This window comes from Scophthalmus maximus, chromosome 4 (assembly GCF_022379125.1).
Source record: "Scophthalmus maximus strain ysfricsl-2021 chromosome 4, ASM2237912v1, whole genome shotgun sequence".
Classification (NCBI taxonomy): Eukaryota; Metazoa; Chordata; class Actinopteri; order Pleuronectiformes; family Scophthalmidae; genus Scophthalmus; species Scophthalmus maximus.
The window spans coordinates 25,624,431-25,685,401 of NC_061518.1; the positions used below are offsets into that span (position 1 = coordinate 25,624,431).

The 60,971-nt window shown below is 42.4% G+C and overlaps 5 protein-coding genes across 9 annotated transcripts; 2 read left to right on the forward strand and 3 right to left on the reverse strand.

The window, feature by feature from the left end:
• Positions 1-6,242: 6,242 nt before the first annotated feature.
• On the reverse strand, positions 6,243-16,259 carry ccne1 (cyclin E1). 2 transcript variants are annotated; one of them, XM_047331623.1, is made up of 12 exons: positions 16,123-16,259; positions 15,482-15,533; positions 15,178-15,265; positions 14,926-14,991; positions 14,536-14,702; positions 12,114-12,249; positions 10,897-11,043; positions 10,617-10,712; positions 9,824-9,958; positions 9,543-9,654; positions 9,239-9,396; positions 6,243-7,382 (listed from the first exon to the last, which is right to left on the reverse strand). In XM_047331623.1, exons 2-12 carry the CDS (start codon positions 15,493-15,495, stop codon positions 7,197-7,199), a joined length of 1,305 nt encoding a protein of 434 aa, XP_047187579.1. In that variant the 5' UTR covers positions 15,496-15,533; positions 16,123-16,259; the 3' UTR covers positions 6,243-7,196. The 2 variants fall into 2 exon arrangements, with proteins under 2 accessions (XP_047187579.1, XP_035484465.2); XM_035628572.2 differs by lacking the exon at positions 16,123-16,259 and adding an exon at positions 15,735-16,015.
• Positions 16,260-16,507: 248 nt separating this feature from the next.
• On the forward strand, positions 16,508-22,363 carry zgc:162297 (uncharacterized protein LOC555865 homolog). Of its 2 annotated transcripts, none has more exons than XM_035628573.2 (6): positions 16,508-17,114; positions 17,626-17,708; positions 17,801-17,981; positions 18,255-18,405; positions 19,027-19,154; positions 21,827-22,363. In XM_035628573.2, the coding sequence occupies exons 1-6, from the start codon at positions 17,042-17,044 to the stop codon at positions 22,015-22,017; spliced, it is 807 nt and encodes a 268-aa protein (XP_035484466.1). In that variant the 5' UTR covers positions 16,508-17,041; the 3' UTR covers positions 22,018-22,363. The 2 variants fall into 2 exon arrangements, with proteins under 2 accessions (XP_035484466.1, XP_035484467.1); XM_035628574.2 differs by having other exon boundaries at positions 16,508-16,739.
• si:ch211-260e23.9 (uncharacterized protein LOC555795 homolog) lies at positions 22,242-26,441 on the reverse strand. Its single transcript, XM_035628575.2, has 4 exons — positions 26,285-26,441; positions 25,125-25,268; positions 24,879-25,032; positions 22,242-23,334 (listed from the first exon to the last, which is right to left on the reverse strand). Exons 2-4 carry the CDS (start codon positions 25,246-25,248, stop codon positions 23,106-23,108), a joined length of 507 nt encoding a protein of 168 aa, XP_035484468.1. The 5' UTR covers positions 25,249-25,268; positions 26,285-26,441; the 3' UTR covers positions 22,242-23,105.
• Positions 26,442-29,597: 3,156 nt separating this feature from the next.
• LOC118302122 (protein C19orf12 homolog) lies at positions 29,598-33,748 on the forward strand. Of its 2 annotated transcripts, none has more exons than XM_035627995.2 (3): positions 29,598-29,744; positions 31,351-31,570; positions 31,840-33,748. In XM_035627995.2, exons 2-3 carry the CDS (start codon positions 31,411-31,413, stop codon positions 32,103-32,105), a joined length of 426 nt encoding a protein of 141 aa, XP_035483888.1. In that variant the 5' UTR covers positions 29,598-29,744; positions 31,351-31,410; the 3' UTR covers positions 32,106-33,748. The 2 variants fall into 2 exon arrangements, with proteins under 2 accessions (XP_035483888.1, XP_035483889.1); XM_035627996.2 differs by having other exon boundaries at positions 29,641-29,788.
• Positions 33,749-33,967: 219 nt separating this feature from the next.
• On the reverse strand, positions 33,968-51,294 carry LOC118302121 (AP-2 complex subunit alpha-2). 2 transcript variants are annotated; one of them, XM_035627993.2, is made up of 23 exons: positions 51,063-51,294; positions 48,748-48,816; positions 46,603-46,745; positions 46,279-46,472; positions 45,776-45,905; positions 45,567-45,668; positions 45,351-45,459; positions 43,880-44,030; positions 43,380-43,548; positions 42,535-42,672; positions 42,263-42,445; positions 41,965-42,062; positions 41,335-41,566; positions 40,251-40,418; positions 39,816-39,905; positions 39,283-39,416; positions 38,839-38,921; positions 38,496-38,585; positions 38,143-38,266; positions 37,938-38,054; positions 36,613-36,682; positions 35,992-36,126; positions 33,968-35,890 (listed from the first exon to the last, which is right to left on the reverse strand). In XM_035627993.2, exons 1-23 carry the CDS (start codon positions 51,127-51,129, stop codon positions 35,813-35,815), a joined length of 2,874 nt encoding a protein of 957 aa, XP_035483886.1. In that variant the 5' UTR covers positions 51,130-51,294; the 3' UTR covers positions 33,968-35,812. The 2 variants fall into 2 exon arrangements, with proteins under 2 accessions (XP_035483886.1, XP_035483887.1); XM_035627994.2 differs by lacking the exon at positions 39,816-39,905 and having other exon boundaries at positions 51,063-51,292.
• Between the last annotated feature and the right edge of the window lie 9,677 nt (positions 51,295-60,971).

Here is a 60,971-nt window from a genome sequence, read left to right on the forward strand (position 1 = left end):
GAGAGGGGTTCACTTCATGTGTGTTAAAAACATCCATTTCTCTCTGTGACTCACAGGGATCCCACTACTGCGAGGCTCCTCAGAGGGGATCCGTGGCTCCGCCTGTATTTAACAGGAACGGCCACAAGGGGGAGGCAGACTCAAATCAAATGCAGCATACATGGAGAGTCCCTGAGCATTAACACAGTCCTGTCCCCTCACAGTCTGAGGGGATTTCCCCCCTGGCATGTGCTGCTGCCATGTTTGTGCCCGCCATGCTCCGTGAGAGGAAGTGATGCCTTTGGGTTTTTGAACGCAGCAGTTGCAGGCCTTGTTATTTACAGTCTGTGTCTCACATCACCGCGGTGTATCAGCTCGAGTCAATAAAATATTAAAGAGTAAGAGAAGGGAAAACTGAGTCGGCTGGTGACATCAAAGTGTCGACTAATATACACTGGAGAAACTTGTTTACATGGGATGGTGGCAAGGCCCTGGGGGAGGTCTAGCCTGGTTCCAACTCTGCTCAGCTAGAGCAAACAACGGCAATGGCAGTGTCAACATGCAGAGAAGAGACTAACCACTGGAGACAAGCACGCCTAGATCTGTGCTGGTGGTTAACAAGAACCTCACAGTGGCTGCTGGTCTAGTTTCTGTGGGGCGAGTCTTGTTCTTCTTTGGTTCTGTGCAGAGCGAACTGCTCTCGTGCGTCAGCTGACTCAGACGAGGTGTTTCATAAAGAGGCTGGGATTCTTTTGAAAAGTCAAATTGGCCAAATGGGGTGAACTGTGAGTGATATGCGCCATGAAGGCATGCCATGTCTCCATGTCTGTTTTTGAGGAAGGGTTTGTATGCTAGAAGAAGAACGCCGCCAATTTTTTTTTTCGTGCTCTCCACGGTCAACGACGGAGCTGTTATGTTTTCCTCAAAAATAATTTAAGGTCTCAACCTCACCGTATTAAAGGGATTGACAGAGTCAGGACTGAGCCGAAAAAACTGATTTTCTTTGCCTGCGGGCACACATCCGATATCGACAGATATCGGTCTGTGAGGAAATATTCGCAGATTTTTACAGAACATGTATTGCTTTTTAAGTGCCTTGAGATGCTGAACGATGTGATTTGGCGCTGTACAAATAGAATTGAACTGAATTGACTTTCTGCACCATAGAAAATTTGGTTAGACAGCGACAGCAAAAAGTGATATTTAACAAGGTGAAATGCAAAGATAATCACATAACTGTAATAAAATAAGAAGCTGTAGAGACAGATCATTTCCAAATCTTCTTTTTTTTTTTGCTTTTATGTCTGATGATGAACAAGACACACATAAAAAAGTTCAGTCTTGTCTGCCAAAGAAAAGTAGTTAAACTGAAATATTCCTTCTTTTTTTGCAGAATTATGATGAGTATTCAATAGTTTGACAGTTTTTTCTTAATAATAGAGGAAAAGATTCCTTGCCAAATTGAAACAAAGCTATTTTTATCATCATGTTTTTAGTATGTCAAACTACCCCTTTGTTTTTTTAGCGCCTTAACACCAGAGGGGATACATGTAAAGCCTGGAACAGCAAAATCCTTTTACTGGCCTGTTCCTTCCCCCGCTATCTGCCGGTTCTGTGTGTGCCCCCTCGGCCCTTACCTCCCATCTTCAAGCTATCAGCAATTGGATGTCAATCAATCTTCTGAAACTTGATGGAAATAAAAGTGAGGTTCTCCTCATTGGTTCAAAGTCCACACTCTCCAAAACCCACCCGCTCTCCGATTCCCATCTTCTGCCAAGTCAAACGTCTCAGTGTCATCCTGGACAGTACACTTTCCCTTTTGCCCCCACATCAGCAATATCACCGGACTGCATGCTTTCACCGCTCCCTCTCCCAACACAATACACAAGTGGACAAATGAACTACTGCAACGCCCTCCTCACGTGCACCACAAATAAACATCTCCATCACCTCCAATCCATTCAGAACTCTGCAGCCCGGGTCATCCCCCGCACCAGATCGAGGGACCACGTCACACCCCTCCTCACCCAGCTCCACTGGCATCCCGTGCCCCACCGGGTAGATTACAAAATTTTACTGCTAACCTTCATGGCCCCCCACAACCTTGCCCCCGTTCACAGAGCCCGCTCCACTGTTGCTGTCCAGCCAAGATGACAAGAGAAAGAACTTGGAGACACAGGATTCCTATATGCGAGCTGCCACCGGAAAGAAATACCTAATTATTTTGTTATTTCACAGGTGACTTCCCCAAGAGGTCAGGATATTGCGAGACGCCTTCCAGAAATGATTGCAAAGGACCTTCCTCCCATTGGTTAAAGATGAGGGTTATAGATGTTTTGTTAATGATGCTCCAATGCTGCTCCATAAAGTGCAAACTGAGTGGTGCTCATAAGAGCCATCAAGAGTCAGGGAGGCTTGTTTAAATGTCTTGCTCCATTTTGTTGGTGAGACCAGGTAAACGCAAGCACCTGTCACTGAACCCTGACAGCCTAACAACCAAAGACCAGGGCGCAGTGACAGATAATGGCACCAGTAGGGTAGCTACTGGCGCAGAAAGCAGATACAAAAGCACTGTCCCACACATGAGAAACCGTAGTATTCTTTGTACTGCCGCATAATGGCATCTGAGCGGCTAAAACAAATTCAGAGACAGCTGAAAATCCCAGGGGTGAACTACAAGCAGTTGAAATAGGATGGAACTGTTTTACACGTTTGAGAGACGGCGTGAGCTGAAGTAAGCTCACCACAGTCTTCTGTCTTCCTGGAGAGAGCTCGCTATGCCTAAGTGAGGAGGACAGGTCTTTGATCAGTCTGTCCATGGATGCCCTGAGGCCCCTCTGAGAAAGGAACAAGAGAGATGGCGTCTAAAAAGCATGTTTCCCTTTCAAAAGCGATTCCCCTTGTGTAAGTACTTCCTTCTCAACTCCTTATGAAAAGATAGCACCGTGGCTCCAGAGCTGTCACTGCAATGCCAACATCACTTCTGAGACACTGGAGCCTTTCAAGGTTCTGCTGTCAGCACTTTGCCCAAACCCATGCGCTGACTGGCCATGGGTGTGTCGCGGGATGTTACCGGGACACCCGTTTACGTCGTTTTCGCCCTTCTCCTGTTCGTGACAGGTTCATAAGACGCGCCTGCAAATGAGATGGGCAGACCGACCCCAGAACACAACCGACAAGTTTTGTTTTGAGTATTGATACCAGCATCACCAAGATCGATACAAAGAGAGAAACTTTGCTGTCTAAACATATGTATTTGTATGCTGTTAAACTTTCTGCACGGCAAAGGTCCATGTGGTGTAAATTGTCACACAAGACTCTTTGTAGATGTAAATGGACTATATTTATACGGCACTTTTCTAGTCTCATTGATCACTCACATTCACATTCACCCATTCACACACACACACACACACACACACACACACACACACACACACACACACAGTGCTGCTATTTACCACGCATTGTCTGTCACGTTCATACACTGTCAGTGGAGCCGTCAGACACAATTTAGAGTTAAGTGTCTTTCCCATGGGCAGACTGGGACCGGTGGGGATCGAACAATTGACCCTCGGTCGCCTGACCTTGAAGCCTGCAAATTGTTTTGTGCGAGTGTCCCCTTTGCTGAAAAGGCTCCAATTGATTTTTAAGGCTTCCAATGACCAATACTATTGGAACTCTGTTGGTTTTTGGTTCCATTTATTTTTTAGCATTATTATTGTTATTCTTTGTTCTATTGCGGACACTTGCAGTCCTGAGCCCTAATGTTCATGTGCGGCTGTGGCAGAGGAGGTAGAGTAGTTTGTCCAACGACCCAAGGGTCGGTGGTTCGATCGCAGCTTCCGCCAGTCCACATGCCGATGTGTCTTTGGGCAAGACATTTAACCCTAAGTTGCCTCTGGCGGCTCTTCCGACTGTGTATGAATGTGACAGGAAGAAAAGCGCGGTAAATAGCAGCACTGTGTGAATGAGTGAATGTGACCTTCCTGTAAAGCACTTTGATTGGTCTATATGACTAGAGAAAGTGCTATATAAATACAGTCCATCCATTTTACCATTCATGTGCTTATACGATGCACGACAGGATAGTGGGGAAGTGTGTCACCGGTCTGAGATATACCAACGGTACATTAAACACACACCAGATACTCCTATAGTACTACTCTGTGATTTTAGGTGTGTGGTGGCCATACACTCCACAATAGTCCAGATGTCGGAGGTAATGTTGATATAAATTGGTATTAGGGCTGATATTAACAGTTTGAAAGAAGTTAAAGTCTGGGACCTGCTGGATTCTGCATGAATCTTATTACTCGTGTCCAAACACATGCTCATAGCAGAACCTCCACAGAGAGTTACGACTTGATGAGGAGGATTCGCAAATCCAACACAGTCAATATGAATATTCCATTTCTGTCATTAATTCCTTTTATCCATATGCTTGATACAAGTGTCAGGACTGGGAGGAGGAGCAATGACACACGTTCCTGATAGTACATTTGCAAGTCAAATTTAAACATCTACGAGAACTTTCTAGAAGTGACAGCAAAGGTTTTCCTTGACTTCTAGGACGCACAGAAACTTGTTCGACCCTCTTTGCCTTCAGCATGTCTTCAACAGTAACACAAACACACAATGTGTAATCATCCAAAACGGAAAAAATACACGCAAAGTTACAAACTGGGGGAACAAACAGACAAACTGACAAAGAGGACTGAGAGCACGGACAATAAATACACAAGTGAAGCAGGGTCATGAGACAGGAAGTAAAAAAAAAAACACAAACACAAAGAAAAACGAAAATTATAAGAGACAGTTATCCATCATTCCATCATCTATAGCTTTTCCTGTTGGGGTTGCACCAAGCCAATCCCTGATGACTGCAGGTTTGAACGTAGAACCTTCTGGGTGTGAGGCAACAGTGTTAACCACTGTAACAGTGTGCCAGCTGATGTGTATGTGAGGCTTAATTTTTTATTTTTTTTTAAATACACAGGGGCGGGATCTGCACCCATCCCTGAACTGTGGGGGTGAGCGTCCAGTTTAACTCCACAACATACCTGAGATGATGGCGAACAGATAGGCCAATAAGATCTCACCATATTTACACAATACCTGAGTAGCATAGTATATCACACAGTACACATTCACACTGCACACCGGGAGGAAAACAGCAGCACTTTGACTTTCAAAAGACGGATTATGAAGAACTGACTGAACTATAGACTATACAGGGACTGCACACATCTTAATATACTAAGGGTGCAATTGTTGCACTGTACTCGGTAAAGTGGTAGTATTTGTAATATTTTTGTATTAGGAATTGATTTAAGTGGTAGGTTCTCTGAAGCCATAATGTCTATGATTCTACACTTAAATCCATTCTTAACAAAATTTCATCTCATCTGCTCCCTTTTGATGTTGTTTACCTCTGTTTGCTTTTTGTTTAAAAGGCACTATCAAGAGGGGGAACCTGATATCAGCAGAACAATGACACTGGATTTAGATACATTTATACACATATTAGACAGAGTGCTGTTATTATTGAACAGCACAAACTGCAGCAAACAACGTTTTCAACTCAACATCATAACCTTCATGAATGTAGGATTTGTTGCAGGACCGTTGTGTTACATGGTATCATAGATGTACCTGATAACCTGCCAACTGAGTGCAAGCCCTGAGTTGGATCCATATTTTCATCCATAAAGAACATTCAAGTCTGGTGTCAGATGTCAGATTTTGCGATGAACACAGAGAATTTGAGCTCTATAGTTTGAAGTATGACAGTCTGTCTGGTTACGCTGTAGGCGTGTTGTAGCACTATCTCAATGTTGCTTGCAGGCCGTATTTGGTCGGCAAAGCTCTGATCCAGCGTCACCATTTTGGGGGGTGACCAAAACATTTTACACACGTCTCCCTAAACGAGGCGTAAGTATTAGCTCAAAGTTCCACTTGCACTTTCATTCACTGACTGTGGCCTAGACAGCCCTGCTGTGTCATTTAAATACACACTGCACACATATTCTGCATTCTGAGGGAGAACTTCCATCATTATGCTTTTGTCTCACATCTCATAGCAGTACTGTGAATGCTGCAGGCTTTATGTTTTTGCATGCTTATCTCTCTTGGTGAGAACACAGTGTGACAGTCTCACACTGACATCTAGTGGAATAAAGTCTGTGTGCATCTGTGCTGTAGAGGAGTGAAGGAGGAGACATTAATAAGATTCATTAAATTGGAGTCTTCAGAAGCCAATGGAAAATATGTAGCAGCATTTTATTTTTAAAAAGTCAAACAGAAATCTTACATTGTGGTGGTGGGCAAACAAACTGCAGGTTTGAATAAAAAAAATAAAAACAAATAAAAGTTAAATACAATCAACAGTTAAGCTTCTGAAGCCTGCTGTTTTTCCACCAGCCATGTAGCCAAGCTACTGGTCCCCAAGTAAAACAATGACCATATGCTGTCAAATAAAATGTCATGAGTTGATCCAAGAACAAGAGCAACACCCCATTTCATACTATATATATATATATAATAAAAAAAAGACATACACAACACTCACACTCTCTCCCCTGTTCCATCATGGAAAGCCCACTTTATAGCAGCACATAGAGCCAGGTGACTCTAGGAATAGTTTTTGGGCAAATGAGGCCACTAATGGGATATTAGAAAAATCACTATTAAAACACACACTCACACACAATCAAGCAGACTCCATAAAACTCAATTTGGCCTCTGCATAGAGAACAAAAATTACAATCATCAAAAGAAGATGTGAAAGGAAAAGGAATGCAAGCATGATGGTACAATGACATTTCAAAAAACAAAAATGTCCTCTTGGGCCATCCCATCCCTCTGGCCCTTCACTTTGAGTTTTCATGCAAACTGGAGGGTTGAAGTAGGAGTCCTGTGGGGGTGGGGGCCATCCGAAACCATTTGTTCACCGATTGTCAGTGCTTCCCGAAGTCAGTGTGTGTACCCCCTACAGAGACATTCAAGAGCATCTGGATCCCAGTTATCAGCATTGCTTTGAAGCGAGAAAATACCATTTCCAGTGTTTCCCCACCAAAACTCCATCGCATGTGTCCACTGCAGAGGTTTCCGAAAGAGGCGACACACGTGTGTCGCCTCTTTCTTACAGCTGTAATGTAAAAAAGAAAAAGAAAAAAGGATTTGATGTCGTCTCATCAGCTTCGGTGGTCGTATCACTACTGTGGAGAGTCTGGCGGTGGAGACGCAGTGTGCATCCTTGGTCTAATCTTCAGCACCGTTGTGTCCACTCGGACCAGCTCCTCAGTCTTCTCACTGCTCAGTGGCGGAGTCAGGACACCTGAGGGGACCGAACAGTTGCTGTGACGCGCCAACTCCGCTTCCTGGTAAGAGTAGGCCTTGTCCTGTGCACAGCAGAGATACACAGGGATTAACAAAAAGCGACGCGTTACATTTCAATCGAAAGCAGCACGAGTACTCAACACTTGAACCCTTTGTGTTGTAGATATAATCTGATGGAGAACATTTCTACTGTCTCACTTATTTAGGCTAAATAACCCATAAGTGAAAATGTTTCTGGAAATAAAAATAAATAAAATAATTATTTCATATGTATTCAGACCCTTTGCTTTGTTCAGATGCATACCGTTTATTTTATTATGGCCATTATTATTATTATTATCCCCTTTGTGTTTATAAATGTCCCATAGTTCAGACTCCAAGTCAGGGTGGAACTCTCAGTAGACCTCTGATAAAACTGTGGTGACTATAGAACAGGAAAAGAGTATGGAACCATTTCAAAAGCTTTGAGGATTCCCAGCAGCACAGTGGCCCCGAATAACTGAAATAGAAGAAGTCTGGAACCACCAGGACTCTTCTTTGAGTCGGCTACACTGAGAAACTGGGCAAGAAAAGCAAGAAAAAAAAATTTCTCTGGTCTGTTGAGACAAATACTTAATTATGTGGTTCAGAACAAACACCAAGTCTGGTGAAAACCAGGCACTCTTCATCATCTGGTTAACAACACCATCCCTACATGAAGCAGTGGTGGTGGCAGCATCATGTGCTCCTCAGCAGCAGGGACAGAGAGACTGGTCAGAATTAAGGGAAGGATGAATGCAGCTAAATACAGATGTCCTTGAAGAAAACCTGCTCAAGAGTGGACTAACGACCTGAGGCATCTTTCAACATGACAGTGACATGAAGAGAAAAAACAGGATAATAGTGGGCTGCAGGACAAGTCTCGGACTATCCTCGTGTGTCCCACTTAAAACCCATAGAACTTTGAGACAACTAAGGATGGCAGCTCACAGTCACTTCCCATCCAATCTGATGGAGCTTAAGGATCCTGCTGGAAAGAATGGTTTCAACTTCCCAAAGGGATGAATCTCAACGTCGCCTCCTGAGGACACAAGCCCTAAATCCTCAGACTTAATTGAGTTTGACATGCAACAAGGCCTCCAAATGGTATAAATAGGAATGGGACACTTTGTGCCATAATACGTTACTTTGACAAGATATAACATATGGCTTAATTTGGAAAGTCTGGGCCCGTTTAATTCAATACAGGTTTTTTTCTTCACGTCCAAGCACCTTGGATATCTAACAACTGTTTGATATCACCATGTTCCGGGCTCTTGCCTAACACAGATGCAATTTTTAAAGATTTATTTGACTCGTTTTTAGCAAAATGGCATCATTATGAAAAAGAAGTGCTAGATGAATAGACTAGGTGTGCTATGGCATATTATTGCATTCCTCTGATTTCATCTGTTTAGTGTCACATCTTTAACCCTTGTTAATGAGGCGTTTCTTCGTAAATGTGAGTCCTTACGGGTGGACATGGGGACCAGGTATGTAAAGTCTGAGATACTAGCCCAAGAATACCCAAAGTTACCAGAGGGGCTTCTATAAAGTACTGACTTATGGGTCTGAATACTTTTGGTAATTTAGAATAACTTTCCAATAATTTCTAAATACATTGCCTCACTTTTTTATTGCGGGTTTTTGCTTCTGAAATGATGGTCAGTTTTGTCCATTTTAAATTGACTCACGTCGCACAATAAATATTTGTAAACGTGAAGGGGTCTGGATATTTTCTGAAGCCACGGTATCTACAAGTCCTCTGTTGAAATGGGGGTTAAAGAGGATTCCTAATTGTATCTTTCATGAGCTTCAGATTTTTGTGTTGCCTTTTGTTGCTGCTTTTTGAACAAATCCAAAGTAAGTAAAATCTTCTCCTTACGGTACTTTGACTTACCAGCCATGTAAGAAAAGAGGCATGGGACTGGATGTTGTGCATGTCATCTGCAGGGATTCCTGTGAATGTTTTCATAGGCAACCCACCGACCTCCCGCAGTGCCATGGCAAATGGCACCATCCACCTCACGCACTCCTCGACTTCCACCCTCTTCAAAGCTGCATGGATCGATAGATGAAATGAAAAAAGTAGCAAGTCAGGGATGACACCAGGACAGCAAGAAGAGTTTGCCAGTATGCTTTCGTAAAACTTTAACTCAAGGAGAGTGAATCTCAAACGAAGATGTGTTTGTCTTATTTTTTACCTGAAACGTTTTCCACCAGCTCCAGAGACGAGAAGTGAAACAAAGCAGACGCAGCGAGGATGCCATTGGAAAACTCGAGGCAACGAACATCTAGCATACAGAAGTCCAACAACTAGAAAAACCAGAGAAAAACAACCGTCATTAAAACAAATCGTTTGACTGATCTTCACCAATTTTCAGTGGGTTCTCCTCTGACCTATTTCACATTCCTCCACCAGGTTTGGTTCACATCGGGTTCAGTACTTTTTGCGTTATCCTGCTGACATATAATCACAACTTACCTCTGCTATCTGTGTGAAGGTAGCCTGGGGGTATTTGGGGATGAGCAAGTCGTCCGTTTCTTTCAGGTAAGCCACCTGCATGTAAACATTGAGCCAGGAGATGGGGGTCTGCGGGCTGAGACTCCACTTCAGCTCCTGTGTTCGGAAAGAGGGAACGAACAGCTGATCAAACGTTTTTCCTGGATTGCGACAATGGAATAACCACTTTTTGCACAGAAAAGGTTCTAAAATCCTGTAATAAAAGAGGGAACCAGTGGTGACAGGTAACTAGGGATGTAAATTAACAACTGTTAACCGGCAAATCATGTGGACATGTTGCTATTTCTGAATAAAAGTCAGTAGATAAACTGTCTGCTATGCTGAGGTAGGACATGCCCTTACATTAAGGGTTTGTTATTGCGCTAGCCTACTTGTCATGCACACAATTTACTGTAGGACACTTGAACAAATGTAGGCAATAATACCGATGTGTCATGATCAAGTGTATGTTATTAATGAATTGAGACTGTGGCAGCTGGCCACTATCGTATTTGTCAAGCCAGTTTAAGAACCAACTTTTTTCCACATCTCATTAGAAATAACCTGGTTTCTTTTGCTCTGTTGCTGAGCTGTGGCTCTCTCTCAAACACACACATTGACCTGTTAGTCATAGTCAGACTGGACTTCGGAAGTCAGAGTCAATGCTGCCTTGTAGGCAGCACTTAAAAAATATCCATCCTCACCCCCCAATCCCTAGCTAATGCCACAGATTGAATCTAATTCTGTGGGAAACACTCGGATCAGTGTTCGGTACCTTCATAATAATGATTTCCATGCTGAGAATCTCATCTTCAGTGCAGGCCTCATCTGTAACATAGGCAAACTGGTGGACCTTGGGAGGATACATCTCCTGGGAGAAGCAAAGATACAGGAGCATTATAAAAAAACAACCATACCAACTTACACATTGCATAAATGATGCAGGAGAAAAGGGACAAAACAACAAAGACGATTGACCTCAAACAAAAACAACAGAATAAAGAACTACAGAGCACTGTATCCTTATCCTGTACAGTGGGATGACCCCTTCTCACCTCGACTTTGGCGGCGATGAAGAGACAGGTGATGCCTATGAGTTGCAGCGTGGATTTGAAGACGTTTCTCTGTGTGGCCATGAAGCGATCAAAGTAGTCCTGAGCAAGGTGGTATGTCTCCCTGTGAAGTTTGTACACCTCACTCACCTGAAACATGCACACAAGCACAACATTACACACTGATATGGCCTCATGACTTTAATACCAGATCCACAGTAGGTTTGCTTTATTGGAACACATTCAATGGCACCAGGAAGTTCCCAATAATAATAATAAGAAGAAATCAAAATCTATTAATCAGGAGGAGCATGTCTCATGGCAAAACTTTGTTATTAGGAATTTTAATAGAGCCATTTGTATCTTTACAGATCAATGTCATTCATCTGTTATATATAAGTGAATCAGTTTGGGATATTGTATTTAAATCAGTCTTAAGTCTAACATATCAAACCAACTACATTGGAGGACAAAATGAACCATCTCAGTGTACATATTTAAATGGTGCTGTAGTGAAAAAGATTTCAGATCTTGTGTCTGTCTGAGACCTTATCACCATTATCCTTATCAGTTCACACTTTGATATGAAGAAGAACCAAAATCAAAAGGCTAAAGCTGATAGGGTCTTAATTGAATGGGATTTGGCCAAATCGGATTGGTTGATCTCCTTTGGATACAGGAAAACCCATAAGTCATTGCAGCTTATTATCCACCTTCATCGTAATTATGTTTCAAAGTACCGTTATCACCACCAATGACATACTGTTAAGTATTGTAACTATTAACTGTTTGTGCCCATGGAAAAAAGGCCTACTTTAAAGGCAGACATTTTGTTTTTGGAAAAGAGCAGGTCTGAGTAATGAAACTAATCACGTGGGCCATCGTTAATGTTGTCAGGAACACCTGTGCTGTTCTTACTATGACATGTCAAAATGTCTGCGGTGAAAACTTGCAGTTACCTTTTCTCAATGATAATAAAAAGATAACTGCTTTTTTTCTTTTGCTTGCTCAAAAGCAGCAAGAGCCTTGTGTTGCTCGTGTCCTACGCTGCACTTTCCACTAGTGACAGCAAATTATCCCAAGAGCTGTTCTGTAGTCATGAGACCTAATGATGCGTTACACAGTGATCTGAAATGATCAAACTTAAAAGTTATTATATACACGGTTAACCGGCATGACGACGGAAGACATTAAAGTGGTCACTGCCATGAGATACAGACCTCCATTAGCCAGTCCAGGAGAATGGCTCTCATCTTGGGCTGCAGATGAGGATGCTTCTCCATCACATGGACATCCCTGGTGTAGGTTTTATCCTTCTCCAACATGTAGCTCCATACCACATCCTTACTGGCCCAGCTGATTAACAAAAACAGAAAGGGACACAGTGGTAAAAGTTAAGGCCTTGGCTCATCAACTCAAAAAGGAAAAACAAGATAAAGTATTTCACCAAGTATTGGTAAACAGCTGTAGTGCTCCATCTGACCATAAAATAGACGAATCTCCCAAAAACCGCTCATCCAATCAACTTCAAACTTGGAGAGTGTGTTGCTGAGGACCCAAGGAAGTGTGGTGTCAATAGTTAAGTCTTTTGGATGAGTGGTTCATCAACAAGGGCAGTGCAGACAATTTACAGCACTCGCACATTAGGTTTTAAGGAACAGAACTCAACTAATCACTATATTCTGTTGTACACCGTACTCTGATGTTCTACTGTGCTTTCAACCCACAAACAAGTTGTTTTAGTGCATGGAAAAGGGGGACCGTTTACAAATCTGAGGGTACAGACTATGAATCTGAGGGAACAGCTTGTAAAAAGTCAGTGCCCGGGATTGCTCTCTACGTCTGTACATTTGGTTCGTTTCTGTGATGGGTAATTTCGCATGCTGACACCGTTGAGAGAGAGAGAGAGTAGTGACAACTCCGTTCACTCCAATGAACCTTTTTTTTTCCAGCAATGGCGGATCATGGAGCCTCTCAATAGTTCCCGGAAGTGAGCAGCAGCGCATTAGAATAGCAGCAGCATGGAGTCAATCGACCGTCTGTGTTGCACTTATGAAGGTTAACCCTGGATTTCCACTGGATGCGGAAAGGCTGCGAAACGGCGACGGAGCCGATAGGTGTCAATTAAAGTCAATGTGTGTATTTCCACTGGCTCCGCACGGCTCCGTCACAGCTCTGACGCTCCGCAGCCCTCCGGAGCAGATACGCAGGGCTTCTATTTTTGCCGGACGCCGGAGCACACGCGCTGCAATTCAGCACAAAACAGGTGGTGCGGGACAGGAAGTCGAGCACAGAAACAAAAATAAAACATACTTTAACTGTCAAAATAAAATACACCGTGATCACGGTGGATCATATTTCCCTGCGCTACACATTGAAAACGTCATAATGGGCGGAGACAGCCCTGAAGTCAACAGGTCAGAGGTTTTCAGCGACCAGTTCACCCCGTTGACACCATGGATGAGGAGATGCTGATTAGTCAAGTCCAAATTCACCAAATCATTTATGATGGAAATAACTTGTTGGTTTGTGATTCTCTTTATAGAAACTACACCCTGTTATATCGCGCGATCATAAGTGAATTCACGAGATCTCGTGGGTCCTTGTGACGTCATGGCCGCACCGCAGCGCACCACTGTGGGGGAGGCGGTGGGGATTGGCGGACGGCGAAGGACGCAACCGACACGCTGCGCCACCATTCCGCGACCATTCCGCATCCAGAGGAAATCGGGGGTGAGATGTTTAAATAATCAGATTGTACATTATCAGCACATCTGAATCAAATCAACATGCGGACTGAAGCATTAAATTATTAATACAATTTTACTTTTAAAAAAAGGAATAGACTAACTACATAGAGTAACTACATAGGCATGTCGGCCTGCTATATTGTAAGTCAATACATTCATTGACTACTAATTTCCAAAAATTGCAGTTCTGTCGCTCTGAATAATGGAAATGGAAAATCAGCGTATAATCAGGGTACGCAAATCGGCACTCGATCGCTACGTCTGAACCAGCAATGTGTGCTACGTCTGTCGTGTTGTGCGTTTTCTCCGCAACAGATGATGAGCGTAACCTCGAGCTGGATTAAAGCGAAAGCACATATTAACGTTTCAAGTTAGTTCTCTGTTGGCACAACACAGAGCATCCGCTCCAACTTCTTCCTGTTTCTGACCTGTCAACATATAGTATCCTAAAATATATTGAACGGTTTCTTTATGATGTCTATCGTGAAAGTGACAACAATTCCTGTTTTGCGCGTGTATCGCATATTTTCCCTTGTCAGTTCTTGTGTTTTCGTGACAAAACTAGACAGTTGTCTCTGCGAAGGATCTGGTAGTGTGTGAACCCCCGTCACAGATGAGTCACGTAGTGTGAACAGCACAACGACTGGAAGCCTGCGATTACAAGACAGCACGTCGTGGAGTATGAACGGTACAGAGATTTTACCACTTTGAAAATCGTGTAGTGTGCCCAAGGCATAAGCAACCGCCGGCAGATCAAACAATCTGCTTCCTGTGATCCATTTTACGTGAATGGTCATGTGATGTGGACAGAGATAACTTCTGATACAGCGCTAAACTGCTCATCTGGACAGAGATCGTTTTAGTTTGAGATCGTGTGTAAGAGAATACTCACCACAGCGCAGGGAGTGGGGCACAATGCACGGGGGTCGCAAATACTTTGTTAAAGATGTAGTGGGGGAAGCCGGCGTTGATCAGAGCAACAGGTCGCTCCTCTTCCTGATCAGGCGTGGGGATCCACCTGTGTGGACTTTTGCAACCAGCACCAGGACTCCAGGCCAGCTGCACGGGAAAGAGGGACGGGATGTGAGATGACGGTGAAAGGGCAAAGATGAGGCCACAATATAGAAACATTTACTCATGGGGATGGGCCACCAAGCTAATAACTTGACAGTGTCGCACTTGATGCAATAAAGATCAAGTGGGCCACATATACATTAACAGAACTGAGGCGTGGGGTGGGGTATACACCTACAGCCAGGTGTGGAGAGATAACCAGGCCTACCTCGCTGCACTCGCGCTGCTTCTTCCTCGTCATCTCCGCTACCTCCTCATCCACATCTTGTAAATACTGAGGACCAGAGGAAGACTACTGTCAGCGCTGAAATGCACCAACACAGCAGACGCGCATCATGTGCAATACGGCACCAGCGGCATGGACCGGTCAGGCTCCACGGAGGCCGAACACAATCTAACCAGGGCCTGTACTAGCAGTGCGGGCTGCGTGTCGTGAGCAGGCAGGTCTGTGACTACTTACAATGGCAACATCTGCCTTCCTCTTCCTCGGTCGCACGGTGTTCTCCCTGGGCGCCTCCTCAGCTACAGACTCGGGTTCCGTGTCCTCCCTGTAACACCGTGACACGGACACGCGCGGCCGTGAGTGCCCCCCCCCCTCCCCCGGGGGGGGGGGTCAAAAGCATGGGACTTCAACAAGCATGCTGCAGAATATCAAGGGTCGGGCGACGGGCTAACTAGCCGAACGGCTAAAGCTCCGTCCACCTCTCAACTTTTCCTTTAGCACGCCGTGATTGACGGGCCCGACAGAGCCGCGGTGGACCTACCGTTTTCCTCGCATTATACTCCTGAGGGGTTGGCGTCCGCTTCTGAGCAAACCTGTGAATGAGACGTGATTTGATTTGGTTATTCTTTATTTTGAGAATTGGGGGGGGGGGGGGGGTGGTAGAACAAACAAGCATTTAGCCTCACTCCCAACCCCCACTCTGAACTCCCTCCCGCGGAATAAAGCCCAACTCGGTCTAGCGCGGGGAAACGGGAGCGGTACGTGGTGTTAAAAAAAAAGTCTGACAAAAGTACCACATCCGGCGGCGTGCGCTCGCGAAAGGCGCCGGGCACGACCAGCGGACACTGGCGTGTCGGCGCGGTGGGGACATTTCGTGCGTTTTCCGAGGGAAACGCGGTTGAATCTCTCCCCCCCCCCCCAGCCCCCCATCTGCTAAGTTTGAACAGCTGGCTCGGCACACAATGGCCGAAACGACGCCGGGCGCAGCCGGGACGCCCGCTGCCCCAACTCGACGGCGGCGACGGAGGGAAGCGCGGGCGGACGCTGGCACCGCGTCGAGCAGCCGTTCACACGTCCCCCGTCGCCGTCCGCGCCTCGGCTCCGCGGTTAGCTGAAACTAGCTTCGCCGGACTAACTCGGCGCAGGAGGGGGGGGGGCAAACGTGTCGCCGCATCCACTCACCTCAAGATTCTGCCCCTCGAAGTTCACTCGTATTCGCGTCCGGAGAACCGACAGGGAATAAGTAGGACTGTCGCGCGAACTTCCCCGCCTGTTGCTCGGACTCGGCGCCGCTCTTTGTGTGGCTGTGTGCGTCTGTCCAGCCCGGGCTAGTTCCTCTGAGCTGGCGCCTAGTAGGGAGGAGTAGGTTCGACTTGGCGCTAAACCTCCAACCTCGCCGCCTCTTTATCGTCTAACTTCGACTCCTTCGGCCGCAGCGTTCGCACCTTCGACCGCGCACGCACGGCGCCAACGTCCGCTATATCGCCCACGCGTTGTGAAGGAGAAGAGAAGGGAGGAAGAAAAGAAGGAAAAAAAAAGTTTATAATTTAGCCGGCAAACCGGGAGGCGTGAGGTGACAGCTGGAGGGGGCGGAGCTTCGCACCGGAAGTGCCCAGCCACCGCGTGGCTAGTCTGTCAGATGTAAACAAAAGCCCGGTTCTTTAGATTGAGCCTGAAATGGCACACGACGGCGACGGAATACCGTGTGCCAACCGAGCGTTGTCGATGTGTGTGAAGTCCACGTACACATTTCAGTCGCTGTCACTCTGTGTTGTCGAGGAAAAAGTACAATAAACCAGGTGTGAGTAACAACGATGCTAACTTGCGGATGCTTCTGCCGGGGACGCCCTTTTACAGAGAGGGTTTTTATACCTGCCCCCCACTTCCTTCTTAATCAACAACAACCCTTTTTAAAAAGTTTCTTCATTTAATCCGTTGGCGTAAGGCGTTGGGGTGATGGGGAGCTGTTTTCAGCCCCATTGGCCTCGTTAGAATTGGAGGGAACAGAAACATAACTGACCTTTGGACAGTCACATGCTTATGTCTAAACACACAAAAAGGTATGACCTCTGCTCCGTGGTTGCTCCACTAAAACGGAAAGATGAAGTTTTGGGATCTTTTTGGACGCTTAAAACCCGTGGTTATTGGAATGATTCATGTCAAAGCCTTGCCAGGTAAAGTTAGAATTTTATCAACGTGTTTGAATGTAACGTTTTCAAAGATGGAGGAGGCAAATATTTCTCAAGTATAAGTAACAGTAGCATATCATGCACCATTGGAAAAAAAAATGCTCCTATAAAACTGTCCTGCAATGAAAATGAAAAAAATAGTTTGGGTATTATAAGGAAATTGTACTTAAAATATAAAAAGTAAAAGTAACCACCCAAAAATATATGTTATATAAAAAAAAAATATATATATATATATATATATTACAGCATTAGATTGTCTTCATATGTAAGTTACATTCTATTGTCAAAGTATGTCTTGGTGTCTGAACTGTGGTGGAGTGAAACTGTAAAGTGAAATTAAATGAAATTAAAGTGACAAGTACTTTAAATGTGTGCTTCAGAACAGTGCTTAATAGATGAAATGTGCTTAGTTGAAATTGCAGCATTGTAAACCTGGGAGCTGTCATGTGTGAAACCTTCTACTGTAGGTAACTAAGTTTCTTGTTGACCTCAGGCACCCCACTTGGTTGTATGAAAATGACCCAAATCGTTGAAGAAGCCTGCCGGGAGGCATCAATCTACCATGATGCAGGGATTGTAAGTCCTCTCACATTTTGTGACTCTCCTTACGTATCTGAAGCATTACCAGGCGATCGCCGGTCACCGTTTGTTGTAAACCCCTGTTTCAGGATGGTGTGATCATTGAGAACATGCACGACATCCCTTACTCGTTCTCTGTGGGCCCTGAGGTGTCTGCCTGTATGACTGCAGTGTGCACTGCTGTGAGAAGCGTCTGTCCGCTCCTGCCGCTCGGAGTGCAAATACTGTCTTCTGCTAACCAGCAGGCACTGGCCGTAGCGCTGGCTTCAGGTTCATACTTTACATCAACTAACTAACTCCCTGTTATGCTGTTTATGAATCTGTTATCCTCTACAGCCGAAGCTTTTAGAACAGAACAGATATTTTCAGTTTTGTTATCATGGCTGAAGGTTTAACAGATTAGTGCAAAACAAACAATGATTTCACTGTCTGGTCACCTTTTCTGATTAAAGGTGAACAGACTTATTCAGAACTTACCTGTATTTGATAAAGTGTCCACCAGTTAGTCTTATATAGCTTTCTAATGTTAATGTATGAGCACAGGTCTGGATTTCATCAGGGCGGAGGGTTTTGTCTTTTCGCACGTGGCTGATGAGGGCCTCCTGAATGCCTGTGCCGGAGACTTACTGAGGTACCGCAAACAGATTGGAGCTGAGCACGTGCAGATCTTCACTGACATCAAAAAGAAGCACAGGTGAGGTCACCATCTGTACAGCTTGATTAGAAAGTAGAAAGCAGACGACCCACTGAAATGCAAGAGGGGAACTTTGATGCGGTCACGCCAATCTTTCTCACGTCCCTCCGTTCCCATCTGCCTCTAATCTGACCACCAAAACAAATCTTGAGAATCTTACAGAGCTCCAAAGGTCTCTTAAATTGACTAAGCGCAGCCAGCCAGCATGTTGGACTGCTGCTGTACGGAGTCCAGAACACGTGTGTTGTGGAATAACTGTATGATGTACATGTTATCTGACACAATGGTTAATATATTACAATTCCCACTACTCTTTTGGATGTTGTCAGGGGTACAAATAATAGAAAACCTGTCATTTATTATGTTTGCAAATATTTTCCATGTGTCTTCAAGTCTTCACATATTAATATCCAATGTGGATATGAAGGATTTCAAAAATTAAATTACTTTGAATTGGTAAAAATAAATCACAAACATATTATTGAATAAAAACTAAGGATTTTGTGTAGAAGATTGAATAATGCTGCAGATCTACTGTTGATTTTTTTTCCAGTGAAAGAGTGAGTTTTTATTTGCATCCTTGTGCATGAATGTTGTCATATTGTTTGTGTGTTTACCCAGCTCCCACGCCCTGACGTCAGACTTGAGCATTGAAGAGACGGCACGTGCTGCTGAGTTCTTCCTCTCAGACGGACTCGTCATCACGGGAACGGCCACTGGTGTGGAGGCTGACCCGTGTGAGCTCAGAGGTACTGCCACAAAAACTCCACACTTCAAAAATGTTAATGTAAAATTGAGTCCCTCGATTGGAGAAGCACCACCATCTTATATACAATGTAATTCATTTTTGAGTCAAGGCCCAGTCTGTCCAGCAGAGGGCACCATCACATGCAGTGATTATTGAAACCCAGTGAGAGTTCCCGACAGCGGTGTTTAGTCTCCTCTGTTGCTTAGGACAAGACATGGATCGGCACTCACCCAAAATGGCACCCAATATGGCACCCATCTGAAGCCTGGCTGCACTGTGGCTCAATTTAGGAATGCTGGATACGCATTCTTACTTTGTCTCTCTCTCACGCACACCGTTTCCAGTGAAGTGTCAATGGACTTAAGAAATATGAAGTCTGTTCTCCACTGGGTGGTAAAAGTATTGTTCCATCAGGCTGGAAATTGAGTTTTGAAAGTGACGAGCGAAGTAATTGTTAACTTGGTGGTGGTCGTCTTCCTTATGAACACTGAACAGTATACGGATAACTCACTCTGTACTCCTTGTAGAACTGAAGGAATTGACTCATTTCCAGGGAACTGTGCTGGATAATTATTATCGTTATTCTAGTAGGCACACATGCAGAAGCATGAACAGTAAGAATACCATTCGCCAAACTACCAATGAATCACGCTTCGCCAGCTATAGCTCAAATGATGACTTTGGAAAATCCAAGCACTGCCTTTATCCAAATACTTGAGTTTTTCTTGTGCTGAGTTCTTTCACATCGTGTTACTACGTCCATCTCCACTACATTTCCAGTTGTCGACTGTGCTTTAGTCAAGCCCTTTGCTCAAGGCTGCACACGGAGATATCTTTTTTAGTCCATACGCCTTTGTCAAACTTTGATATTTCGCAGGTGCACATAATAAAATGGCCAACACCTATGTTTCTTACTGTGACAAATCAAAATGTCTTCATTGGAAAAGGCCAATTGACATGAAAACAGTTGTTGTATGATGTATAACATGACAGGTGTCGCTTGTAGTAACAACCCCCAGATATTTATCACCTTATTGGGCAGGTGTCCTCAGCCCTACTTTAAGCCTCCTTCAGCTTATTGTTCTGGCTTTACAGCCTGCAAAAAATGAACCCGTTGTTGATTAGCCACAAGCAGACTGTCCTAGTTAGTGAAAAGCTGGTGAACATAGTTCAGGAGCCAGATATTTCCCTCAGGAGACCAACGCAGAGCAAAAGGAGAGGGGATATCAGACACATTTGACTTGTAATATTGTTGGACAGACACATGAATGTATGTTTATGTTGCTACACGTTGTTGTGTTTTGCTGCCCCGTGGCGAAAGAGATGCTTCAGTAATAAAACAAAGAAATAGCCTACTTAAGTAATAAATATGAAATTCCCAGTTAAAGCTAGAGGCTATGAATATGTTTTTGGATTATTCAGATTTGAAGTGTAGGCAGTGATAACCTGGTGTTATATTTGGATCAGTTTAAGCAGGCAGCTGTTTTCTGTGAACATATTGAAGTTTCTCTTAGCATCTACAGAACAAGATATTTTCTTGTTGGTGGAGATAAGAGCAGAGTTTAAGGATAATGAGTGATGAGCAAACATTCACCAGACAGAGAGAAATATGACTCCAGATGGACGCTGATGTTCCTTCATATCTATCTACCTGATAAGATATCTTATGTCATTGTTACAAACAACACATATGACATTCTTTTTTGCATTTTGTAGAGTAGATAATACCGCTTGTATGTTATATTTAATAGTTCAAATGATTTAAAAAATCATCCAGTAATACAACACCCCAAAAGGGGACAAATTGTAGAATACATACCTGCACTTTTTATACGTGACTAATTGTTCCTGCAACTACCAAACTAAAATGAAGGATTTTATCTTCTAATGAAGTATTTCTCCATCATGGTGGTCCAACATGATTTGAATACTTCACTGTCTTAATCTGTGGCTGAGGGGGCAGTGACAAAAGGCACCCAGGGTTTATATCTGCCAGGGGTCAGTTGGTGTCCATCGCATAGCAACACCAGGGCTGTTATTTTAAGAAGCGTCCAACACCACATGCAGGACAGTAAACACTTGGAACTAAACAGGCAAACAGACTTGGTTTCATACACGCAAGTGTGCTTGACACACGAGAACAAACACGCACACGCACACGCACACACACACACACACACGCGCACACACACACACACACACACACACACACACACACACACACACACACACACACACACACACACACACACACACACACACACACACACACACACACAGCCCCCAAACATGTGCACTCTCTCTAGTTAACACAGACACACGGCCACTGGTCACACACGCCAGTGTGGAGGTTAGCCTGTACTGCATGCAAAGATCACTGGGTGCGTCACAGTCTCTCTTGGTTAAGCCCCTTCTCTATTACCACAGACACACTAGGGCAGGTGTAGCACGCTGCACTGACAAAAGCACGGCAGATGCACTTAAGCACATTTGATTGTAACTCTGCATTGTCTACATTTTGCTATATCAGATTTAAAATGCATCCATGCACATGTGCTGGTGAGAGGTGGGCAACAAATCCAGATTTTTTATGTCTCAAAATTTAAATATTCCTGAAGTTGTTATTTTAAATCATATTTTACAACCAGTTTTGCTCTTTCTTTCCTTTTGCAGAGGTTTCCCAGTCCGTGAGAATCCCAGTGCTGATTGGTTCTGGAGTGACCTATGACAACATTGAACACTACCTTGGCGCAAATGGAATGATTATCGGTTCTCATTTCAAGGAGGGTGGACACTGGGCCAACGCAGTCGACCCGGAGCAAGTTAAGAGGTTCATGGGAAAGATACATGACCTGCGAAAATAAGAGGGAGGGTTTTCTTTCATCACCCCAGTGTCTGATTTAATTGTCTTGAAGTATTTACTTCCTGCCTAAAAAGCCCTTAGATAAATGAAAAGGGTTTTAATTTTATTAATAAATTAATGCTCCCCTTTCAGGTATTAAATGTTATTCTTTGTGTTAAAAAAAATCACTAATTTGGAGAACCCTGCAGAAAATATCGTACACAATAAACACATTATGCCACCACCTTAAGAAAACAAGATTTATTTTAGGATTTTTTTTTACATTTTATAAATACACACAAATAGAAAAACATAATTTTCAACTGTATTTACATTTGTGAGTCAAAAATAAAAACAATTTCTGTGAATTGAAAAAAGTGTGTACCTGCTGAAAAGTACAAAACAGCACTCAATACAAAACCACAGTTGTTTTGTAATTAACCCAACAGACACAATTTAAAACAAGGAACATTCATTTTAGGCAATTCAGAGTTAATAATTTCACATGATATGAATACTGTACAGGTGCACATGATATTGAAATTTTCTTTTAATACACGAATCTTCTAAAGCTAAAACTCATAATACAATACAAACAGATTACAACCAAGGAATAATCACTCAGTGTGCCATAATCCAACCGCATAATAAATCAGAGCAAAGTATTCAATATGATAACATTTTTATTTTAACAAGTGTCACACTGCAACAGTAACAACTCCTTTCGAATGCTGTCACACACCAAATCAATCCAAACAAGTAAAAACAACTAAAATGTTCTCATTCATAATGTTCATGTGCCAGTTTTCGGAAGGTGACTGCACTCGTTACTAATGCTTTCGTTCATGATAGCACATGACTGAAAATATCTGCTCTGTTTTGTTATAAAAGCTTTGGCTGCAGATTATTAGATTGAGGTTCATTGTTGTCAGCCATTTCAAATGTGAGGGTTGCAGTGCAGGTTGCCTACATTAAAGTCAAAACGATACACTGTCGCGGTTGTTGCAGTTAAACCGGAGTATTTCAGAGTCTAGGCACCATGCTGCTCACTGAGCTGTGGCGGAGGCAACCTGAGAAACACTCTCTCACATGCAGTTATCTTTCTCCCTGTCAGTAGTTGTAGAAGCGCTGGCACGGCTGCTTGAAGTAGCCAAAGCGCTTCTCTGCTGGAGAGAATCGCAGCTTAGCTATGTTCTGCCTGTGGAGGGAGCCGCGGCTCAGCTTCTTCCGCTCAGCCGGGGTCCTGGCCCTCTGGACAGCCAGCAGCTGGATCTTGCAGGGCAGGGGGATTCCCCAGGCAGCCAAACGCCAAGATATGTGCTGCCTCACTGCCACTGGCCTGGACAAACACAGGGGAAATGTTACACATTACGTTAATGCAATATTACAACATGAGTAAGATCAAATATTTCTGACTCCTCTGTCCGTCTGAACACTAACTTGAGATTTAGCACCAAAATCCAAAGGTTTTGGAAACACGCCCCGTTCCTCAAGAGGGCTCGTTTTTAGTAACACTTTGAGGTTACAGCATTTGACAGCATTGGGACTGACATAGTGTCCATGTAGTAGCCATTTACTTCAGCCGTCAAAGTTTTGGTAGATAAGCATTAAAAACATCTTGTTCTTAGAAATGCCTATTTGATGAGAGTAAGATGAGGAGATGGACAGAACTCTCACATCTATCCATTAGATATGGAGAGAGATGAAGCTACTGTCAGGAAACCTTTAGCTTAGCTTGGGAGTTTATGGCTGAAAAGGGTTTTGTAACAGGGCACACTGACCCCAGCATACAACACCCTGTGAAGCCAAAACTTGTTGCCTCCAATTCAGTTTCTGTAGATAGTGATCTCCCCCTGCTTGCAGTATTAGTGCGAGCTGACCATCCACTACCAGTAGCTACATACAGTACTTAAGTCAGACAGACTGGCATCGATTCCCTCAGAACGCTCTGGTAGAATGGCAATGAGCATATTTTTTCGAATATGCCAAACTTTTCCTTTCTGCCTAAATGGACGATAGGTGCTTAAAGTGCCCTAGAGCACTAGAACAGATCATCAGAGGGACAAAGCTAAGGAATCACACTGTTCTGTGCTTGATCTCACCAATGCGCTCCATTCCGCATAAGCTGATCGCTACAACAGTGTAGAGGTCTCAGATACCACATATCAGGGAAGCTGACAAAGAAACTTCTCTGGCCCCTCATAGCATTCGCATTTCTAATGACAACTTTGGAAACAATGGAACAAAGTATCAATGGACACCTAAGGAGATGGCTCAGCTTCCCCCAGAGCTTCAGCAGTTTAAACTTAAGACTTCAACAAGGGGGGAAAGGCTACAGATAGACAAGTCTAACTGAAGAATGTCAGATGACCAAGGGGAGGTAGGACATCATGATGAGAGATATAACCGTCATGGAAGCTGTAATTCGAGAACTGTACTGGGGTAAAGTGGACAGCAACTTAAGCAGAGCAGTAGCAGCAGGAGGCCAGGACACTGGCTGTGTGACGCAGGCAGACTGGAGCAGTGGAAGCTCATAGGGAAGAAGACACCACATCCAGTCGATGAGATTAGGTGAAAATCCAAGTGATCTTCATGGCAAGTGGCTGAATAAAGGACGCTGGCCCATGCAACTCAGATGATTGGTCTGTCCCCTTAGATGGTGGTGGAGAAGCTTTGTGATTGGTCATGCCAGAAGGTTCATCCCATGGTGAGATGCTACACAAGGTTTGCAATAGACCTACAGGTTGATGAGAGATACTGCCAACAACTATATCTGTGTGTGTGTGTGTGTGTGTGTGTGTGTGTGTGTGTGTGTGTGTGTGTGTGTGTGTGTGTGTGTGTGTGTGTGTGTGTGTGTGTGTGTGTGTGTAAATGGAGAGGTACCTGGAAGTGTCCTCTTCATCTTCATCAGAGCCTTGCTCCTCCTCCTCCTCCGCCCCACTCGTCCTGCATCTCATCTGGTAGACAGACATGCTGGGGTGCTCAATCAGCAGGTTCTCGAGGGGATCCACCTCGGGGGCCGATAGCTGCCCGATCTCTGTGTAGGGGACATCCCAATTCCAACAGATCAGTTTTTCACCCCACTATAAAACCGCGTCGTCACTGAGCCAAGAATGTTTGTGGTCTCACCTGGGAGATTAACAATGATCCATTCTCCCTCCTCAAACTCCATCAGCTCCTCAAAAGTGTCGTCTATTGCCTCAAAGTCCTCGCCGGTATTCCAAAGCAGATGAGAGAGAATCTTTCCGATCATCTTTATGCCTGTACTGCACTCTGTTGAATGAACAAACGCAAGCAGGTTAATTACAATAATGAATGAATTCGTTTTGAAAGTTCTGTCGGCAGAATCTTTGAAGGGTTACTGAGTTGATCTGAGTCCCCATCCCCCCCACCCACACTTCCTCTCAGCTTGTGTCTTTATCAAATTGAAAGTGCAAACGGCTCCCCCTTGAGGCGGTCCCGAAGAAGTGCACCCGCAAAGGACCTGTCTGGACACCTCACCCCTGCTCTGTATCAACAACTGCCTCCATTGCGCCCGCTCCGAAACCCGAGCTGCCTGAGCTGTGACATATCTGTGTGGGGACGAGGAGGAGGGGGCAATGTCGAGCTTTGAGAACACTATGATGCAAGTGGCTGAAAGTACACTGTTTAAAGCAACACTGTCTACAATCTGTGATCCCGGTTTGGATTCATTCCAGGGAAAAAACATCAAAGCAACCGTCTTTGTGTCCAGCCGGAGTACCCCATCACCTTTCCTCCAGATGTATGTCAACTGTACTGTGTAACAACACTGGGTTTGTTGGAAGTCCTTGGTATGGGTTCTTAGTACATTCTTGGTCAGTCTCTCGACATAACAACTTCCATCCCAGAATATACTGTGGCCAAAACATACCACCATACATTACACGCAGTAGTACATTTCCGCTGCAGTTGTTTACGACATGTGAACCCTTCTTTGCCCCCCCGAGTGTCTGCATGTCATCTGTGTGCTGTCCCCGCACCCAACCCTGTCCATACTGTAAGTCCCTGTTGTGTACCCGCAGCTGACCGCGGCGCAGACAGCTGAGTGCGCACCCAGCTGAGCGCCACAGGATCCCAGCGAGCGGAGGGTTTTACCAACTGGAGATCCCGCTATGGCACACACTGTACATCACACTACGGACAATGTTCGGTCCGAATAACAAGCGAGCGGAGGCTGCAGAGACAACACACAGCCGACATGGCTGGAGTCAAGAGAACAGAAGGCCGCCACTGCTCACAGATGCACGGAGATCGACACTTGGACTGACCTGAACCGAATCCAAGTTCGTGTGTGTTCGGGTGTGGCCGCGGTTTGTACGAAACGGCTCCGGTGTCGCCGCCGCTGCTGTTGCTCGTCTGGGGTTGTTTTGATCTCAAAGTTGTTTGTCTGCGAGAGTCCTGCCTGCGTCCTTCTGACGTCACCAACAAGTCCCGCCCCCCCCGGCGCCGCGTCACATCGAGTGTCAACCAACCACACGCTTCCTTATTATGGCATGGGACAGAGCCGTGACACGTCATGTGACACGTCATGTGACACATACGGACGAATACGTAATGAGACAGTGAAGCACGAATGGCGCTTTATTTATTTTTTAAAAACATATATTTATCCATGTTTGTGCGATCACGGCTGATTCGCCTCAGATAAATCCGCGTGGAGTTTGAATGATCTCAAAACCTCAATTCACGGCGGTCAGGTGTCTCAGTCAATCAGGAAGTTAATAATACTTTCTTTTGGGGGGGGGGGGGGGGGGGGGACGGCTGTGTCTGAAATGTGTTTGTCTGATCTCCCCCACCTCGCTGTGAGGTGCGAAGACTGTCGGATTACATAAGTTCTTGTTTGTCAGATGTTCACTTTTGATGATCCGTTGCAGAAGTAAAAATAAATCATAAATCATTTGACCTCATCAAAAGCATTTTTCCTCTTGTTTGCTGATGACTATATATTAATATTTTCCTATCTGGTAAAGATGGAACACAATTAATATTAGAAATGAACGCATAATTGAGCAATCTAAAATCTCCTACATGATGTTTGTGCCTAGAAACCTACATAATAATAATAATCAATAAATGATTCCCCAATGTACATATTTCCAATAATATTTTAGCAGGGGTAACAGTCACAAAAATTTCTTGGTATTCTCAAAGTTGAAAATCTCACTTGGAAATATCACATCGCACTTATTTTTAACAAGATAGCAAAAGATAATGGAGTCATCAGAAGAATATGATATCTGTTATCAAGGAAAATCCTTCTCAATCTATATTACACAATGATCTATCCATATATCTCATACTGTAACATCGTTCTGGCTAGTTCATTTAAAAGTAACCTCAATTGTATCTTCTCTTTGCAAAAACGCTTCATCAAAATGATAATATTCTCCAATAGATTTTCCAGTTTTACACCTTTATTCCAGTCACTAAATATCCTCCCTATTTTTGAGCTAAACCATCTTCAAATTTGTATTTTGGTTTTTCAGTTTATGCACAACTCTGTTTTCAAAATGTATTTCAATACAATTCCCAAATCCATGATTACAACACACGATCAGCCAATAATCTTCCTCATACTTTCTTCAGGACAACTTTTTCTTAATTTTACATTAGATTCAGAGGTCCTCATTGTTGGAACAGTTTACCAAGTCATATTAAAAACTGCACATGCCTAAATTCTATAAAGAAGCAAACCATATCTTTTTTTGGTCCAGTTGTTAAGCAATACAACATCATAATTATTCTCTGTCATAATTCATCCACCATTTATATTTGAATACCTGATTAATTATGCCTTTCCTTTAGCTGTGTCACATATTTTTGTACTACTTTGTTCGTATTTTAAATGAATGTCTCACATTAGGAGGGCCCCCTGACAAGCCCCTATGTAGTTTTCACTATTGTATGTTATGTTCTTCCTTTTTCATTGATCTATTATCTATTATCTTATGTGCAATAAATCAAATCAAATCAAATTGATGACAAATGATCTGTAGACATCTGTGTAACAATAATCAAGGCATATTAGGCCATAAACACCTCGAGTTAAAGGCTACGATAGACAACTCTGTCAAAAAAATGATTTGTGAAAAAAAAGGTTCACATCAAAATCTAAATATTTACATTTGGTTATTTATTCTAACGTTCTCTATAAAGGTGTGCATGGTTGGCTGAAGGTTTAACAAATCAACCTTTTGATGTTGTTCTTAGAATGTTTTCTTCCCCCTTTGGAACCTTTAGGTCGTCCAGTCTTAACAGTACACTTATATAATTGATAAAAATGCAGCTGGTATGTGTGAATATTGCAACATAGAGGAAACAGTGGAGCATGTAATCATGTGATGTCATAGCATTTCAATAGCAGGAAGGACGGATACTCTGGACTGCTCTGCTCATGTGCGGAATGAAGCTAAGTTGTATTTTTGGAGAAGGCTGATCCACACTTCACTCACAACGTGGCGGTATTGCACCAAGGAGTTGTTTACTAACTGACAAACTTCATGAGGAGAAGAAGAAGAAGAAGAAGAAGAAGAAGAAGAAGTAGAAGAAGTAGAAGTAAAAGAAGAAGTGGCTACAACTGCCACAGTATCAGACGCTAAGATTGTGCACAGCAGGAGCATTTAAATTTACACCATCAGCAACTTCACAAGTAGAAGTAAATTATTGGGAACAATTACAAGGGCAGTAACAGTGCCAGAGTTCAATGTCACAAGCGGGAACATAATCAGTGATGGTATATCAATAAACACCGGGGAGATGATCGCATTCTTTTAGCAGTACACTGGATGGAAGAAATAAGACCACTGAAAACAATAATTTTGTTCAGACTCAAGCTCATCATTAGTCACTATTAGTAGCAGCCACATAGACAGTAGGAAGGACATTGTAATAGAAATACAACAAACACTATACAAAATCCATATGATGGGTCTCACAGTCAATTTTCTTTGGGTTCCAGCACACTTAGGGGTAATAGGAAATTAAATCGCAGACAAAATTGCAAAGCAGATGACCAGCAAAAAACCACACATTGACATCACAGTGAACATTGGCACTACAGAAATCAGGGGCATGATATAACAGAAATTGAGAAATGTACATCGTATCTCTCCCTGTTTTGGCAAAAACGGGGAGAGATACGATGTACAAAGAGAAGTAGAAAGGAGGAGACAATCATAACAAGACTCAGATTTGGACACACCTGACTTAATAGTAAACTATTCCAAACAGGAAAACATAACTCAGGAATCAGTGACAATTGTGGAGAAGAGGAAACAACAGAACATATCATAGTACACTACTGTCAAAAATATTGGACTGAGTCAGAACCTCAAGAAAGCTAAAGATGAACCTGAATATTGTGGACATTTTTACACCAACATTTGCGGAATTAATGTTATAGTTGTTTAATACACTACCTTATAGAAATAAAGGTGTTAGGATGAATATAATAATATTGTTTTTGTTTTGTGTTGTGGTTTTTTTTTGTGATTCTGATCCACACTCCTTACCAGTTGGTGGCGGTAATGCGCCATTTCGTTGTTTGCCAACCGCCACGAAACAGTAGAAGAAGAAGACGAAGAAAGAGAAAGCGAAAAAAAGAAGACGAAGAAGAAGAAGAAAGAGAAAGCGAAAAAAAGAAGACGAAGAAGAAGAAGAAAGAGAAAGCGAAAAAAAGAAGACGAAGAAGAAGAAGAAGAAGACGCTACAATTGCCGTCAGAGATCAGGTGGAGTAAAACTGCCGGTGTGCCCGTTCAAATGTGGACTTACAGTAAGAGATATATGTACCACATGAACTTTAAGATAAGAAGAGAACTGTCGAGGGGAGATGCTTGCCCCCTGTCTTCTAACTTTTTGTTCGAAACAGAGTCAAAACTAAAACTTGGTGTTGTTTTGACTTTGAGTCTGGGTTGAGACTACAGACGTTTAGTAACTCCGGTCATATTGACTCAGTATGAATTATGCATCTAGACTGACCGCGAAATGCACTAGCGCACGTTTGTCACAAACTCCTTTTATGAACATGTGATTCATAATAGTAATATGAATCATAATGGTGTGTGTCAATTGGTCAGACATGTTAAGAGTTTGGTGACCGACCAAAACAATTGGGATATATACTGTTTGTTTAAATTATTATTTTTGTAAATAATGTTTTTCCTTCATGCTGTTTAGGCTGAGGTGAACAAAGTGAAACTATTTTGTCTTCTGACGGCCATGTTTGTGGGACACCTTTTGTTTCATCTTCCTTGTTGGACACCATTTCAGTTCTTTATATTATATTATTATATTATATTATATTATAACCGTCATGTAGGGAGGACTGTTTATGGAAGTACTGTTGTAATGCACTACATTCTGACAGACATTTGTGTGGAGGCACATTAGTTCTTCAAAGTGATCGATACATTCTCTTTCACCCGCATTCACTGTCATAAATACAGTACGGGCCTTTTTCCACTGATGGCAAACCTCACTCCCTTGACACCAAAGGTGCAGAGCTGTTGCCACCTTTCCTTGAAGCCCCGGCCTCACTGTGTCAGCGTGTTTTTGATAATTAGTTTTATTGCAAATTTGTCATTTTGGTGTTATTAAGGTGCATGTAGCAGTCAACATTTATACACAGAATTAGAAAAAGAATATAAATAAAATAAAATAGAATAAAATAAAACTCACACTGTTTACAATAAATTCACAATAAATACTGGGGTCACAGATGGTTAAATGCACCACTGATGTACAGTACAGGTTAAGGTGTGTCTTGCCCTGGCCGTGTCTTGTAGAGGGGCCTCGTGTCAAATTCCGTTTTTTGGTTTATATCGTGCTCACATAGAGCAGATAGTCGAAAGAGAACAATACACATCTGCCAGATATTTTTTTGCTTCTATTCAGCACGTGCGAATATGTCCGTCGGTAGTGCACAGTGGAAAAGGAGTAAAGGCTCTCTGAGAGACAACAACAACTATTAATGATCTAGTCGCAGGTTGTACTGAAAAGTTCCCTTTGTATGTGATCCAGGTGCAAAATGTCATCAACAAATATGTCCGTCCATTCTTTCTGTTTCATATTCATCACTGTGTCAACACTCCACCTTGTTATGATTCCATCACTGTCTGAGGAAATCTGCTAAGGGTGAAATCAGTGGAGAAGCTACACAAGCCACTTAAGTAACCTTTTACTTAAGTGGCTTGTAACTTTACTTAAGTTATAAAAAAAAATTGAATTCTTATTAGTTTTAATTAATACATTTTTTAGATTGAGTTAAGTAGATGCCTCTGTGTTGACACTGCATAAGGCCAAACTACTGATTCTGACCCGCATCTTAATTCTTAGGGACGACAACACAGCAGAGTTGACTGTTCGCCCTCCCGTCTTACCGGTGCCTCGCGAAGGATGGCTCCTCAAATGAACGACATCATGCGCCTGTGCTGTGAAATATCGGCCCAAGATCAGATTAAGGTCGCGGTGAAAAACTCCACCAAAGGAGCGATTGTGGCGGGAGGAACTGCCTTCGTCGGCGGCCTGCTCTGCGGACCCCCAGGGATCGCTGTTGGTAAGTGTCAGCGCGGACGTCTTTGTTACAGCTGGGGTTGTAAGGGTTGTATACCAAGAAGGCAAACGCAGACATTTGAGGAAGCTATTATTCGCAAAGTTTTGAGAAAGTGGATATATTTGAGATGCTTTCATCTTTTAATCCTTTAAGAATCCACATCAATTGTGTTTTCTCTGATGCAGGCGTCATTCCAATACAAACCTGCATTTGATTTGTATTAACACTGTAACCGATCTGTATATCTACCCCCGTCTGCGTGTCCCTGCCAGGTGGAGCGGTGGGCGGCCTCTTGGGCAGCTGGCTGACCAGCGGTCAGTTCAGGCCTCTGCCTGAGATCCTGTTGGAGCTGCCGCCTAATCAGAAACAGAAGCTCTACGACGACGTGGTGGCTGTCCTGGGCAACCTGAACTGGATGGACGCAGCCCAGCTCGTCGCCCTTGTGATGGGCAATGCCACTCTCCAGCAGCAGGTCACTGCCGCGCTGCTCAACTACATCTCGAAGGAACTCAGAGCAGAGGTGCGCTATCAGGACTGAGTCCACCACTTTCATGGTGTCAAATGAGGCAGTTAGTCCTCACTATCTTCAGTGTTTATCCCAACAAGAAAGAAACTATTGTCCCTTGTGATGAAACTGTTTTAAGAAAGGTGTTGATTCCACTTCATGGCCGGTTTAAAGGCTGCAGTTGATATAAATGGAGTGGACATAATAATAGAAACACCATTTGCAATAAAATAAAAGAGGGTTGGCTAAATAACAGGAACACGTGTCTTTGTAATACAATATAGTTCAATAGCAACACACACTACGTCCTCCAGAGTGATCATACAGTTGAATCAGCTTTGTCTCTAAAGCAGTTTCAGCTCTAGGGCAAAACCTCTGGTGTGACATGGGTTGAAATTAGCGATGGAATTATTGTATGGAATTCAATGAACGTTGAGACAACTTTAATGTTGCTAAATTGATTCAATTCAACTCAAGTTTTACTTTAGTTCAATTTGATGTTTAGCTACAAATGTCATTTTAGCTATTAATTGACCTTTGGGTTTAGACGTTGTTTCAACTTAAATTTTTTACAACATTGGAAATGTTTTCAGGGAGGATTTACTGCTGGACTGTTTAGTAGACGTGCAAACGTTTTTGCTAACAAAGTGCCAACTGAACGTTACTGTGGTATTTTCTGTATTTACTATGAGCAAAAATCCTGTGCAGAGCTCAAATGTTGTAAATGTTCAAGTCAATGTGCCTCAACTGAGAGACAGTGGTCTGTCAGACATTTGTCTGAAAGCTGATGACTTTCTTAAAGAGACTTAAACATCCTCCGTCAGGATGTAGACGACTATGTACACTATAATATAATATAATATTACAGGAACCACAGAAACTTGCTCAACAATGAATTGGATGGCTACCTCACACAATTTTTTTTTCTCTGCTTTTGTAACTTCTGTCAGATATTGTGCCCAGGTCGTCAGTTACTCTGGATTACAATGTAATGTCATCATTCACACACTCTGTATCAGGGTGTTGTTAACGCACAGCACTGTGCCAAGGTTTTATAGGCACTTACAGATGTCGAGATTTTGTAACCATCACAACCCGATCAGGGATGCGTCTGATTGGTCCTGCGGCAGGAAGAAGAGTCCAAACTTACAGCAGGGGTCAGAGGGAACTGTCTCCAGAGCGACCAGGAGTCCTGCAGCAGATGATAGGCCTCCCACAGTCCTGATCTCCGCCTCATGGAAACAGGCATCCATTATGCTTTTGACTGATTATTTACAATTCTCAGGATTTACACATTGTGTGCCAAATTCACCGGCTTATTATGTCGAAATACACTTAACATCTTTTATTAAATGTCTTCAATACAGATGAGTGGACAGACATGGGTGTAAACTACCACTTCCCTTTGCAACTCACACACAGAGGAAATAAATACAGGATCACATATGAGCATGGTTTAGGTCCAACAGTACAAAGACTGGGGTTTTGTGAACAAAGCAAAGTTGGTTCGGATTCGAAAGTACGAAAGTTTGGATTCTCTGAGACAGATGAAAGAGTGTGTGTTTGAGCTGCACACATTTTGTCATATTACATTTGGTGTAAAAAATCCCCAGGTGAGAACTGAATGCTGTTACTACAAAATGGAAATCACCTGGAAAATAAAAAATGTCACTTGCCTTTGTCTGTGGCATTGTAGCATTTCTCAGAAATAAAAAGGGCTGATAGACAGTATAAAGACAAACTAGTGCAGTTCTTTTCTGTATGGACAGTCTATCCCCACTAGAGGGCAATACCCTTCAGAGAACTCACGCCAGTGCATACATTCCAAGTACATACTGATCATATAATATAATACTGTATAATCAATGTTGTTTTAATTACCATTAAAAGGCAAGTTATATGTTTAAATGTGTTTTATTGAATAGTGAAATAGCAACATCATATCCATGTTTTTCAAATGCAGCATAATCCTGTATCTGGAACAACATACCTGACTCACGGTTAGAAGGCACAGAGCGTAACTGCACCGACACAAGGTCTCCGGCTGGTTCGACAGCACTGGGTGCAGTGGAATCAGCACCAAGGACACAAACTACACGTCGACGTCATGGATTAGGCCCAAACATCTACAGTATAGTTTAACCTTGTGAGACACTACAGTCGCCACTGACATAAGTATCAAGTGAGGCCACGGCATTTGCTTTCAGTCGGAACAATCAAAAATCAGTTATTTGGCACAACCAAGTTTTTATTACCTCATTGATGTTCTGGCTGAGATTGTACTTGTTTTGGACCCTGGTGTAAAGCTGTGGTCTGGCTGAGCACCTGTCCCGTGTTCTCTGTCAGTACAGGGCACCGGGCCACAACCAGACAATACCGTACAAAAATATCACAATGGGCAGAATCAAGCTGTAAATACTAAATCGACAGATTACCTTAGAAAGGCCCTAACAAGTGGATTACTTTCACATGTAGCAAATTCTGAGCGACATCGGCTTTAATTAAGAGTTCTGTTTCTGGCAGCCAGCAGATCACCAACTGTTACTGGAAATGGGACTAAAACAGTCTTTCGGGGGAATAAAAAAAAAAAACAGACTTAAGAGGCACTTGCAGTCAGGTGCTATTCCTATTTGGGTTTAACATCTGAACACCTTTCACATATGAAAGCGTATACGAAATTTCACCCCTTGCTGCACATTAGATCTTGCCCCGGCTCTTTCACCACATTGTGCGGAACAGGATACACAGTGACATTTAGAAGATGACTTGGGACACCTAAAAAAACTGCAGATCAGTTTTCAATCCTGCTTTAGACATGATGGTAGGGAGAGAAAAAAGTGAACTCTTGACAGAGTCAAAGCATCCAAGTGTTATGATAAAAGTACACGTCATAAAACAGAAATAACACCATTGACAGGTAGAAACTGGCAGTGCTAGGTGAAGAAATGTAGTGTGGTGCTTTAGTCTCTTGCTGCTGTTCACAGAGTAACAAAGGTTCAAAGGTACAAATGAGAAGCAAAAGTCCTGGAAACCCACAAAAAAATCACACACTGACTTCCGTCACTGTGAGAAACTGAAATCCATTTGCTGCCAGCGGTTCTATCGTGACATTTTGCCATTTATTTGTGTCTGAACTATACGTGTCACACACACACATACGTGTCAAATTTAAGCACAACAGATCAAATATTGCCCCAATGATAGCACCCAAACTGACTTTTTGCACAATGCAAATGTTTTTCTTTTCCTCTTGAAATGACAGATGTGTAAAAAGAAATCTTAATCTGATCCATTTATGTGATCATTTTTTTCCTTTTTGATTTTTCAAAAGTGCAAGAAAAAAAGTTTGGGAAAGCTTCTCAGTACTGTGCAACATTTGTTTGAAACACTATGAGAATAAATGTCTCACAGAAACACTATCGGAACAACTGAAGGAGCTCATTGGTAAGTCTCACTCATGCCTCCTCAATGACTCGTCTGATTACAAAAGGCAGCAAAAACAATATTTCTGAACTGTTCAAGGCCGCAGAACATAAGAGGCGTTCACAGTGTGTACATCTCTCGCTCGCACGCACGCACGCACGCACGCACACAATATCTAGGTTTAAACCAGTGACATATTAGTGAAGCTATGTGTGGAAAAATAAGTGGAATAAAAAAAGAATATGTACACAGTACAATACATCAGTTCCAATCTAAGGAGAGTAAAGGCGTAAAAAAATGTTGGAGCTGTGTGCAGTCTAAAACTGATCAGAGAGGAGGTCACAAAGTCTCTGAGACACAGATTCCCTGCTGGTCCGGAGGGTGAGGCGGTACATCTGCACATGAACAACAAGAACAACAACAACACAGTTATACAGGTTACATGATGGTGGGTGGTTGAATGTGTGTGTGTGAAGGGAGGATTGAGTGTCTTCACCTGTGCTTGTGCGTTGGGCTCCAGTCGGAGGAGGCAGCCCACCTGAGTGTTCTTAGTGTGAATGACTCCAGCGGCAACAAAATTCTCAGGATTGGGATCAACTTGGTCCAGCAGAGCTATGCCGAAACCTAAGATCTACAAAATAATGTACAGAAGAGGAATTCAGAAATACTATTCTGTTCCCCGGCTTTATGTCGGCTGTCGTCTACAGCAGGGATGATGACAAACTGCTCATATTGGTGAAGAGGGTTGACTAGACTAGGGAACTTGATCGGCTATGTGGGAATTTCTGCGAGGTCCCTGAGCAATAAATTGTTTTCCCACTTAGTTTATTATCCAGTGTAATTTAGAATAAAAAAACAACAAAGCACAGCCATTTCTTCAGAAAAGCTGCTATCGATTCATTAGTTTTGGATCAAAACGTTCAGGACTGTCCTGCTGGGAGTGTTTGTAGAATGATGCATACGTTTTGAATGAGACAGAGATAAATAAAATGAATGAATGAATACTAATCAGTAGAAAAGGGCAAAAGTGAGCACTAGAAACCACTCATGAAGATATTCTCTATGGTGTGTGTGTGTGTGTGTGTGTGCGCGCGTAATCACACAGCAGTTGTTTTACCTTGGCCTTGGTGACGTCTGTGTCCATCGGGTGGTTGGCTTTGAAGATTTTCTGAACCTCCTGCTGAGGCCTGAGGACACAGAGAGAGAAAAGAACAGAGGATAAACACAGACGACAGAATCTGCAACATACACAACCTCCTTCTGTTCACTTCCTCTTGACACACGCTTCCTGCTCCCACACACGTGAATGAGGGTTAGAGCTTTACTGAATGCAACTCCAGAACCTTTATACTTTCAAACAGATTATTCAATCAGCAGACAATTGACCTTGTTGAACTACAAACACACACACACCATCCGCTCACATGAAGTCTGGTTTGTGGTGTTTGTTTGCCTTGCATAGGATCTTTGGCCGAGTACAGAGGTCAGCTTCCAGTGACTCTGTACTCAGGAAGTTACGCCAGCTAAAAAATAAAAAGCCTGCTACTTGGACATGTAGAGATTTGGAGATCTTGGATAATCCACATATTTTACAAAACAGAACTGCCTGAATTTACAGATTTTATTTTTTTTCAATTAATCTATAATTGGATAAAATGTAGAGACCGACCGATATGGATTTTTGGGGGCCGGAGTACAAGATTCCAGATACCAATACATTGGCCGAAATATATATTTTTTTAAATCTGTCAATGATTCCAAAGATGTCGTTATCAAACCTTTATGACAAAGACATGTAATTGATGCTTGATATTTTTTTTTTAACTATAAACTTAATCATAAATAACTATAAATTGAGAATACAAATAAAACCAAATACATAAAACTTTTGTTTTACATAAAATGTAAAACTTAGAAAGCACATTTAGAGGCTCAAATCAGTTGGCCAATGATATCGGTCAGGCTCTTAAAATATCGTCCGATACCAATATGTCCGTGAAAGGCTAATATTGGCCGATATTATTGGCCAACCGATATATTGGTCGGGCTCTAGTATAATGTAAAAAATAATGTTAAGTAAAAGTGAATACATAAAATTATATATTTTTCCCAACCTAAATATTCTATTCAATTCAATTTTATTTGTACGCTGCAACGTCTTGGTTCCACACGAAAGTCGCAATAATCAATTTTAACGAATCGCAATACCTGTAGAATTGGAATAAATCAGAATCGCAATACAAATCGAATCAGCACCTAAGTATTATGATACAATCGAATCGGGACAAAAGCATATCGTCCCAGCCCAACCAGTCAGATTAACAAAAACAATTCAAACTGTTGAAGGAGTTTCCTCTGAACAGCAGCTGTTTGTTTTTTCTGATAGAGGCATGACATGCAGGCACAATGACAACGTAAAGATACGTAAAGAGAGAGTCTTACGCTCCGAGCTGTTTCCAGCGTTGGAAGAAGTCTTGGGACGCCATCTCTGTGGGCTGAAAGAACTTGTTCAGCATCACAGGGAGTTTCACTGCGATGTTCTGGAGAGTCCCACCGTACCTGTTCACAAGCAGAGTCACAAATGACCAGATATTTCACCCCAATACCCCCCCCCCAAGAAAAAAGAAGCTCGGATTCAGGCACCAACCTGAACTGGATGTCGAGTACCGGTGCATCTGTGAAATCTGACACGCACTCAATGTTGATGATCTGCTGGACCTGAGCCCCACCCTCGATTACAGGGTCCACTGTCTTGGCATGGGCAGTCAGTTGTGGAGACGAGAGGTCAAGGATTCTACAAATACCTAAACAAAACTCGCTTGACAACGTCACCCATTCACAAGGCCCATCCACCCCCCCCACCCCCCGACAATATGAATGTTCTGCAGAGAAGCGAAAAATTCCAGTTGACTGTGAAGTAGCAGATGTGCTTGTTGGTTTAGTTGCATTCAGTAAACTCTGTGTGTGTCACAAGAAGCCACCAAGCAGCCCAAAGGATATGATTCTCGAGTGTGTCAGGACTTGTCACCGTGGAGGAGAAGCTGAGGAACTGGGTGGACGTCTTGTTGCCGTAGAACACATAAATGCGACCTGGGGGACGACAGCAACCATCTTTGAGTTCATCATGTTGAATCTGATCTGACCAGTAACCACTACATTTCAAATGAAACATAATTGTTAATAGCCTGTCAAGAGTGTTGATACAGAGAAGCACCTTTGCCTGTTTGCACTGAACCAAAGAAGCTGGCCTGTCATGAAACACGTCTAACACAACAGCACTGTGTCCTGATTTCCTGACTTACAAGTCAGTAAAAGAGACAAATAGTGTCGTAAAGCTGCTCACCCAGACTCTGTCTGTACTCAGACTTCAGTCCAATCTGCAAAAGCTGGTTCTCAAAGATCACACCGTTGTTCTTACAGACAAACCTGCAACACACGCACACAATTACACATTTACAACAAACTATTTCGACAACTTCCACCTTGGTTAATAGAAAATATTTCCACGTTGCCATGGAAAAATTTCAGAACGCTGCACAGACCAGATCATTTACAGCATAAACTTTATATATTCAGGAGTTGGAAAGTGGTGTTGGGACCTGTTTATCAGGTTCGACCGATAAAATACAACATCCATTGTTTTTTTAAGTTTGTCCCAAACTAGTAATTCAAAGCTAGGATACCTCTGCAGCTTGAATCGGACCATTCTTTTTGGTGATCTGTCTTACCAAAAAGATTGGTTTTAGAAACAGCTGCAACCTCTATTTCTCAGCTAATTTCAACCAACCTGGAAAAGTTCTCCTCGGACACGTCTGTAGCTGCGAGGGCAGAGTTGTCGGAGAAGACATCGACGAGCAGATTGGCTCCTGCTGGAGGAGTGGAGTTTAGATTTAGCAGGTCTGTGAAGGAGGGAGGGGAACCCTGGGAGAGAAAAAAAAATTGTCCTAATGACATTGTCTTTAACACACAGCATGTACATACAGCACACAACTAAATCCGAACACAAGTATGAAGATTTAAATATATAAAAAACACAGCTATTGTGTGGTTGAGCATTTCACATGCGAGAATCGAGACACTTCTGTGAGGAGCTACTGATGAATGAGGACTGCCACACTGTGAGCTATGAACTATGAACTCTTCAGTACTTGTTCATGTACAGACAATAAAATCATCAATGCTAATGGCATCACACAGACACTGTTCGAAAAGATCGAACCACATCAGAAAATACACGAGGCAGGAGCAGCTGCCACTCACTGCTCCAATAATCGTGCCATGATTCAATATGCTATGTGTCGTTTCTATCTATCACTATACCATGGTCCCAGCAGAGAGCATGAACGGGCTAGAGGAGGCAGGACGGGGTCTGTTGGTAGGGAGAAGGTCTGCCAACAGCGAAAGAGAAGACTGATGGAGGGAGGAGAAAAGGAACAGAGAGAGAGGAGAGGAGAGGACAGGGAGGGACAGAGACAGGACAAGCGGAGGTGAAGATTATACTTAAATAAGGGAAAAGAAAGGGAAAGGCCAAAAGCCAGTCATAAATAATACACAACAATATGCAGAATATGACTGAAATCATGCTTTTTGTGAGGCTTATTTTAGAGACAGTGGATAAATGTTGCAGTATAACATTCTGTCTTAACACTAAACCTTTTCTATTTTAAAGATTTGTTTTCGTATCAAAATAAAAACCATTAAATCTGTCCTGACCAGATTTCACAACTACCTTTTACAGCACTGCTGTGGAGTTACCTTGTTTGTGGCTTCAATTTTATTGTCGCTGTGCTCAGTGTTGCCGTTGACATTCCGCCGGGGGTCGTCAATGTCGGGCCGATTGCCCGGGCCCTTCTTCCTCTTCAGCTTGGCCAGGATTGATGACTCCCTCTCTGGGAATGGAGGCATTTCTTCTAAGACTGTGGCCTATGAAGCGACAGGGAGAGCGAGTCAGCAGAGTAAAGCCTTTGGCCTGGGCACCACAGCCAGCTACTACAACACTGAACAATTAGCAGTGGTCAAGTTAGCAAGTTTTAGTCGTATGACACCGCAGGTCGGATGGAAATGTTTTCCCAATATATCAAATGCGACTCCTGAGGATATGACACAACCCTTAATCATGAAAAAGAACTAAGCATTACAATAGTTCCCAATTTAGGGGGGGGGGCAATGCTTAAAATGCTTGAAACAAACTAGTTCTTTATGATGAATCAACTCTGACTGCACCCAGTCTCAGGGAAACAAACAAAGGCAAGCGGACAAGATATGAGCGGACACACGTTACGTGTCCTTTTGGTGATACTGTATGTCTGACCTACATTTACCCCACTCGCCTTTCCCCCAATTTCACTGAAGCTCTTGCTAAACTAAACGTGAAGTATCTTATCTGATGATCGATTTCTTTACTAGATGACAGCATTCACCCTGTGTGATATGGCACATCTACTCTTTCTCCCTGAAGGTTTAAGTTTTATAAAATGTAGTCATTCAAAAAAATAAAATAAAAAAGATGTTAGCAGAGGTAGAACTACCCACCAAACACCAGACGTCATTAGGACGTTATTTTTCGGGCTGAATCCTGTCGGTCTTTCATAGCTTTAATTTAGCCCCCAACTAGTCGTTGAAATTGGGCTGTGCAGGGTAGAGACGTCTTTTCAATGACCAGAAAATTATGGATTTTGACCTTTCATTTTTCAACTAAATGTAGACGTGGTCTAGACCCTGGCAGAGATGTCTTTTCAACTAATTTTGGCTTGGTGGGTTTTGTGTATTAAGGCCACTGTAGAGCGGTAGGGAGATGTAATCAGTATTCTGTCCACTCCATGCATATTAATTCACAAACCAATATGTCAGTGCTGGCGATGCAGCTGAGCCTCAAGTACTCGACGGCTCTCTGCTGGAGCTCCACGTCGGCGTTACGGAGCTGGCTGTCTGACCGCAGGACGTCTTGGATCGTAGCCTTCACTTCTGGAAACAGGTTAATGAACTTGATGTAGGCCGACAGCAGCAGCGCCCGAGTTGGCACGGAGCAGAGATGGAACTTGGAGTGGAGAAGGTTGAACTGGACCAGAGGGCTGAAGGAGAAGACACAAAGGAACACAAGGCATTAACAGCAGTCCGGTTCTGGACCCGGGGCAAGATTTAAAATCACAACCCGGATCTAAGTCACAACCACATTACAAAACGGCATATTCTCTTACTTAACTCTTATGTTACTCATCACCAGACATGCAGATAGTGTTGGTTTCATTAAAGCTACTTTCTGGGATTGATTTTTTTCAGTGTCGTGAGTATCACAAACAAAACTCAGACATCTGAAATCATCTGCATGTCTAGATACATCTTGAGGGAGATGAGAAAATATTTTTATTTAGAAATAAACCCTTAAAAGGACAAACAGGAACGATGTGAGCTAAAATATCATTTGAAAGGTAATATGACTGCTGTGGAGGCTGTTGTTTTTTCTTTTTACCTGGAGCGAGAGTCACCAGCAATTAGGTTCCCAAACTCTCCCAGGATGTAACCCCCCACCTTAACCAGGTTCTCGTGGCAGGCGGGGGCCTGCAGTGCCTACAAGTGTTCACAAAGCACGACGGTATTGGGTTAGGTATAAAATGGAGGAGAGTGCAAACTGCTATCTACTCCAAGTGAGATTTCGAATGACATACTGTGTGGCAACCACTCAGACAGCATGTACATGTTTTGCCTGCCGCTGGTAAAACCTGATTTTAGTCATGACTCTGTGGTTATTTTCAATCCCTGACGCTCACCTCAAAGACAGTCTTGGCAGCATAGCCTTGGACATCGTCGCGGTTTATGACGATCTGGATGACACGATACCACACCTCCTCGCTGACATGGTCGCCGGCGATGCGGATGAGGTTGAGGATTGTATCCACGTACCAGGTGTAGTCCACAGCGTACTTCTCCGCCAGGATAGCCACCTTGAGTACCTGGGAGAGAGAGAGAAGCGAGTGGCTGAGGGCGAGAGCGGGCGCACAAAGGAAACTCAACAGGGTATGGGCCTGTGATGGTAACCCACTATCTCCTCTCTGATGGAGTAGTCGGCGGTCTCCAGGTAGCTCAGCATCTCTGCCACGATCTGCTTGGCGTTGCTGCGATCGCACATGGCGTAGAGCAGATCCACGGCCCGCTGACGAACACTCACATCTCGCTCCGTCTGTATGGAAACACACATTAACAGAAGATATGAAATGACAAATGATTTAAAATCAATAACCATAGTAAAAATAAATGTAGACTATAAAATGTTATGTTATGAAAAAAAACCAAGCTCTCTCCATCTTACTCCCACTGACTGACTATGCTGTAATCAAACCTGGACTCAAGTGCATCTTTACATAAAAATCCTCCACAATCACAAAAACTAAAGAGGTTCCTCTAAGGAGTTATTAACCAAGCCACAGAGAGCAACAATATATGTACTACACTGACTCGAAGACAGGTGAACAATGAAATTTAGTTCACTATTTTGGCAACTGTGTCACAAATTTTATATGAAAAAAATTGGAAAGATGTGCTGCAAACTGTATTTTTTTCCTATGACCAAATTGTGTCCAAGAGTCATGAAAACTAAAATGTATTTATTAATTTGTCAGCCTGTGTATCAAGTTAAATATAAAATATAATAATATATAATACAAATATAACTATTTATGTATTTATTATAAATAATCAGCGAACAAGAGCATAACGATTACAGAGGGACTTTTTAAACTCCACACTCAACAGCTCCCCACTGATCAGATGGTTAAAAACCACTAGAACAACCAGGCTCTGGAAGTAGTATCAAAGCATATGCATAATTTTTCACATCAACCTGCAGCAGCTTATCACAGGCACACACACACCTGACGAAGGACTCACCTTTAGAGCATTGATCACAGTGTCTATATGTGTCTTTACGGCCTCGTGAGAAAATTCTGAACTAGCCAGCGTGCACATACTCTCCAAGGCCAAGTACCGAAGGTTGGTCTCCCGGTGCTGCAGAAACTGGCCCAGCTGGTTGCAGGCTCGTACCAGTAGGGTGGGCTCACTGAGGGACGAGACACAAAATCAACGCCAATGACACATGTCAACATTCAAAAAATTGAAGAGTGCCACTAAACACAGCAGTGTGACCTAATAATGTCTACGGCAGGTTTGCCCTGAGGCCTTGATGTGACGTTTAAAGATAAAACACAACTCGGTCGTAGCTTCGTGCACTGTTCTTATTACAGTCTGTTATCTGTGAGAGCTGGAGTGAAGACAAACCTCCACCATGTCTACAAACTTCTCGGGAAAAATAATCAGCGTTTTTCCTTAGTAAATCACTAAATTCAGTGACCATCCAGGGAGGAAAACTCGTCACTGTGCATCTGACCAACCTGTCATGGTGGATGATGAGGGAGATGGCTTCAAACAGAACAGCATTCTTTGCATTGGAGTGCTGGACCTTCTTGGACTTGGGTGGCTCCTGGGCTTTATTGAGGATGGTCTCCAGACACTCGGTGAGACGACTCCGCAGAGCTGCATCCTCTGCAACGACACAGCTTTCGTTCTGAACACTCTCCGAGCCTCGACAACACCTTTGCTCCCAAAAACTCTTGGTGGAACTGCTTCATCAGACATTTTATCATGTTACAAGTTATCAAAACACTCTATGTAATGTAATATGTAATGTTACTTTACTAAGGGAGAAATAACACGTCATAGGGTCCACCTTAATGGTTTTCTGCTGGACCTCAATATAAACAACTGCAAAGTTTTGCCAATTTTCTTTATACAAAACAATCGGATAACATTTTATCAAGCTCGCCTTTTTTTCTATTTTTCTTTTCCTACACTGGTGTCATCTGGTGTAAACTGTAACTTTAAATTTGTAATAAAGATGAGTGCAAAGGTACGACGGAGTTTTAGGGCCACACTGAGGAAAAATAAATAAAAATGAGACTTAGTAGGTCTATAAAGTCATAATATTACGAGAATAAAGTTGTAAATTTACGTGAAAAAGTCATACTATTATGTGAATTAAGTCGTAATTTTGTGAGAATAAAGTCGTAAATTTAACAGAACAAATGGAAATTTATTGAATATTATAAATATTACAGAAATAAACCGCAACCCAGGAATCGTGCCAAACTGACAACAGATACGTTAATGTCATATTATCCATGTTAAACGTTTATTAAACGCTTTTGCTCGCTGACCCGCACTGAATACAGCTTCACAAAGTGTGTCTCCACGTTCCTCATGGGACTGCTCTTCTGACATCTCTCCACTACAATAACACACAAATTTACGACTTTAATCCCATAAGATTACAACTTTATTCTCAAAATATTTTGACTCTTTTTCCTTGTAATATTACGACTTTATTCTCGTAATATTATGACTTTATGCTCATAAATGTACAGCTTTATTCTCAAAGTCTCCAATTTTTTTCTCTCTCAATGTGGCCCTAATACTGCGTCGTGCAAAGGTTTTAGTTGTCTTCAAATTTAATTTCAAACACTATGGGAATATAAAATCTTAGATACACTGGTGCAGCCACTACAGGGCCTGAAATTAAGTAGTGGAATTTTCAAATCAAAATGATAATATGGGGTCCATAATATTATTATGATTATTAGAATTATAATAATTATTATTATTATTCAACCTAGCTAGTTGGAAGTGTTGGAAAAACATAAAAATTTGATGTCGACAGTAGTAAATGTGAAAATATTTTCAATGACCTCAGTTGTCTCCATTAACCAGGGACTAATTCCTCCTTTCACTTGTAAGGTGGCAGGACCGTACATTTCTAAACTGGCTCATAATTTCTCTGGCTGCCAGAAATACAGGACTGTACTGTACCAGGTGGAGGGTAGCACTGTAGAAGGCGCAGCAATTTGACGGACAGCCATGGTGCGGCAACAAAGTAGTACGTATAGTCTTGTAGGTCGATGGAGGCGGAGGTCACGATCTAGACATGACAGGATAAGATAATGCGTTCACAGATGTCCAAGTCAAATTTTCTCTTTGAAATCAGTGAGATGAAGACATTGCGTGAAGTTAGAGAGACACACTCACCCTGCTGAGCCTGGCCACAGCCAGAGAGATGGAGGTTTTGAAATCGTCAGGACTCTTCTGGGCCAGAGTGGTAATAAGGCTGGTGGCTGCTGTCACCACTCCCTGCAAACAGACGCAAACAGACGCAAACAGAGTTATTTCATTTTGACACTACAAACCTGGTAAGAATCAGTGTGCAGTGTGGAACTATGGCATGGGCACAGTCTTACCAGGTGCTGGTCATTAAGCAGATGGACCACTCGTGCCGTCCATTCACCCATGGGCACCAGGTCGGGGGACGTCCTGTTGAGTCGGAGCAGACATAGAGCTGCACTCTGCTTCACGCTGTCCATGGTGTCCCTGCCAGAAGCAGGAGAAAACAGAAGAACACATTCACAAAATACAACTGAACTGGTCACAATTTCTCAATTATGAAGCTATAATCCTTAAGATTTCAGTCCCACTTGATGTGGTGACACCTGCAGTTACTTGTCTGAATAGGAAGTGCATTTTTAACAGCAATGGCCCCAGAGTTTCATACAAAAAAAATCCCATCCCAAAATGTAAATGGCGTTGCTATCAAATGCAAGAATTCAAACAGCAACTTTTTATTTTGTCAAATGTACCCAAGACCTACTAATCTCCATGAATGAAATTAAATCAAACCACTGACTTACAGGTGCACTACAGTCACTTAAAATCAGAAATATGTGCATTAACGTATTGTACAAACCCTGCCACCAAGATTCTGGGAATATCCGAGGCGAAAGCCTCAGCCATTTCTCTGCTGCCCACATTAGCGATGCAGTGCAGTGCCAGGTTCATGAAGGTTGGATTGCGGCTGGCCAGGTCATTCTTGATGCCATTGTTGATGAGGCGGATCAGGTCGCTGTTAGAGTTCACTAACACGGAGATGAACAGGTAACCCTGAGAGGGAGATGTGTTTTGGAAAAATGTTTTTGAAGTGAAATTCTACCATGTGTGAGTACTAATCCGATCAATGATCGAGAAGCTCTCAGCTTTAGACACAGAATGAACGTGAGGAGACGACACTTACAATTTGTTTCTCCGTGTACTTATTGGAGCTGAGGAGGTTGACAGCCTCCATGTGTCCGAAGTCGATATCATGGCCCAGGAGGAAGATGAAGAGCAGCTTGCAGACATACTTTTTCTTACTGTAGCCATCTAGAGCCTTGTCTCCTATCCATACATGAACAAATACGCACACACACACACACATCCACAGCCACACACAAAGATGAAAATGAACGAACGTCTACATGAACTTGTTATTCCTGTAGACATGAACATGAATGTTAGATGAGTAATGTAGGAAAGGAGGGGGTGGGAGAGGGTGGGGGTTGGGGATTCGGCTGATAATCCATGGGTGGAACCAACAAACAATTGTTTAGGATGTTCCGAGTTAGGCCACTGTGGATGATTCAGTTGGTCTTGTTGTTCATGCTTTGTCTTACCATAAATATTCAGAGTTTTTATAAATACTCAAGGTTATTACTTGTGTTTTTCCATCAACATTAACAATTAAAAGGGAATATATTATTTATTGCATCCAGTACCATACCCTGCCAGAGCAGCTGCACCACACCCAACCCCTGTGACAGTCCACATAAGTGCCCGTTTGTCATCTGTGATGATTTTCCCAGACAAAGGAAATAAAGGCTGAGCATGGTAGTGGTCATAGATCAGTTATTAAATCCTAAAATATCGCACATGCATCTCTTTATCTGAGACTTTTTTTCTATTGTATTTTTACTTTGACTAGAAAAAAGTCGAGTTTAATATTTTTTTAGTTGGAAAAAGTTTTTTTTTAATCTTGTAAATCTGATCTCACAAATATAAAGGGGATTGATCACATTTGTGCTAATTCTTATGATCACAAATGATCCAAATCCTGGAAGGACTTGATAATGGTTGTGTATTTATCAGCCTTTTATTGCCTTAATATTAGGGTTTTCATTTTTGTCAGAAAAATGCTACTAGTGTATCTGCAAAGGCTGTTGTTTTATTCAGACTCACATTTGAAACTGTTCAGCAGACGCATTAACAGAAGTCTGAATTGGATCCGTCAACATTGTAGCATTATAGCAAAGGGATGAGTGTGAAAAAGCAACGCCCTTTTCTTTCCAGCCTTGAATTTGATGTGACTCAGGCAGACATTTTTTTTCTTTGATTTCAAAAGACAAGCACACACTTAATCAATCATCATCAAGGAAAAAAAGCATCCTTGGCATAATGCAGTGGCAGGAGAGCAGGGACAGACTGGGACTAAAAAAACGGCCCTGGACTTTCCCCCGATAGGCCGGGCCACCACTAACTGCGTATTGACACGTGGCACCAGAAGAATTGGCAAATTCCGCTGTTTGTTTTGATATGCTTTATGATATGAGTTTGTGACCAGGTTCTTGAGCAATTGAAATGAATGAGTGTGAATTTGGATGTTGGCTGGGTTAAATGACACAATCAAAATAATTGCAATAATTATTTGTCATTTGATTTACTATAGTGCTGGCCATGGTGCGAGTTGTGAAAATAAACAAACAGAAGGGAGGATGGCCTCATATGTCTCAGAGTAGCTTTGAACTCACAATATTCGGGACATAAGTCACACGCACCAGCAATGACGCTGAACGCCAGACCTTTTCATCCAGACAGCTAGCACAGCTTTTAATATGTCGGCGAGTGAGGTTTACACAATGCGCAGCACAACACACGACTGACGAACCACATTACATGCGCACGATAAAACAAAGCATGCAAGGACTAAAATTGCCCATCCTAATACCAGCCAGGCCGTCGGCTGCCCCTGCAGGAGAGCACATAGTACTGGGCAGTTTGGGCGGAGGGGCCAGCTTCATTCTGGGGCAAACTAATTATAGGCAGTGTGGAACAGGTGGCAGGAGAAACAACACCAACAGGAGATTTGGACAGACACATTCACAGTGAGGTGTGTGGATTTGTGGACAGTGCAGACAAAGCAGCAGAAGTTAAAAAAAATTAAAAACTGAAAAGGGGCAAAGTAAAGACACACAGCCTGAGTTAGTGAAACAGCAGCAACAATGCGAAAACTTGTTTAATGATGTTTTAATGATCAGTCTTTGGATGAAGTGAGAACCTCGAGTCACGGTCCTTCATGCCCTCTGGATAACTCAACTTCCCTTAAGTTTACAAATTGTTCACCTACCTTTGAATTTGGAACGAATATTGGCCAGCTCTTTGTTTATCCTCTTAATCTCTGCCTCTTTACTTTTACCTGCAAATAAATAAAGACAATTTGCATGTTACTGCATGTTATATCAGGCTCATAATACGGGAGCATATTAGCTTTACTCATTGGACACTATTACACACACCTGTCTAGTGCTGGGTAAGAAGACCCAATTCTTCAAAAACAAATGCTGGAGATATCGATTGAGATTGTGGTCCACGTTGACACGACAGAATCGCGCTGCAGCAGATTTGTCGACTGCGACTTCGTCTTTTTCCACCTCAACCCAAAAGTGCTGGATTGGACTGACAACAGGTGAAAGTGGAAGCCAACAGAGAGAGTGCCCTGAACTCATCGTCATGTTCACCGACGCAACGTGAGATGACGCTTGCTTCATGATATGGTGCGTTATCCTGCTAGAGGTAAGCAGGGTAGTGGCCCTAAAGGTCAGGTGGCATGTGGTCAGCAACAATAGTCAGGTAGGCTATGGCATTTTGACTGCTCAATCATTATTCTGGGGACTAGTGTGAGCAAAGAGAATATACCCCCCACCATTAGGCCACCAGCGGCCTGAACTGTTGACAGCGCAGCATGGATCCATGGATTCATGTTGTGTCATGTTTTACGCCCACCGAACTCTTTCGCACATCGGATATATTTTTTTGTTTGGTAAACTTTAAGGACAATTGTGTGTCAAAATCCCACAGGATTAGCAGGTCTGAACAAGTGAACCTCTAGACCATATGTGCATGCTTTTATGCATTGAGTTGCTACTACATGATTGTCTTTTAATATGTTTGCATTAAAAAGCAGGTGTACAGCCCTACTTACTAAAGTGGCCACTGAGTGAATCAGACATTGGAATACATACATGTCATAAGTACATCTCATCTACACCAAAGGATATTTTTTTCCTGTAGTTGTGACATCTGTATCCAGCAATTATGAGATCTGGATGAGGAAATCATCTCATAATTACAAGAACAGGGTGCAGACACTTAGGTTATCTGATGTTGTGGGTCCTTAACAACAGGGCACACAGGGTTTTTTGTTTTTTTAAGAATTAAGTTAACTATGTTTGGAGGAAACATTACGCTGTGCAGATCCATAGAGATCTGCCCTCCAGTTTTTGTCTGTCAATGCGAGCTCATGTACAACGACCTCTTCAGGTCCGACATTTTTATGAATATCAAGTTGAAGCAAAGTGACGGTCCCCTCTGCCGACCATGTCCTGCGGGGGTTTCACTAGAATTTCACAGTTATGAGAGCAATTTGGGCCCAGTGTGCTTGTTGACAGCTGCTCACAGCAAAACAGCAAAAAACGATGGCTCCAACTTGTGAAATCACTAACAGGAGCTGTGACTGAGGGACTGACAGGACAAGCAGATCAGTGTAAGAGTAGTGTGTGGTTGTAATACATGTATGTCAGTCATATTTGCCAATTACATCGGTGTTTTTTGAAAACTCATACCAGATGAATTATATAAATAAGTAACCTTGACCAGACTGAGTCATTGACTTCTTTTATCAAGTCGACTGTTCCTGTTGTCCTTGAAATGACACCCTCAGTTATCAGGTCAAGTGTCATATCATTTTTTTTGGGTGAGATACAAATCAGATTACTTCAAGACATTAACATGGTAACAATGTTGATCACCAAGTCGTAAAGATCGAATGATAGTTTTGTTTTGGTAGTGCGACGTCAAATGTCCAGAGGGATTGTTGTCGTTTCGTAAAGAACACATCGGGAACTCGTCTTCAATGTTTATGTCGCTCGTGTACGTCTTCATAAAGTGACGAGCCGCTCGTGCCCAGGTCCTCCGGCTCCACCTGGACGGACGGTGCGGGACCAACGGTCAACGCCGTCCCTTGAGGACGTCCTTCGGAAGGGCTAACGGGCACACCCGCCAACAAACTCCGCAACGTTGCGAAGGCTGCTGGTGTGAATTGGGAACATTTCTGGTAGGGGGGAGACCCCGTAACGAAACGTTACAGGCGACCCGCGCTGTCCGTCCGGCGGCGCCGTCCACGCCCTTCGACGTGACGTTAGCAGCTGGAAGCTAGCAGCTAACTGCCGCCGGGCTCGGCTAGCCCGCTGAGCGGCTCCCTCGGCTCACTTCGACGCGCCGGAGTTAAATGCAATTGTGGGAGACGTTGTAAAAATAAATAAAAAATTCAAACATTTATTTATTTTTTAAAAAAAGGACAACGGACACAGTTGTTGACATGTCCCCGAAACTTGTGTCGCTCGCCCGGCCGAGGATGTGTGCGGACGCGATAAACAAACTCACAGTTCCTGATGTCCGAGATGAACACGGCCAGGCCCCGCATCCCGTCCCCTTTAGAGACTGCAGGCATTTTTCCTCGACTCCCGGTGTCCCTCTTCCCTCCGAGAAAAAACCACTTCAACTAAATGGAGTAACTTTGACGTGGGGTTTGTGTTCTGTTCTCTGCGCCGCGCCGCTCTGGGATCCCCGATGTGTGACGAGGGCAGGAACGAGACGGGCTGCGGCTGCGTTCGGTCACTCCACAGTTACACCTACTGTGCAGGGCCGCGTTCCATACATGTGGTGCTACCCACTAAGCCCCGAGGCTGCATGTCCCTCAGGGCTGCTCTTTTTATTTTATTTTTTTATCAGAACAAATAAATAAAGGCAAAAGAAATTATTATGCATTTATTTATTTATTTATTATTTAATCTTGTGTCTTTTAACATGACATATAATATCCATATCATTGCCGAAAAATGGAGGAGAGGAAAAATCACAAGAATACAACGGCATGAATATGATCACGTCATTCACAATATACAGCTAAGGACAGACAATGTCCTTTTTTGAGTCATAGTTGTTTACAGGACCCAGTGGAATCCCTGTCAATAACAACAATATTAATGTTATTTTACCCAATAAAAACACATTGTCAATTATGTATTTATTTCCATTACATAATTCCCCCAGTCACCGAAAGGGTGTAGAAAAAGAGAGAAGAAAACTGATGGCGCAGTGCTGGAAATGACCACATTAAGTTTCTCCATTAAAAGCAACTCATCATGTCCTTACTCCCATTAAAACAGGGACTGTCAGGATTTGAAGCTGAGCCAAAGAGAGAGCAGATCCGCAAGGTCTTAACTTCAATGAAGATTTGGTCTTTCATTTTAAGTTTTTGTTTGTCCTGTAGAATTGCTTTCTTCTCGTCTTCATTTTCATTTTCAACGACATTGTATTCAGATTTATATATTTTACACAGCGTGTGGTTTATTATATACTGATGGTCTAACATATTTAAACAATAGATATAAAGCATCTGACCTAAGGGCTTTATTTGATGTATTTGAGGCATCATGGCGCAGACTTAGTGTTAGGGATGGGACAATACCACATTATCGTGTCCGATCTGATACCGATCCGGCAACCTTGAGTATCTGCCGATACCGATCCGATACTAATCTGATACCATCTTTTCCCCACTCGTAAAATAAAATATTAATAATGCATTGTTCAGGATGTACTTTGCGCCATCTAAAACCTCATACTCAACTGTGAAACTAATAATCAACCCCCCTAAAAGAAGACATACATAGCCAGCAACATGACTGAGTTATGGAATACCACTGTTTTATTTCTCACAGAACTTTTGGCAGAATTTCTTATGGTCAGCACCATTCAAACAATCAACCAACGCTTCACATCCTTTCCCCCAGTACCTACATAAGTACTGATACAAACAATACCGGTACAGCTTTCGTACAAATTATTGCACCATTACTCCAGAGTAATAAGGTTGTACATTGCAGACTGTTGAATGTGGGCAGAACATAGAAAAGAAACAGCTCACACAGGTTTGAGGTGTTTATTGGTTCAACCTATTCCACAGCAATGCAAAGTGTGCAGATTTCACTCTTTTTCATTCATACAAACCCATCAACCTGGCAATGAAGATCAGTGTGTGCGTCACTAGATGAGAGCTATTAAAATTCACAGGAAAGCCCCTATGATACAACCTAAATTATAACAATAATCCTCATTAATACCCCTGGAAAAGTGTTCAAAGGGATTAACAGTGCCACCTGTTGGTCAAAGTAAAGAAGTGTGTGATGTAGAGAAGAGAAAGACAGGAATGAAATAATAGGATTTTGGATGCAAAAACTATACAGTGTTCACAGACTGGTCTGCCTTCATGCAATCCATTCAACTTAAACACATACAAAACTCATATTAGTGGTTAAAACAACATAAAAACAGCTGACTACCATGGTATTAACTATGAATTAAATAATTTAAATTCTATTCCATGGAAAAATGTAAGATAGTGCAGCAATAACAGTAAATAAAAATGATTCATAGTGATACAATTTGGAAACTCTGAACAGCATCATTAAGTGATGAATGCAAGTTGCAAATAGGCTACAATAAAAATCAGAATGACTAAAGAGCTTTTTTTTAACTCTGTTGCAGTCCCACAGATTCTAAGACCATAGGTCAACACATTGTAACTTTGACTACATAAAAATAATTATAGCTAGAAGCTACTATTATAGCTACAATTCCTGTGTTTTTAAACCTTATACGCGCAAGAGAAAATTAAAGTTGCGACTGGCAGCAAGTTGGTTCAAGTTGGTTTCAAGCTTAAGAAAGCTACAACAAAGTCACGTCAGCTAGTTTAATTCCGCTTAATGATGGATGAAGAGTGAATTGGTTACAAAACTAAATAGATGAAATTCTGACCACGGCTTGATGGTACACGTTGCGGAGCCGCCCATGGATCAGGCTCAAAGTGCCCAAGTAAACATATTCCTAATAATTGCATTAATCATGCTCACCGGGGAGGGAGTTGTTTGGCAATCAGGGCAGGGAAAACTTCACATTACTATTAATGTCATAGTCAAATGCATATTGCAAAAGTGTCACAGAGAAAAGGTAAGATCTGGCAGTTTGAGCAAAAAATAGTCTCCATGAGTAACATTTTTAGTTGAATCTGAAATAAATCTGTAGAAAAGAGTGGGAAACCTGTATAAGCTAGGGAAGTTTCGTAGGGCCCTAAAGATCATGCAAAGCCCCACCTCCCCATCATGTCAGAGCTGGGGTGAGGTCGAATTGTCCTTCCTATCTACTATTCCTATCTACTATTCCTTGACCTTAGTGGAAAACGTCATGAGGTCAAGTAAAGGTGTAAAGGAGAACTCATAGGACTTAGGAAAAAAGCCGACAGCGCTGCATTGTCTCGACTTTCACTATACAACGTCATCACGCCACGACCGATGTTATTGACCTGCGTCTGCCATGGTGAAACTACAAATTTCCTCAGATGAACTACAAAAACGCAGCGGGTCCATCAGCATGTGTGTTTTACCACCGTATGACATCAGATGTAAATGATTCATATGTAACAGTAACTTACATGATGATGTGCATCTCTTCTGTGTCATATTCATACTCTAATATTTCTTCTATTTCTACTTCGGATTGAATCATTTACGTTCCCAATGGCCCGTCACGTTAAATATCACTGCCGCAATGAATTGGGGGGCGTCTATATCTCCTTACTCTCACAAAGTAAGCTCCAGTGAACCATATGCTAAAGGAGATAGGAAAGGACGCATTGAGGCTCATTTTCTATGCATTTACAGAATCAAAACTGCTCTTATCATGGCTGCTGATCAAATACTTCTAGGGGGAAAAAAAATGAGAGTGAATTGCCAGTTACAGCAATCAGGTAAAATTGTGGTCTTTCCTGAATACAGGATTTCTTGCTAGTCATCTCCAAATGCGGAATAAGAAGCATTCAGAGCTTTTCAGCTACCAGCAGGCTCTTCTACTGCTTGGGTCCTAGAGGTAGAGACCTACACCATATTTAAGAGAATAGGCTTTTTTTGTAATGCTTACGGGCTGGTTCACATTTCCTTTCAGCTGTCCCCTTGTAACTGTTTGCTATAGGCCTATACTGCTGGGGAAACTTCCCATGATGTGCCAAGCTCCTCTTCTCTACCCCTTCATCACACTCCCATATCCCATTAATGCATGTTACCAACTTGGCTGCTCTCTTCTGTAGGTTTCTCCTCATCCCTCTCCTCCTGTTGCTTTCTGCAGAGAGACAACAAATGGTATGTATTAGTTTACATTTCTGTAAACATTTAAGACAGCATATTAAAAGAATGTTTATCCATAGAAAATGCCTTACATAAATATAACATTAATATCAAATGAAAAAAAAATCCTCAACAATATCTCATAATCTGTTAACTAATCTTCCAAACTTAGTTATGAATTATTACGAAATTGATCTGTCTGGTATGAATCCCAGCTGAGTTTCTACAATTACTATATAAGTAAGCTTATTTTAAAAGGTATGTCAGCAATGATGTAAGTAAAGATTTGATAGATTACAAAATATTCTAAAAAGTTATGGTATATTAAATTCAAAAAAAGGGAATTAGATTATAAGGTGAATATAGTCTTAAGTTGAATAAGCTCATACTTCACAAATCATTTTTTGAGCTGACACACTCACCATGTACAATCAATGAAGCGGTGGCACTCCTTTTTTCTCAGGCCATTTCCAAACTATAGAAATAAGCAGTACTTGCTTCTCCATTTCCTATCCATTTACATTCAATTCAATTTTATTTGTATAGCGCCATATCACAACATACATTGTCTCAAGGCACTTTACATAGTGAGGTCAATATTACAATATTACAGGGAAAACCCAACAAATCCCACAATGAGCAAAGCACTTGGCGACGGTGGAGAGAAAAAACTCCCTTTTAACAGGAAGAAATCTCTGACAGAACCAGACTCAGTTGTGGGCGGTCATCTGTCTCGACCGGTTGGGGTGAGGAGAGAGAGGAGGAAGAGAGGAGAGGTGGGCAGAAAGAGGGTGGGAGGAGAGACAGTAGGAGAGAAGAGAGAGAGAGGACAGTTGTACAACCACCGCTGTAATCTCTACCAGACTGATACTTATAATTAAAAAATACAATTATGTTGTTGTCATTATATAGTGATGATATTAATATTAATATTAATAATAGCAATAATAATAATGACGGGTTTGGGTCCTGCAGCTCTGGGGTCAGAGATACACTAGGAGAGATAGAAAACACAAACAGGGTTAGTGACATGTACTGTAAACATATCGGGGGATGGGGGGGTAGTATAACAGTTGCTTTAATTTCTACCAGACTGATACTCATAATTAGTGAAAACTGATACTTATAAATACAATGATGTTATTAATAATAATGATAGTAATAATAATAATGACGGGTTTGGATCCTGCAGATCTGGGGTCAGATCTACTAGGGGAGAGAGAAAACAGAGTTAGTGACATGTAATGTAGATACATGGGGGCAGAGAGAGAGAGAGAGAGAGAGAGAGATTGAAAAGGTGGGAGAAGGAGAGAGATATAAAGGGAGAGAAAGAGGGAGAAGGAGAGAACGGGAGAGGGAGAAAGATGCTCATGATATAAGTTCCCCCAGCAGTCTAGGCTTATAACAGCATAATAAAGAAATGGTTTATTAAACACCTGAGCAGTTCTAACTATAAGCTTTATCAAAAAGGAAGGTTTTAAGTTTAACTTTAAATGTAGACAGGGTATCTGCATCCCTGACACAAACTGGGAGCTGGTTCCAGAGGAGAGGAGCCTGGTGGCTGAAGGCTCTGCCTCCCATTCTACTTTTACAGACTCTGGGAACCACAAGTAATCCTGCATTTACAGAGCGAAGTGATCTATTGGGATAATATGAAACTAGGAGTCTGTAAGATATGATGGAGCTTGATTATTAAGGGCTTTGTAGGTTAGGAGCAGTATTTTGAATTCTATTCTAAATTTTACAGGAAGCCAATGCAGAGATTCTAACACTGGAGAAATATGATCTCTTTTTCTAGTTCCTGTCAGAACTCGAGCTGCGGCATTTTGGATTAGCTGGAGGCTTTTCACAGACTTATTGGGGGATCCTAGCAGTAATGAATTACAGTAGTCCAGTCTAGAAGTAACAAAAGCATGGACTAGTTTTTCAGCATCCTTTTGAGAGAGGATGTTTCTAATGTTCTTGATATTGCGCAGGTGAAAGAAGGCTGTCCTAGAGACTTGTTTTATGTGTGAGTCAAAGGACATGTCCTGGTCAAAGGTAACTCCAAGGTTTCTCACAGTAGAGCTGGAGGCCAAGGTAATGCCATCCAAAGTAACTATATGATCAGATAATGTTTCTCTGAGGTGTTTAGGGCCGAGTATAATGACCTCAGTTTTTTCTGAGTTTAGAAGTAAAAAATTATAAGTCATCCAGGCCTTTATGTCTTTAAGACAATCCAGAAGTTTGTCGACCTGATTAGTTTCATCTGGCTTTATAGATAAATACAGCTGGGTATCATCAGCGTAGCAATGGAAATTGATGCGGCGTTTTCTTATAATATTGCCTAAAGGAAGTATATATAGAGTGAAAAGTATCGGTCCCAGTACAGAACCTTGTGGTACTCCATGTCTCACTTTTGTATGCATGGAAGATTTGTTATTAACGTTAACAAACTGAAATCTATCAGATAAGTAGGACTTAAACCATTCTAGTGCTGTTCCTTTAATCCCAATGTGTTCTAGTCTCTGTAACAGAATTTTGTGATCGATGGTATCAAATGCAGCACTAAGATCTAAAAGGACGAGAATAGAAACATATCCACTGTCTGAGGCCATGAGAAGGTCGTTGGTAACCTTCAGTAGTGCTGTTTCTGTACTATGATGTTTTCTAAAACCTGACTGAAAGTCTTCAAGCAGACTATTCCTGTGTAAATAGTCACATAACTGGTTAGCAACAGTTTTTTCAAGGATTTTAGAGATAAAGGGGAGGTTTGATATGGGTCTATAGTTAGCTAAGATATCTGGGTCCAGAGTTGGTTTTTTGAGCAGAGGTTTAACTACTGCCACCTTAAAGGCCTTTGGTACATAGCCTGTCAATATAGATAAATTGATCTGATCTAATATGGAATTATTAATTAAAGGTAATACATCCTTAAATAGCCTTGATGGAATAGGATCTAAAAGACAGGTTGATGACTTGGCTGAAGTGACAAGTGAAGTCAGCTCAGCCAGATCTATAGGGGAGAAGCATTCTAAATAAAAATTAGGCGATACTATTGGTTCAGAACCTACAGTACTGGACCATGTGCCATTAGTGGGAAGAAGCTGGTAATTTTTTTTCTCTGATGGTAATAATCTTATTAGTAAAGAAACTCATGAAATCATTGCTACTTAGAGTTGGAGGAATAGACTGTTCAGTAGAGCTTTTACTCTCAGTCAGCCTGGCTACAGTGCTGAAGAGGAACCTGGGGTTGTTTTTATTTTCCTCTATTAGTGAAGAAAAATAATTGGTTCTGGCATTTCGGAGGGCTTTCTTATATGTAATTAAACTATTTTTCCAGTCTAGGTGAGAATCATCTAGACTATTGGAACGCCACTTCCTTTCTAACCTACGTGACGTCTGTTTTAAAGCGCGTGTCTGTGCATTAAACCATGGAGCTATCCTCCTCTGTTTGACTGTCTTCTTTTTCAGAGGGGCGACAGTGTCAAGTGTGGAACGTAGTGAGGCTGCTGCACTATCAACAACATCATCAATTTGTATGGGAGTAAAGTTTTGATAACGATGCTGCACTGTATCGACACATGGCAGTAGAGTAAATAACGAAGGAACTGTTTCTTTGAATTTACTAACAGAGTTTTCTGATAGACACCTGCTGTAATAGAACTTTTCTCCAAATACAGTAAAGTTAATAATGGAGAATTCAAATGTAACTAAGTAGTGATCGGACAGAGGGTTTTGAGGAAATACTATAAGATTGTCAATGTCTATGCCATAGGTCAGAACGAGGTCGAGGGTGTGATTAAAACAGTGAGTGGGTTTGTTTACATGTTGAGTAAAACCAATTGAGTCTATGAGCGAATTAAAGGCAGAACTAAGACTGTCGTTGGCAACATCCACATGAAGGTTGAAGTCACCCACTATAATAACTTTATCTGTGCTAAGCACCAACTCAGATAAAAAGTCTGAAAATTCAGATAAAAATTCAGAGTAAGGGCCTGGTGGTCGATAAACAACGACTACAATAACTGGTTTTTGACAATTCCAGCTAGGGTGAAGGAGGCTAAGAGTTAGGCTTTCAAATGAGTTAAAACTATGGTTAAGTCGAGCGTTAAGCAATAAGTCTGCTTGGTAGATTGCTGCTACTCCTCCTCCTCGTCCTGTGGTCCGAGGAATATGAGTATTATTATAAGAGGGAGGTGTTGATTCATTTAAACTAACATATTCTTCTGGCTGTAGCCAGGTTTCAGTCATACAGAATAAATCAACGTGCTGATCAGTTATCAGATCCTTCACTAACAAAGATTTAGATGGGAGTGACCTAATATTAAATAATCCACATTTTATTGTTCTATTGTTAGGTTCATTTATAGGCTTTGTGTTGATCTTTATGAGATTTGTGTGAATTACACCTCTTTTATTTCCCTTTGGATTAGATAGTTGAAGTGGTCGTAGGGCAGAAACAGTTTCTATGGGGTTTTGTGGGGGTGACTGCTGTAATAGAAGCGCAGAGAAGCGTGTAAGACTGCAACTCTGCTTCCTGGTCCCAACTCTGAAAAGTCACGGGGTTGACCGTCTAGGTAACCGAGTCAGGTTTCTACAAATGAGAGCTGCACCATCCAAAGTTGGATGAATGCCGTCTCTCCGCATCAGACCAGGAATTCTCCAAAAGGTGCGCCAGTTATCTATGAAGCCCACATTGTTATCTGGACACCACCTCGACAACCAGCGGTTTAGTGATGATGTACGGCTATACATGTCATCACTGTTCAAGTTGGGCAGGGGTCCAGAGAAATCTACAGAGTCCGACATTGTTCTTGCAAAAGTACACACCGAATCAATATTCATCTTCATGACCTCCGATTGACGTAATCGGGTGTCATTACTGCCGACGTGAATAATAATTTTACCATATCTACGTTTATCCTTAGCCAGCAGTTTTAGGTGGGATTCAACGTCGCCTGCTCTGGCCCCTGGGATACAGACTGTGGTCGCTGGTTTCGCTAACTTCACGTTCCTCAAAACAGAGTCACCAATGATCAGAGTTGTTTCCTCAGCGGGTGTGTCGAGAGGGGAGAATTTATTAGAGACGTGAAGTGGTTGGTGGTGAACCGTGGGCTTCAGTTTAGGACTATGCCTCTTATTGCGGACAGTCACCCAGCCGTATACCATCTCGATGGTATACGTGCTCATTTAGCCCCCATGATTATCTGCAACTTGAACTTACATAAGCCTTATTTTCATGATCACAATAATAAACATAGTGAATCTAATAATGATATGATAAATATAACAATTTCATACTTAGCTTACTTGTATATGAACTGATTCTGAAACAGAAGAGTAGAATTATAATAATGACGATGATAATAATAATAGTTTGTTATTATCAGTGGTAGTACTGTGTGCAGACTATTATATGTAATGTCAAACGTTACATAATAGCAATCTGAAGTTGAAATGGCCGATACGTGGATTATCACTAAAATAAAATTAAATGTAATCAAAATGTAGATCATTTAACTTCCTGATTAAATTACTAAATATAGCATAACATTGACAATATGATATAAAATACAATTTCAAACATGTCACTTACGCCAGACATGGCCCATTTTCACACATACTCACTGTCATGTATATGTAAAAAAAAACAATTTGAAGTAATATGAATAGATTGGGGCTGGACAGTGGTGTAGTGGTTAGCACTTTTGCCTCACAGCAAGAAGGTTCAAACCAACCAGGGCCTTTCTGTGTGGAGTTTGCATGTTCTCTCCGGGTTCTCCGGCTTCCTCCCACAGTCCAAAGACATGCAGAATGGGGTTAGGTCAATTGGAGACTCTGAATTGACCGTGAATGTGAGAGTGGATGGTTGTCCGTCTCTCTATGTGGCCCGGAGATAGACTGGCGACCTGTCCAAGGGTGTATCCCGCCTCTCGCCCAATGTCAGCTGGCATTTGCTCCAGACCCTTAAATGGATAAAGCGGTAGACGATGCGATGGATGGATGAATAGATTGAACACAATTGTAGTTTGAGTATGTTGCAAATCTACCGTTTCCCCTGCACCCTAATCTGTGGTTCGTGCTTACGCTGCGTTTATGGATAGATTATGAACAAATCCCCTCAGAGACT

Coding starts and splice junctions, on each gene's coding strand:
- LOC118302122 (XM_035627995.2), top strand. CDS start 31,411: ATGGCTCCTCAAATGAACGACATCATGCGCCTGTGCTGTGAAATATCG. Junction 31,571..31,839: donor ACCCCCAGGGATCGCTGTTG/GTAAGTGTCAGC, acceptor TGTCCCTGCCAG/GTGGAGCGGTGGGCGGCCTC.
- zgc:162297 (XM_035628573.2), top strand. CDS start 17,042: ATGAAGTTTTGGGATCTTTTTGGACGCTTAAAACCCGTGGTTATTGGA. Junction 17,982..18,254: donor GGCCGTAGCGCTGGCTTCAG/GTTCATACTTTA, acceptor GTATGAGCACAG/GTCTGGATTTCATCAGGGCG. Junction 19,155..21,826: donor TGACCCGTGTGAGCTCAGAG/GTACTGCCACAA, acceptor TTCCTTTTGCAG/AGGTTTCCCAGTCCGTGAGA.
- LOC118302121 (XM_035627993.2), bottom strand. CDS start 51,129: ATGCCTGCAGTCTCTAAAGGGGACGGGATGCGGGGCCTGGCCGTGTTC. Junction 46,473..46,602: donor AGTACACGGAGAAACAAATT/GTAAGTGTCGTC, acceptor TCTCCCTCTCAG/GGTTACCTGTTCATCTCCGT. Junction 45,906..46,278: donor CCCAGAATCTTGGTGGCAGG/GTTTGTACAATA, acceptor TGCTTCTGGCAG/GGACACCATGGACAGCGTGA.
- ccne1 (XM_035628572.2), bottom strand. CDS start 15,870: ATGGGGGGCTGGGGGGGGGGGGAGAGATTCAACCGCGTTTCCCTCGGA. Junction 15,266..15,481: donor AGTATAATGCGAGGAAAACG/GTAGGTCCACCG, acceptor ACGGTGTTACAG/GGAGGACACGGAACCCGAGT. Junction 9,959..10,616: donor TGGAAATCATTATTATGAAG/GTACCGAACACT, acceptor TTCCGAACACAG/GAGCTGAAGTGGAGTCTCAG.
- si:ch211-260e23.9 (XM_035628575.2), bottom strand. CDS start 25,248: ATGATCGGAAAGATTCTCTCTCATCTGCTTTGGAATACCGGCGAGGAC. Junction 25,033..25,124: donor GATCATTGTTAATCTCCCAG/GTGAGACCACAA, acceptor TCCCCTACACAG/AGATCGGGCAGCTATCGGCC. Junction 23,335..24,878: donor GATGAAGAGGACACTTCCAG/GTACCTCTCCAT, acceptor GTGTTTGTCCAG/GCCAGTGGCAGTGAGGCAGC.